The sequence below is a fragment of the Ixodes scapularis genome, unplaced genomic scaffold (assembly GCF_016920785.2).
Source record: "Ixodes scapularis isolate PalLabHiFi unplaced genomic scaffold, ASM1692078v2 PGA_scaffold13__105_contigs__length_92229423, whole genome shotgun sequence".
In the NCBI taxonomy this organism is placed as follows: Eukaryota; Metazoa; Arthropoda; class Arachnida; order Ixodida; family Ixodidae; genus Ixodes; species Ixodes scapularis.
In genome coordinates this window covers 40,073,193-40,145,281 of record NW_024609839.1, presented here as the reverse complement: position 1 = coordinate 40,145,281, position 72,089 = coordinate 40,073,193, and the positions used below count along the sequence as shown (strand labels likewise).

Sequence of the window (72,089 nt, the reverse complement as noted above, 5' to 3'; positions counted from 1 at the left end):
TGAGCTTGGTGCTGCTCAGTCTTGTGCATAACGTTTAATCAGCCATCAAGTAAGAAGAGCTAAATACTTTCTCGGTCAGCGATAGTTTTCTAAAAGTTGTTTTATTCTGGTTGACAGCCTGTGCGACAGAGTACAGATGAACAGCGGTAGAAGCCTGCACACAAAGAACTGATCTACAGAAATGCCATGCCTGACGCGCCGTAATAATTGGCACCTATCAAAAAGAAGCAACCATGCCAGATACCTGAAAGCTTGGGGTGGAGATGAGTTTTTGTGCACAGTTTCTATTCAGTTTTATTTTGTTTTGCGCAAGATCCGAACGCTAACAGTCGCCAGACGGGGGAAGCTTTTTTCTGTGGTCTCGACTGGTGCTAATGCAGAATGGATCAGTAACCCCAGCCTAATGGACCACCAAAAAAAGGATGAGGTTCGTTTGTTACATTTTTGACGGTAAGTATGTGTTGCACTTCTAAATTGCATTATGTAATTTTTTCGCGTTTGTATGAAAAAAAAAAATGAAGGCTGCTTCCGAAAAAAAGTTGTTTTATATCAAGGGGTGCATATCGGGAATCGCTACTCTTTTTTAGTGATTGTCCTGATCTTCTGAAGCACAGTTGTGCTTGAAACATGTCGTCGCAATAACAGTTATAACCACCAAAATACACCGAGTAAGAAGTGTATTAAAAACGGCCTCCGCAAAGCAGTGCGGATGTCCTATTTCAGATAGACCGAGTAGGCCGCTATGGAGTAAATGGTCAGAGAGATTCCAGCTTACGGAACACTTCGGCACGCTCTATGTCTCGTGCCCTGTAATCTTACATATTTTAGCTGACGTGCAATAATTGTATATAAATTATGAAGCAAATCGCGAAACAAATCGTAAAACGCTAGTTTTCCTGCCGCTCTGTCCGGTTCTGTCGACCTTTCTTTGCCATGCTTCTTTCTTTCTAGCGGGAAGACATAATATCTGAGGCATTTTTGCCTGGTGCTGTTATTATAGCTCCGTGGCATACAACATGTAAAGCCACCGATCGAAAACCATGAGTCAACACCTGGCTAAATGTCTCGTGCACCTAACCCGACGCCGGGCGTACAATGCGCACCGACGCGGCCGGAAAACTGGGGAGAACTACAGGTACCAGAATGCACCGCGGCAGCGGTGGCGTAGCGCAACTCCTCGTGAGATCGGTCTATTGTAGGTACTGAAAACTGGAAAATTAACCAGAGGGTTTGATGGGTTTGGAAAGGAGAAAAACTTGGACGAAGAAGGTAAGCAAGCAAGTTAGAAGAGATGAGATGACACACCAAGCTAATGCTCTTACGAAGAACAATCAACCTTCAGTACTACTCTCTGTAGAGATACAAGATTCCCACGATAATATGCAATAAATAGCCACCAAAATCAACGTATCATTTAGGCAGTGCTGTTCGTAAGTTGCGTAAATCGCCGAAGTCGCAGAACGTTCACGAAACAAAGCAGTCATCTTGGAAAGAAGGTCAAAACAGTGACGCCGATAGAGATGCGTCTTCCGTAATAACTCTGAGGACAAATGTGGTCAGTGTTATCAAGTTGTCTTCTAAGAATGCGACTCGAATATGGTTGTTTTGCGTGGTTGCAATGAAGAAAGCTGAACCCACCTGTGACTAGGAACCTCACGGTAAGTTCCAGTCGGGTGTCGGGCTTGATGGACTTCCTCATGTTTGTGTCTTCTTTTTCAATTAAAAGCCTTACGTGGCCCAGGAACTCCTCAACATGCTCTCGTCCGTCCACAACTGCTCACGGAACGCCTTTGGATCGGTCAGGCGGAGGTCAGGCACTAAAGTGTTTAATGGCCTTTTCCTTTTGCGTTGTCATAGTCGAGAGTTTGGTCGATGAGCAGGGCCATTCCGGCCAACTTGTGCTTTGAGGCGGCCACGTTTGAGTAGTCGCGAACCGGCGATCGGAGCAAAGTGAATGGCGGTACCCTCGCAAGAACATAGGGGGTGCGACACTCTTTCCCTTCGGTGTGCCCCCACGAGAACTACTTTTTGATTCTGTCGTGCGAATTCTCGCATGGACATTCCCAATCTCTCCGTTGACTCTCCGGGCCGCATCCTCATCCTCGTTGCTTTCCCTCCTCATATCTCTGCGACGTATCCGGCTTTACTGTGGGTATTGGCTCTCACCAGGCTTGGGGCCGACAGAACAGCTGTGTCAGAAGTTGGATAGGACACAGTGGTCCAAGACCAGGCCTGAATGGAATTCAATTACCCACACCACGCCAAGATGGCTACTGTATCCCCTGGTCAACCATGTTCCATCATATGTGACGTCAGTGTTTCCCGGTGCACTGCCGAGCTCCCTGTAGATCTCTTCTATCTTCTGTGCACTTTCTGTCTCAATCTCTGTGACTGCTGATGTAGTAGCAGGGTGGCTGTAGTTCCTTTGCAGCCTCTGGTAGGCTTATAGTGAAGCCCTCGGTGGGAGATATTCATCTAGATGTAGTTAATTGCTGTTCGCTTTTTCCCAATGGACTGCACAGTCCTCCGAGTGCACATGTTGACTTTTAAAGGGGTCACCTTCTGTGCACCATCACATCTTGCGGGCGACCACTTACTGTTGATAATGCCACACACATCGATGTTGTTATCTACAAACTTAACACCATACTTGTAAGGTGTCAATGCAACAAGCTGTTGTAGTGCTAACCGTTGCCGCTGCTCTGCAAGAATTAGTTCGTGGAGCTGTGCCAGAATCGCTCACTGAGATTCCACAATTTCCCGGCCAGTATCTTCACTGCTGTCTGTAACGAAATATTGATTAGTCACTTTTTCAATATGGGTGTAAATTTGGTAATATGTATAGGTGAGCTCTGGATGGCACCTGTACACATTCTCAAAATATTAAGCCTCATGTCTTTGTTTATTATATGTGAGCTTTATGACACATGAGACATGTTTAAGATTATTTAAAAATTTTTCCCCTGTGGTGGAGGATATACATGAGGTATTGAAAAAAAATCTGCATTGAAATAGTTTCCCTGGTGGATGAATGGGTTTATTATGCATTGCATCTATTTCTATTGTTCTCGACAAACAATTTTGCATATTATGCTACAAGTGAGAGTAAAGCAGGCCACTGTATCAATGTGTAGCGTCTGAGGTGGTCTATACTTGACTGGGGAGTTAAAATGGTCTAAAATGGTTGGTGAGAACGCTAACTTTTTATTGAATTAACTGGTTATTATTTGTCCAACTTTAGAATAATGATGCAGCATCGATGTCGTCCTCAGTCCAGGTGGATGGCCCAATATCGTCTCGGTCCGTCTCGTCTCCGTTCAGTCCTCTGTCCCGACTCCTTTTTAAACCCCCGTGCTGAGGGTTACCTCGCGATGGCGTGAACTGGTGCAATCGCGAGGCAATACGTCAGCCAGATGAGACAGCAGTATTGGCAGTGTTATGGTGTGATTGCCAAGATGTTATCTAATAGGATGATCGATTGCCCATGAGTGAGGTGGTTATGCAAATTCTTTTGTAAATGCGGGACATCTGCCATAAAGTACAGCCCTCGGCTTGGGTCACAAGGGTGGGGACTAGAAACCTGGCTTCCGGAACATTTGCAGACAACAATCCCAAACTGCCTCCGGATTCCTTGGTTTCCACCTCCCATGTCGCAGACAATAGCATACACTGTGAGACCAATCTTTTCACATTCTTGAAGAATGGCCAGAAGAGCCTCTTCAAGTGAATCTTGTGGATCATATTTTCTTCTCCATGCATGTATTTAGGCTTTTCAGCTGTTTAGAAGCACTATAAATGAATAAAAAGAAATGGACTTACCACGCAACATAGCCTGTCTCAGTAAAGATTAAGACACCACGGGACTTGTGTCTATCTGGTTCCTTTCAGTCTCTGCAAAAATCGACAAATTATGTTACTGCAATATTTTTTATATATTGAACATGCTCATTACCACTGCTCAAGGTCTGTCTCGATGTTGATGCAGAGAACATGTGCCTTGCGTCCATCTGCTTTCTTTCCTTGCCTGCAACAATCAACAAACTATAAATAGGTACTGTTGAGATAGGTGAAGGCACTGCCAGATGATTATTGATTCATATAAATTCCCAATAGTGTGTCCAAAAGTGTAGGACAAGAAAAGCTTAGACCTAGTTATGAAACATGTACATACGGCAAATACCACACGCTAGATAAATTTTCTACATCGCTGCCTTTGACTCAATATACTTATAGCTTATAGCATCAGTTGTTCCCCGTCTGCAACTTCTAAATCAAAATAGTATTTATTGTGGCTGCACAGGCCGACGCACCCTGGTGCCCCGACGGGGAGGTGTGGTGATAGTCGTTTGACGAGGAGACGCTGTGCTTTCTGCAGCCCTTGGCTGCTGCTGTTCATCAGCTGGAAGCTCTGGGCAGGTGAGTTCAGGCGTATGACAGGAGAGGTCAGGTGCCAGAACAAGCTCTGCCGTTTTGGCAGAGCTTGTTCTCGTTTACTCAGTCGGCCAGTTGGGTCAGCCATCTTTAATATGTAGAGTGGTGAGTGATAATTCAGAAACATTAACATAAAAATATTAATGCTGTACCAAGATACCTAGAGCAATGTTGTATTTTCATGAAAGCATGCCACTCATATTTTTCTGCTTGTGCACACATTGAATACTTGTCAAGAGGTTATCCAACTTAAAATAATGCAACTGACTACCATAAAAAAAAACTAAATGAGGTACCATGTGAAACTGCAGAAGTTGTACCCTAGCTATCAACATACCTGGTTGCTTGAAAAGCTTTACCAGGCTGTCGTCTTGGCTTGTTATTGCTTGGGCCCAGATTCCAACACTCGTGTGGTCATCTTGATGGCATATCTCGTTGTGGTATTGAACTCCCTCTGGACCTTTTGAACCTGTAAGCGCTTGAGGAGGTGAAGCGGTTGCAGTGGTTCACTGATGGAGGTCCTGATGTCCTTCATGATGACCTTTATAGGGACACCCTGGGACATCTTTCCTGAGTAGTAGAGTACAGACAAGACATGGTATATTGATTAGCTGCATAGCCGACGTGTTGTTGGGCGACCGCTGCTTTGCTTTGATTCAGAGGATTCTGGTGTAATCCTACATATCCCATGTATTGTGCTAGAAACTAATATGCTAAATGCTTTTGTACAAATCTATAAACTATATTCTAATACGTGGACTTCCTTTCATATCGCATATTGCAAATCTCATGTGGCCACAATGAGATCCCTGAAACGTTGCCGGCAATCTCTGCCCTTTCCTAGTCTGCGTTACGTGTCCAACATCCATGTCATGTCCATAGTGCTGCTTCCGGTAGGTGACTTCTGTAGTATTTAAATTTTTTCATTTAAGTAGTTCTCGCCACACTAACCAGATGGTGCCACGTTACACCATTGCCTGTGTTGTCAGGGCTGCGTCCCCGTGGCGCTCAACCCCACGTTGTTGACCGTTAAATAAATGAGTTACGATCCAACCACCGTCTTCGCCGGACGTCTCTCTCTCTCCGTCCGGGGCTCCCGCGCCCGGCCCCGGACGGAGAGAGAGGCTATCTGGCCTTGAATGCGCTGTGCGTGTGTGTCACGCAGCGGCGTGGTGTCTCTGCGGACATAGGACGTCCGCATCTGGAAGAACCTCAAGGACGACGTTTAGGGTGTTGTCCTAAATGTTGCCCTTGAGGTCGTCCAAGAAGTCATTCTAAACTATGTGTTTGATGCCGTCCTCTAGAAAGTCGTTCTCGAAGTCGTCCTAGCTGTCGTTTTTAACGTCGTCCTCTAGGATGTTGACGTCATCATCGACGTCGTCCTAGCAAGCAGATAAACCTACACCGCACATACACAGAGCGGCAGTATGCACATAATCACATTTGCGCCCAAGCTACTAAGCAATCACTCATGGCTGCGGCAGAAGCAGATAAACCCACGTGTGCATACACAGAGCGGCAGTACGCACATTTTGAGAAGTTGTTCTCATTGGACACCTCATATTGCAATGCACAGCTTGGATCGATTGCTTGCATGAGGTCTCTTGTTCGGAAAACGGGTTGTGGAAGACGCTGCAGTTGTTTCTGGTGATGTTCGTGCAACCTAAGGCACAGCACCTGTTTCCACACATTGTATGGGTTTAGATACTTTGCAATAAAAAAACAGCACAGATTTCAGAACAATTTTTACACATAGTCGCTACTTCATCGTATTGCCGCGCGCGGGGTCACGGACTTCTAGAACTTTCTCGTTTATTCTTACTCTGGACATAACTTCTGTCGTTTATCCCTGCTTCTGTTGCTCTAGAAAGTGCGTGCTCATTCTCGCCCCGAGCGCGCTACGCTCGAACCTTCTCCGCCGAATCTTCGAGATAGTGACTCACTCTAGATAAGACGCCGCTCGCGACCTTGTCGAGTCAGTTTCGCCTCAGCGTTCGACCTTGCTGCTTCGCCGCCTTCGACGCCCGCGACGCTCTGTTGTTATCTTTCTATTTCCTTTTATTTTTGGCACAAGTTCGCCACATTAAACGTTTATTTCTTTCTGTGTATTTATTGTTTTTTGGTCACCACCCGTGACATTTTGGTGGAGGTGCTGGGTAACGCATGCCCCTGCCGCGTACCCCTCCGAGGGCCCGCAGTGCAAGTCCGACGCCTAGCCCACGAAGAACCAACGAAAACACTTCCGAGATCCAGTTCAGTCGTCGCACCCAAGGCCTACACCCAGAATTCGGACCTCTGCCACCCAAGACTAAGCAGCCAACGAGACCAACGATGGACAGCCAGTCGTTGCAGAACCCGTCCACCGCCAGCGTCGTCGTCCTGCCCGTCGCACCCCGGACTCCGACGCCTTTCCACGGGGAGGTCCACGAAGACATCGAAGACTGGCTGCGACACTACAAACGTGTAGCCCGCCACAACGGATGGACGACTGAGCAGTGCCTCCACAACCTTTACTTCTCGCTTGAAGGCACTGCGAGGCACTGGTTTGAAAACCACGAAGCCTCCTTCCCCACATGGGAGTCCTGCGTCGCCGAACTTAAACGAACATTCATTAACCACCATCGTCGCCAGCGAGCAGAGGACCTGCTTCAAACAAGGGTGCAGGGCCCTAATGAAAGCCTGACCAGCTTTGTAGAGGATGTTCTGCGTCTAAGTGCCCGAGCAGACCCGGAGGCCGCTGAGGAAAAGAAACTTCGAATCCTCATGCGAGGCGTCAAGGCAGAAATTTTTGGAGGCCTGGTTCGCAATCCCCCGACGACCGTCGATGCATTTGTGAGTGAAGCCACGAACATCGAGCGCGCACTGACGGCCCGAGCAAGCCACTACCACCGACTCGCCGGCGCGCCTACTTCTCCAACCGTCGCAGCTACCCTTCCGGACCTGAGCACCGCCGGTGTCGACAGCCTTCGGGATATCGTCCGGGATATCGTCCGGGAAGAGCTCCGGAAGATTCTACCTGCTGCAGATCGCCCAGCCTCACTCTCACTCGCCGACGTCGTCCGAGAGGAAGTTAACCGAGCTTTCCATCCCGAGGTTGCCGTCACCGCAGCAGCACAGCAGGAGCCAGCTGTAAGCTACGCCGAAATGCTCCGCCGAGCACCATCAGCACCGCGTCCGTTCATGGCGCCTCCCCGACGTGTGCTTCCAGAGCCGCAGCATTTCCGACGCCAGGAAGATCGGGTGCACGTTCGTCCAGAACAAGTTGCGCCAAGGAAGACCGACGTGTGGAGGACGGCTGATCGACGCCCGTTGTGCTACCACTGCGGGGAAGCCGACCATATCTACCGACGATGCCCCTACCGCCAGCTGGGCTTACGAGGGTTCGCGCCCAACGACCCTCGACCACGTCTTGGAGAGCGACCTCGGGACATCGAGGACTACCTCCGCCACTCTTCATCTCCTGAGTCGTCTCCCCGCCGAGTATTCCGTTCGCCATCTCCCCGACGCTCGCCATCGCCCTTCCGCCGGTCTCGCCGAGACAGCCTGTCACCCATTGCGTCCCGTCGGGAAAACTAGGCGCGGCAATGCCGGGAGGTGGTGTTGCCAAAGACGAACGATGCCAAGATCCTCCAAGATCGTCGGAGCTCTCCCACTCTAACGCCGCAATGCCCCGAAACGACGTTTCTGTAACAGTGTCGAATAACCTCAGCGTTATCATCGTCGGCCACGACGCGACAGCACTCGCCGACACCGGAGCGGATTACTCCGTTTTGAGTGGGAGACTCTCTCGTCGCCTTCGGAAAGTTACGACGTCGTGGGATGGACCACAGAGACGAACCGCCGGCGGACACCTCATCACGCCTGTCGGCAGGTGCACTGCTCGCGTTGAGATCCACGGTGAAACCTGCCCTGTCAAGTTCGTCGTTCTGCAAGACTGTTCGAGAGACGTCATTCTCGGAATGGACTTTTTGTGTGAATACGGCGCCATCATCGACCTTGGGGAGAACAAGCTGACGCTTCGGAAACCTGTTCCCTCGGCGGAAGATCCCAAAGCGACGTTAGCTGCAGTGCGAGTCCTTACCAGCCACGTAAACCTGCCGCTGCTGTCCAGTGTCTTTGTCCCCGTCGGGACCGACGAAGCCACCTGCGGGATAGCACTGTTGGAAGGAAGCGTCCAACTTCTCCTTGGACGAGGGATTGGTATTGCAAGAGGCGTAACCGAGCTCCAGGACAGGCGTACCGTAGCCCTTGTCACCAACTTCCGTCAAGAGTCGCAGCACCTTACAAAGGGTACAGCTGTGGGCTACGTCGAGGAAATCCAGGACTCGGCCGACATCGCCGTGATCTCAGAAGACTCCTCTCCGACGCACCACAAGGGAACCACGCCGTCAAAGCTCGACATCGACCCATCCCTCCCAGGCCCACAACGACGACAGCTGACTGACGTTCTCGCTGAGTTCAGTGAGTGCTTCGCCACATCGTCAAGGCTACGCCAAACAGCGGTTGCGAAGCATCGAATTGTTACTGACGATGACGTGCCCCCTATTCATCAGTCGCCGTACCGAGTTTCGGTGAAGGAGAGGGAAACCATCCAGAAACAAGTTCAAGAAATGCTTGACGACGATATTATCCAGCCTTCAAGCAGTCCGTGGGCCTCTCCAGTCGTGCTGGTGAAGAAGAAAGACGGAACCCTTAGGTTCTGCGTGGACTACAGGCGGCTGAACGCTGTTACAAAGAAAGATGTCTATCCGCTTCCCCGCATAGATGACACCCTCGACCGTTTACGCCACACCCGGTACTTTTCGTCGATGGACTTGAAGAGTGGCTACTGGCAGATTGAGGTCGATGAACGGGACCGCGAGAAGACTGCCTTTGTCACGCCCGATGGACTTTACGAGTTCAAGGTGATGCCCTTCGGACTCTGTACGGCGCCGGCGACTTTCCAGCAAGTCATGGATACTGTACTAACGGGGCTGAAGTGGCAGAGCTGCCTCGTTTACCTGGATGACGTCGTCGTTTTTTCGCATGACTTCGACGAGCACTTGAAACGGCTTAGGGCCGTGCTCCAAGCCATCAAGACCGCAGGGCTCACACTCAAGCCAACGAAGTGCCGCTTCGCCTACGCCGAACTTAAGTTCCTTGGTCATGTCGTTGGTAGCGAAGGAGTACGCCCTGACCCCGCGAAGACATCCGCCGTAGCCGAATTCCCTCGACCATCGGACAAGAAGGCCATCCGCAGATTCCTGGGGCTGTGCGCGTACTACAGGCGCTTCGTTCAAGATTTCGCAAAAATTTCGGCGCCCCTCACACATCTTACGAAAGACGCCGTGAAGTTCCACTGGGCAGAAGAACAAGAACGGGCGTTCGACGAACTGAAACAAAGACTTCAGACACCTCCGATCCTCGGACATTTCGACCAGCACGCCGAAATTCACACGGACGCAAGTAACCCCGGACTTGGTGCGGTTTTGGTACAGCTACAGGAAGGCACGGAGCGAGTTATTGCCTACGCAAGTCGGACACTGTCAAAAGCGGAGAAAAATTACTCCACGACGGAAAAAGAATGTCTCGCGGTTGTATGGGCGATCACAAAGTTTCGTCCGTACATATACGGGAACCCGTTCCAGGTGGTCACGGACCACCACTCGCTCTGTTGGCTTGCAAACCTCAAAGACCCTTCAGGACGCCTGGCTCGATGGAGTCTTCGACTGCAAGAATTTGACATGACCGCAGTCTACAAGTCAGGACGGAAACATAGTGACGCCGACTGCTTGTCCAGAGCCCCCATCGAAACGTCAGACTGTACCGACGTGGATGATGACGAGTGTTTCCTAGGTGCCATGGACACCAACGACATGGCAGGACTTCAACGAGACGATCCGGAGCTCCGCGCCCTGATTGAGCATCTAGAAGGACGAGGAAGTACCGTTTCTCCTGTCTTTTCACGAGTCCTGCCGACCTTCGCTATTCGAAGAGGTGTACTTTATAAGAAAAATTTTGGAACCAGTAATTCGTCGTGGCTTCTGGTAGTCCCCACCAGCCTTCAAGAAGAGATTTTTCAAGCCTGCCACGACGACCCAACTTCAGGACACCTCGGTTACAGCCGAACACTAGCCCGAATACGTGAAAAATACTACTGGCCCAAGCTGCCGAAGACCGTCCATCTCTACACGCGATCGTGCCATGAGTGCCAGCGACGCAAGAAACCGCCGTCAAAGCCAGCAGGTCGCCTTCAGCCGATTCCCCCTCCAACCCAACCGTTCCAGCAAATTGGAATGGATATGCTGGGCCCTTTTCCACCGTCGACCCTGGGAAACCGCTGGATAATCGTCGCCACAGATTATCTTACGCGTTACGCCGAGACGAAAGCCCTTCCTTCGGGGACTGCTGTCGAAGTCGCGAAGTTCTTCATCGAGTCCATCGTCCTCCGGCATGGCGCCCCCAAAGTCCTGATCACAGACCGAGGGTCATCGTTCATGGCGCAGTTAACCCAGGAGATCCTTCGTCTAAGCCAGACGGACCACCGTCGGACAACTGCATACCATCCGCAAACAAATGGGTTGACGGAGCGGCTCAACAAGACCATCGCCGACATGATCTCCATGTACGTCGACGTGGAGCACAAGACATGGGACGAGGTATTGCCATACGTCACATTTGCCTACAATACGGCCGTACAAGAGACCACAAGAGTGACGCCCTTCCAGCTGGTGTATGGCCGGAAGGTGACGACTATGCTAGACTCTATGTTGCCGCACGATCCAGTCGACGACGGAAGCGATGACGCCCAGGTGGTTGCTCAACGGGCAGAAGAGGTCCGCCAACTGGCAAGACTACGAATTCAAAACCAGCAACATGTCGACGCCGGCCGATACAATCTTCGCCGGCGTGACGCCCACTATCAACCCGGAGACCGGGTATGGGTGTGGACGCCCATCCGTCGCCGCGGTCTCAGCGAGAAGCTTCTGAAACGCTATTTCGGGCCCTACAAGATCATCCGACGGCTCGGCGATCTGAACTACGAAGTCCTTCCCGACGGAACGCGCCCATCTCCAAGACGTCAGCCGCGACCTGAGGTGGTGCACGTCGTCCGGCTGAAGCCGTATTACGAACGATAGAACTTTCTACTCTTGTCAACGAGTGAACCGTGAACTCTGTGAACTGTGACTGTGGCTCGCGATTCTGCTGCCGTTATGTTTGGGATTTGTTTTTGTTTTTTTTGTGCTGCATCGGGACGATGCGCTTTTAAAGGGGGGGATAATGCCGCGCGCAGGGTCACGGACTTCTAGAACTTTCTCGTTTATTCTTACTCCGGACATAACTTCTGTCGTTTATCCCTGCTTCTGTTGTTCTAGAAAGTGCGTGCTCATTCTCGCCCCGAGCGCGCTACGCTCGAACCTTCTCCGCTGAATCTTCGAGATAGTGACTCACTCTAGATAAGACGCCGCTCGCGACCTTGTCGAGTCAGTTTCGCCTCAGCTTTCGACCTTGCTGCTTTGCCGCCTTCGACGCCCGCGACGCTCTGTTGTTATCTTTCTATTTCCTTTTATTTTTGGCACAAGTTCGCCACATTAAACGTTTATTTCTTTCTGTGTATTTATTGTTTTTTGGTCCCCACCCGTGACAGTATGTGTACCTACCTCACGCAAGATCGACAGTATGGCCAGCAATGGCATTTCTTCGCGTGACGTCACAGGAAATGCAATTACCAATGTTGTCCATAGAGGCCCCCTACCAGATTAATCTCAAAACTTGGTAGTAGTTCACGCGGGACTAAATTATGTCCTCGGCAGAAAAGGAGGGGAACCGGCCACCCACATCAAGGAGGGTGTGAGGCAGACGAGCACTGTAACCTCCGATGTGGTGTCCATTTTGATGTGCAATATTCTGGAGGTGAGGGACGAGGAGTGGGGATGGAGAGGACAGACCAGGAGGCCGACAGGACCATCTAGAGGCTTAGTTTCAAGAATGGCTAGGAAATGATGCATGTGAACAGTGAGGAATATCAGGAGAGTCCAGTTGCCCCTTAGGTCGGGACAGCACTCACTATGAGGAGCTGATGAAGGTGCGGGTGGGACAAAGGATAATTGGTAGAGCAAAGGCTTTTTTGGGAGCTGACAGAACCCTTGGGTAAGGGAGGATTCAAATGGGGTGGGAGGAGCCAGCGAGGGTGGGAGGAAGTCTCTCAGGAAAGGGAAAAAGAAGCAGATTAATACAGAATTTATAAAACATTCAGGGGGCAGAAATGGAAAGAAGTGGGTAGAAACTGCCGGAAAATTAAATTATCAAACCTTTGTAGTGTATGGACTGACAGAGACACACCTTAGAGACATGAAGGAATCACCATACTTGTCCGGGGCGACGGATTTGGCCAGGGAGCTAGGGTTTGCAGACGGCACAGCTGGGAACAGGTCGGACAGAAGAAAATTGGGATTCCCTCCCGCGTGGCTCCGGCACGAAGTCTCAATCCTGTCCCCCAGTGGGCCCGGTGTTGGGGTAATGCCGACAAGGTTTGGCCAGAGGAAAATTGGCTACTCTCTCGCCGGGAGGGAAGGTGGGAGTGATGTTTTAGAGCGCAGCTCTTAGGCGCCCGTTTGCCTCATGACGTGTAGGCTCATGACGTGAGCCTACACGTCATGACGTCAACAAGAGCCTCATGACGTGTAGGCTCTTGTTGATAGATAGAGCCTCTATCAAAGCCCATAGGCTGCGCGTAGACAAGGCTAGGTTATCTCTTTGATTAATTTCGACTAAAGACCGATTATGCAAAACGACCTCAGCTAGATAGGATGCCGTATCGTCGGTTAGGTTGGTGAAATTGAGATCGAGCGTCTCGATCATGCAATTTGTCTTCATCAACAATCGCGCCAATTCGACGACGGCCTCGTTCTGGAAGGAAACGCCAATCAACTTTAGGCGTCTGATAGACTTCATTGAGCGCAGAAAATCGGCCTCTATTATACCTCCGGTAAAGTGCAAGATTTTGAGGGCGCAGCCCGGCCTCTCTAGCATCGCTTGCACGGACCTCAGCTCTACAAAATCAGTTTCGTAGCATAACTCCTCCGGTCCGATTTGAAACTCTGATATCCACCTCAACAGGTGATTTGTGAATGCGTGAGACATGGTGGTGATATTTATATTTACGATACGTAGATTACGGAGGTGTTCAATGGCCCGATGCAGATCCATCATGCCCACGGTTTTGTACGCCATGTCAGACATGTCGGTTTCCGTGCAAGTTTCATCTACAACCAATTCTCTAATAGACGAATTTTGGTGTATGCCGCACAAAATCAAATCTCTAAACATTACGGTACTTTTGCCTACCAATTTTGAAGCATTTAGTCGAATTTCGCACGAATGTTGCCTGAAGAGAAGGTACATTATCATGGCCGCCTCCGATTCCTTGGTGTAGTCGATGTCGTCCTCCACGCCTTCGCCCGTGTTCACACATTCTACCGCTAGGCTTTTTGGTGAAATCTCGACAATTTCAAGTCCCACAACAAAAAGTATCGCATTAATTGCAGTTAAGACGCGATGCATTAACAGTAGCCCGCACATAGACCCGGAACTACATCCCCTCTCCAGTACAGGGAATGCGGTCTTCACGGTCTCGTACATTGTCCACCTGCTGACAGTCTGGAAAAAAAAAAAAAACCTGTCTATATAATAATTGAATCGAAATACAAAGAAGAAAAGAAATACCTGATGATCGAGCAGAGCAAAACGGAAGACATTCGGACCATCGGCGCCTTTGTCGATTGGCTCAAAGAACATTACATAAAAATGCATTTCAACAAAAGCGAAGACGACGAAGAAGATGATCCGTCTGAGGAAATAGACGATTGGGATCAACAAGGCATTGCAGTCGTCCAGTCATTTAACCCACCCTGCGCCATTTCAATTTCACGCTGTGGCGTTCGACTTCCGTCGTCCGCCGCGGGAGATCGACCAGACGGCTCGTCCTTTTTACAAACAGAGGTTTATTACCATCGGCCAGTACGCTTGACGGCTGGGCGAACCGAACAGTCCTCCTGCTTGCTGCCGCACGCGCTTATATCTTGTCCGCTGAGCCGAGGAGCCGCCCCCCAGGGCGGTGGCGCGTCGTTGGCCGGATGGGCGCGGGGTGGCGGGCCGAGCGCCCACATCTCCCCCCTCTTCAAAGGTCCATGTCTAGGATGGCGTCCTCCAGGGCCGCAGGGCCCCGGAGGACGCCATCCTAGACATCCTAGACATCGCCATCTCTGCCATCAGATAGTCCAAATCTTGCACTTCGAAGATGCCGTGGAACATCGCGGTATCCGATGGAGGTGGAGGGGCCGCGATGTCGAGGGACTCGTCCCATGCATTTTCGTCTTCGCCCACGTAGTCTGATATGACTTCGTGAGCGAAGCCGATCACACGGGACAGCCCGCTCGAATCCATCTTCCTAGACGGCACTAGTCTCAAAAATAATATCAAATAATTTTTCGTTAGAGCGATCTCAAATACGTTTAGAAAATGAAGCGAATTGAAAAAGTTAATAATTTCTATAATTCGACGATCAATTGGGTCGCCGCATGCTGAGAAGACAGCGACGACCGTCTTAAATCGCGAATTTTCAACATGTCCAATAGTATTTTTCGCTTCAATAAAATACTCCAATACTTTCTTAATTATATTTTTGCCTAACTGAATTTTGAAATTAATATACCCCTTAAAGAGGTCGTCGAGAGAACTGGCCCTGGCCGGAACGGCGCGGCACCAGTTCCTGGTGACCAGGACCTTTTTGAGAAGAGTTGCCGACATAGTGCGATGTGGTCTTTCTGGTTAACCTGCGTAATAATGGAAGGTAATGAACAAAAAGAAGTGCCTTACAAAATGAAGAGTAACGTACAGAGATGGGTTGACACTGAGAAGAGCTGCGACGGTGCTGGTAGTGTTTTTTTTTTTTCTAATTTGGCAGCCGATGTGCTGGTCTGCGTGGGTAGTGTCCGGTGAGCCTGCGTAATAATGGAAGGTAATAAACAAAAATAGGTAGCTTACAAAACGAAGAGTAACTTACCGAGTTGGGTAGAAAATGTCCTGCGTGGGTAGTGGCTGGTGAGCCTACGTGGGTAGTGGCTGGTGAGCCTACGTGGGTAGTGGCCGGTGAGCCTACGTAATAATGGAAGGTTAACCAGATTAATCTCAAAACTTGGTAGTAGTTCACGCGGGACTAAATTATGTCCTCGGCAGAAAAGGAGGGGAACCGGCTACCCACCTCAAGGAGGGTGTGAGGCAGACGAGCACTGTAACCTCCGATGTGGTGTCCATTTTGATGTGCAATATTCTGGAGGTGAGGGACGAGGAGTGGGGATGGAGAGGACAGACCAGGAGGCCGACAGGACCATCTAGAGGCTTAGTTTCAAGAATGGCTAGGAAATGATGCATGTGAACAGTGAGGAATATCAGGAGAGTCCAGTTGCCCCTTAGGCCGGGACAGCACTCACTATGAGGAGCTGATAAAGGTGCGGGTGGGACAAAGGATAATTGGTAGAGCAAAGGCTTTTTTGGGAGCTGACAGAACCCTTGGGTAAGGGAGGATTCAAATGGGGTGGGAGGAGCCAGCGAGGGTGGGAGGAAGTCTCTCAGGAAAGGGAAAAAGAAGCAGATTAATACAGAATTTATAAAACATTCAGGGGGCAGAAATGGAAAGAAGTGGGTAGAAACTGCCGGAAAATTAAATTATCAAACCTTTGTAGTGTATGGACTGACAGAGACACACCTTAGAGACATGAAGGAATCACCATACTTGTCCGGGGCGACGGATTTGACCAGGGAGCTAGGGTTTGCAGACGGCACAGCTGGGAACAGGTCGGACAGAAGAAAATTGGGATTCCCTCCCGCGTGGCTCCGGCACGAAGTCTCAATCCTGTCCCCCAGTGGGCCCGGTGTTGGGGTAATGCCGACAAGGTTTGGCCAGAGGAAAATTGGCTACTCTCTCGCCGGGACGGAAGGTGGGAGTGATGTTTTAGAGCGCAGCTCTTAGGCGCCCGTTTCCGGCTTAAAGGGACCATGAAGGCAGTTTCGAAGTTTTATTCGACAATTGAAATGGATGTCAGGCATGTCTCAGATACTGTTGACCAAGTTCTAGCCCGAACAGAAGTTTGGGTGCCGCACCAATCGAGCAAACAGGCGCGGCAATAATAGCGCCGGGAACGATGCCTGAGACCCCACCGAGGCGGCGGCAGAAAGGGGAACTAAAGTGAGCCGAAGCGTGACGACAACGGGCTCCTCGTCTGGCGATTGGTTCAAATGATAGACGCGCTCTTGGTTTCGATTTCGGTGGTGAGATGTGATGAAAAAAGTTTATTTGAACGTTGGATAATATTTTGAAGTTGTAGTTGGGAATTAATAGGTTTCATACCGTGACTAAAAGCATAATCTGAAGCGATCCCTCCGTTTGTCACTGGTTGAACGCGTCCCGCACTGCTACCTCGGGCGCGTAACAAGCATCAAGCAACCATGGACAAAAAGAAAAAGGGGTACGAGCGTTGGGGGCGGCGGGCTTTTGCTTTTGGTTTCGTGCGTCGTCTCGTGTTCGCTTTGCGAACTGGTGTCTCACCATTCATGCCGTGTTTACGTGCAGTAGTGGGTTGCGGGAAAGGTCGGCTAAAGACGTGCGGTCGATCGGGCGACGTTAGTTTGCATAAACTGCCGACCGATGCAGCAATGCGCAGCATTGCTGCATCAATCGCCAATTCAGGGTCTGCGTCCTTAGCAGCATCTCCCGTTCAGTCGGCGTGAGGTCGCTAAACGGGAGCTCAAACTCGTTTGCGAGCGCGGTGTTGTCGTCCATTTCTTCCAAGTTTTCTTCACAGACCGCCGTGCACTAGAGCGAACCACGGGAACCACACTGAGTGTGCACTAAATCCTACCGATGCCGACAGTGCTCCCTGATGTCACTTCTCTTTCCAGAGGCGAAAAAGGGAAGAAATCTGAATGTTTGTTTCAGTTTCGCAAATTTATTTGCAGGTACAGAAATAAGAAACACAACGTTCTAGAAAAATTGTGTGGCATGCCAGGACCCCAATGCTTCCGAAAACACCTTCTTTTTTAAAAAAAATTAAATTGCCTTCATGGTCCCTTTAAGCGGCATCGCCGTCGCCGTTGGCGTAATTGCGCGGTGCATTATGGGTAAATTTCCCCGCTAAATCTAGCAGAAAAATTTCCCCGCTAAGCGGAAAAATTTCCCCGCTAAATCTAGCGGAAAAATTTCCCCACTAAATCTAGCGGGAAATTTTCCCCGCTAAATCTAGCGGGGAAATTTTGGTCACGTGACCGGGAGGGGGTCACGTGACCTGGGGAGTCACGTGACCCCTCCCCCTAGGTCACGTGACACCCCCAGGCCACGTGACCCCCTCCCGAGGTCACGTGGCCTCGGAGGGGGTCACGTGACCCTTTCTCTTATGTCACGTGACCCCCCCCCCCTCCCCCCCCCCCCCCCCCCGAGAACACGTGGCCCTCAGTACCCTTCCTCCTCCTCCTCAAGAGCTGCACTCCAATTCGGCGTTACAGGGAGTTGTAAACGGGTTTCACTTTTTTAGTTTCTTTTTCCCCAATCCTTTAAAGGTCATCCTGGCAATATCACACACTGCCTGGGGATACCTAAAAAATGCAGTGGGAAAGGAAATCGGATTAGAAGGGTGAGGGGAGGAATCATACTTTCAGTTCCTTGTCCAGGTGGTGCAAGCTACTGTTTGTTATAAAGGGTGCAGCTATTAGCATCCATCCATCCATCCAAACCGCATATTAAAAACCACCCAAACTAAGCGACATCAAAATTCAGTAACTAAAAACAAACAATTTCGTAAATATTTTGCTAAATTCTTGTTGATTGAGCCGATTTTCAGGCGAATCGGAGGCCATGGAAAAATCATAGCAGTACCCTTTTAATGTGCACAGATGCTGACCGTTGTATATTGGTGCGACTCGTGACTATAGGTGAACAGAAACACCAACATTGGTGCCCATTGATATGTGGGTTCACCTAAGTCTGAGTCGATGTCGTTTCTTAAGATGTTTGTGGACTTTTAAATTCATAGTGTTTTGTGCTACCTTTGATGGGGATTAGCTGCAGCTAGTTATTCGTAGCCCAGTACTCGACCTGGGCAAGGTAAACCTGGATGTGGTGGCAAGTAGCAGGTGAAACAAGTGCTGTAAGCGAGGTATTATCTGTGTACTGGATGGTAGCGTGATTCAAATATTGTTTGGAGACGTTAAGAATCTGAATCACAAACAAAAAGCCTTAATTGGCAGTAGGTTGGCACTCAACAATGGATCAAAATAGCAGTGGGTTGATGCCTGGACCAATTGTAGCCTTACAATTGTGCAGCCCAAAATACTTTGAGTGGACAGTCAAGCACAGGTGTGTGTCGCAAATACCGTACACTTTGACTAACAACTAGTGATGGACCAAACTTTTGCCGAATAAAAAATTCGGCGCTGAATCTGGGGCTCAGCCAAGCCAAAATTTTGTCGAACTTTTCTAAAGAATAAGCAGATTCAGCAAAAATACTTTGTTGCCTGACTTAAAAGTTGGTATTGTGTTTTTCTCAAGCCACAATTGATTTTTAAATGATATTGACATATTTATTACTAAATAAGGCAATATTCTACAAGATAATTGTATCAATGTCATTTTTGTGCGTTTACTAGGAACTATACAGTGACGTTTTGCAGAAGTGGTGGGCCAACGAGGTTGGGTAGTAGCGCACACAGACACGATACGCTCGTTTCGGTTCCGAGACCTCATCAGCGCAAGCCAGCATTGGTGCAAGCCTACAAGTGCGTGCATTGTTAAAATAAAGGCAGTAACACCGGTAACACTGCCTTCTTACTTTCTCTGCAAGTCACCGTTTCGTGCGCGAAAATGAATGCAATGGCTGCTGAGGCTTCACAAGAACAGATTACAATATTACTGTAAATATGCATGTTTTTCGATTTGAGTCACTTGGTGCCAGCTTGGCATAAAAGGGCGTGTCCCACATTCGCAACATCTGGTTTTTAACATTCGAAAATCCGGTTTCTGACATTAGGACAAACGCGGATGTTTAGAAAGATGAGGAGAGTTTGGAATGGGTCGGATATGCAACGCATAATAGTTTTGTGTCTAGTAGCTTTTGCGGATAGATGAAAACCACGAAATGATGCTAATTAAAAAGCAACTGTATTTTGTTTTGGCACAAACTATTTGTGAGGAAGCGACGCCGCTGCTTGGGTTCCCTACGATTCAGGCTCTCGGGGTCGTGAACTTTGTGGACCACGTCCCTGAGTTTCCTCTGCTTCAGGTGAGGGTGGATGTTCTATCCGAGATGTTTCATGATCTGGGGGAGCTCCGTTTGAATCCATCTGACCCCGGATGCAGTCACTTTCTCGGTGGCACTCTAGAAGCAGATCTCAATTCGACTGTCTGACGTGATCAAGTTGGAGAGTTGGACATCTGTCGAAGGATCAACCGCTTCTCGGCCAACATGGCCACTGGCAATGTAGCAGCCTGTTCATCCTAATTAATGTCATCAACCCACCGCTCTCGTCATGTCGGTGGGCCATCGCACACTCGACACAGCTCTGCCGGCTCCATGTTATGCTACAGCCCTCGGGTTCTTCGACTGAGCGAGATTGTAACGTGTTGACGCCTACAAGTGGCAAAGCTTGTAATTATGGTGTGCTTTGCCCTCCATAACATGATGACATCAAGGCCATGCTGGATGTGCTGGATCTCCTGAGATGCATTGCGCCCTTCGATGGCTGATCTTGAAACGCTCGCCAAAATCCCGTCATTTAGAACGAAAAATGTGGCCATTCGTTTAAAATAGAACCAGCGATTATCAATTACAGGTTTAGCTGATCCTATTCTTTTTATTTCTTGAAGTTTTTTGTATGATTGAAGTTTCAATTAAGTATCCCTTTAAAAAAGAAAAGATTGCAGGAACATCTTGTGGTAGAATAAAAGCATGCAACTAGTACACAGAATTCACAAGTGCTTGCCCATGTGTAGCAAGCTATACCTCATGTGAAAAGTAGGTTAAGGGGCTGAGAAACGTATGTGCACAAGTGCACCAGTCTAGGCACTGTTTTGCTTGTACAAACGAACAAGGGCTGGCCATGCCAAAGGTGCTTGGGCAATGGTTGTGGTAAAGTTCCAAAAATCAAAATGCCGAAATAGTGAAAGGTTGATTGTGAGCAAGTTGCAGGGTATCATGACATTCATGAAGCCACTGGTGGACAATTCTGCCATCCATGTCGCAAGACGCTAGAGCTACACAAAGAATGTTTAGCAGTTGCTTTGGACGACTGGGGCAATGTGGATACACCAATCTGTCACCTGTGTTTATATATTTGTTTTGCGAACATAATATATTGATATTCTCTGTATCTTGCTGTGTTTCGGCGTTTTGATGTTGTGATATTTCGCCGTTCTGTTTTGTTTTTTTGGAGTTACTGACATTTTGAATTTTGGCATTCTGAATGTCTCCTGCTTATGCAGGCCTGGAACAAAGCAAAACAATGCTCTGAGCTGACTTCATACAAGGACTGCATTTACAAACACTCACTTGGAGAAGATAAGAAATCATCTGAACCCTGAGTATAGGTGTCAGACACCAGAAACCGTACTACAAGACATGATTACTGAGGGCCGCACTTATGCCAGGAACAGGGACGCTGTGTACAACAGATTCTCCGTCAAGAGGCAAGTTGCGACGGATAATATTTTGTTTCTGGTGCTATCAAAAAGAATATGCGAGAAATCTTTCAATGGCACCCTTGGATTTTGTGTGGTGAAGGACCCTTGCAGAATACAGGAAAACAACACAGACGTGAGGTTCTAGGGAGCTTTTGGTTTAACCCTTAGCTAGCCAATGTCAGCACCAGCACTGGATGCTAGGGTAGCCTAAGAAACGTTAAACACAAACAGGCCAGCACCACCACTACACATATCAACAGAATGAAATTGAAAGAAATCAACGAATAGCAGAGCGTGAACTTGAACGACAAAACGCAGCTGGTGACCAATTAATATTAGATAAAATCAAGTGTGAAGAAGAACTAGAACGTTTACGCATGGATTATCGAAATAATTATATAGAAATAAACGAGTCTGAAAAACGGCACGAAGAAATTTCCGAAGAGAAACGTAATGCTGCAAACGAAGCATATAAACGTATGCTACAAGTAAGGCGTCAATTGAGTAGGCTAGAAGAAATTTTAGCAGAAAGACGTTGCAGAACATAATATTATACATAAACCCATTTTTTGGTAATTTGACAAAATTTTAAGATGGCCTCTGCATTGAATAAAGAGTATATACAACAAAAGTAATTATTGAGAAATTGCATAAAAACCTTGTTACAAACTTGTGAACAACATTTTAGCAAAGGTACAACGCACAATGAACGTAATTGAGAGACAAGAAATAAGTAAACTATTTTGTAATAAAATCAAATGTGAAAAAGAATTGGAACGCGAACGTAAGAAGTATTGGACTAAGTATATAGATCGTAAAAAAAGTAACGCAATAATCTCTTATGAACAACGTAATGATGCAAACGAGACATATAAACGTATGGTACAATTAAGACGTCAACTTACTAGGCTAGAAGAACTTTTGGCAGAAATACGTTGTAGAACGTAACGCAATACAAAACAAACGTATGTTAACGATCAAGCGATTTAAATAAGAAAAGAATGCAAAAGCTCGTAAGTGGCCTTCGACCCCGGCTGCTCCCAGACAGAAGTTGCTATACGGTCCCTGGAGAATGCCCGGGCCCCCAAGACGGGGCCTCTCTGCCGTGAAACCCGAGCCCCGCGTGCGTGCCCGCAAGCAACAGCTTCGGAGGCGACCGCCCTCGCCCACGGAGAAAGGGCATTCCATCGGACGACGCCGAGCGTCGGAGGCGACCGCCCTCGCCCACGGAGAAAGGGAATTCCATCGGACGACGCCGAGCGAGACGCAGCACCGCTCTAGAACTGTAACCCTTATATAATCGCCCATTTGTGTATTCCTCAAAGTTTTAATTAAAGAAACAGTTTAATCGAACCTCATCGTAATTGGTTCAACCTAATCGCTAACACGTAAACAAGTTTACATCGACTTAACGAAACTCATCCATATGTAGCTATAGCACATCTTTCACATAGATAATTTGATTGTAGAAAACAATTAATGTCATGTACAACAAAAACACTTGTGCGGTGTTGTGAAAATAAAAAAACATGGCAACCAAACAGGTACGATTCAATGGTACCGATTTTGCAGAATTTCCAGATGTAAAGGTTCAGGACATACGTAATCTTGCGGAATTTTTTGACATAGATATATCACCTCGAAGACTAACTTTATCCGGTACAGTTTTTTTCAAAAACTATTGGTGAACGTATTGTACTTCACATGTCCGAATTACCGGATCATAACGAAGAGAAGGCTTATGTAAACAAACTTTACGAAAACGTACCGAGTTTACAGCGACCTAACGAAAGTGACCCAGGTGCATCTATAACACACTTTTCAAAATGGTTGACTACCTTGCATAATATAGATAATTTGATGCCATATTTAAACCTACATGGTTCTAGCATTGTACAATCTTCCGAAGTTAACGTCGATAAACGATTATCCTTAATTGTAAACAAAGTCGAACCTGTAATACCGAAACACGATGAACACGAAAAGGCATTTGTAGGTGTGGAACCTCTTCCGGTAAACTTGTCCTTTAAGCAAAGGTGTTTATCTATTGAAGCTCTTCAAGCACTCATCGAGATATTACCATCCTACTTTTTACATGAAAAACATTTCATCAACTGTATTAAAGATAAAATCACTGTAATGGATAAAACGCGAACATCGGAATGTGAAGGAATAATTGGGGAATTTATAGATGCGACTCCCAATAGTGTGAAGGAAAATTTAACTACAGATCGTGCGTTTCTAAATGACGTTTTTACTAGAACGAATAATTTATTTAAATTATATAAACTATCCCAATCTACTGTACCGGTACCGGCAGCGGTGCAACGAATAAACATGCTCTTTCAAGGATTTGACATGGTCGATATGTTAAATGTAGATTTGCTGCAAAATATGAATGATATAGAAGTTAGATATGGCACTGCTCTTCCCATAGTTTTTCATACTCGCATCGACGACGATTTGTTAGAGCCAAATTATAACGCTTTACTTATAGACAATCACGAACGGGCCAAGATAGCATTACTATTACTATCGTTACATAAAACGAGTGTATCAGATGTATATAATATTTACATAACACCAGAGCTCAGGGTGACGACAATTTCAGATGTTTTAGGTTCTCATGCTTGTGATAGCGTCTTTCTTTTACAATTGTTGATGAACTTGACACGGACAGAGACTTATTTCTTGAAGAGCAATTATTCGAATCAAGATGCTTTTATAAAGGCTTTACAAGTAGTAATACACGGAAAATATCCAGTACACACACCGTTTGTTCAAGAATACGTTTCTTTTAAAAAGCGAATGACGGCATTACGCGTGGCACAAATGTACGTCGAATCTCAATTTACAGCCTATTTAAAGTACAATAGGATTGATATTAAGAATCAGAAAATACTTTTTTGGCATTCGTTATTCTTTAGAAATCCAATATTATTCAAAAGACTACTCATGGCACTAAAAAATGACAAATACGGTTTGGGGTATCTTCCTATTAATTTATTGTCACATGCATTGGCACAACTGCGTGATAAGGAAAGGAATACCCGTTTACATTCGACAAGATATAATGAAATCATTCGCATTAGGGGACGTAGCACAAAAATGTATTTGCGTTCGCCATTGAAAATGATTCATATTTATTTAGACGCATTTAAAGAGGTTTTAAACGTATATATTGGTGGTTACAGCTTACGCAATATATTTATACAATTGCAAGAAATCTGTGGGGTGGATGCTATTAGAATAATTGATTTTCAACTCGGACAGTTCCCAAGTAATGCCGCATTGCTACATTATAGCAGACTGATTAACCCTCGTCGTAATAATAATTAAATTGAAGGAACTGTTTTTTTTAGAAATCGGCATGCCTTGCATCTATTATTCCCCACATTGAATTTTTAGACAATGTACTGAAGTAGTTCGTTCCTTCAACACGTGGTCCACCAACGTCCAATTCAGTTTCGTTACCTGTATGTGCATCTTCATCGTCCCCGAATGATCCATATACAAAATCGGACATTACAATGGGTGGTTTTAAACACGTTTTCCTAGCATCAACGGTGTCCGATTCGTCAGGTCCAGTAAATATATTTTCAGGTGTTAGATACGTTTTGAGATCGTCGATATTTAACATTCCTTCAATTGGAGATATTTCAATTTTGTTTCTTTCATTTATAAAGAGATGGACTAACTGGAAATCGTTTAGCGTTATGCAGTGATCTCTCTTAGTCAAATTGAAATTACACTTTACCAACATATTACAAAATCCATTTATAGTTTTACAAGCATTATCTACTTTACTAAAAGCCTCCGATCCAGCCCCTTTGTATTTACCAAACATTAAACTTCGTATATTAGACTTCATCACAGACATCTCTTGAACTACGATTGCACGCAAAGAATCCACGTCGATACACTCACCCTTCCTATATACGATCAACCTCTTCAACAATATCAGCATGACATCTTTATAACTTCCAAATAAATTAACATTTTCTCGTACGTAATTCTCCATTTTTTGAACTGTTACTGCTGTATTCTTTAGACCCCCCATTGACGGTACGATATGATCTAAAAGGATTCGACACAATGCAGCCCCCATTTTCTCCTGAACCTCTTCGTGCATGAGTAGTGGATTACCAAGGAGCCACCTCTGTGTAGGAATTCCTTTCGGTACCTCAATGATGTCACAAGGAAATCCTTGGTTTAAAATATTATTGTAATGCATAGGAAATAAAGTGTTGCGTGCATTTAAATTAGTCAAAGTCTGTTTTGTCATAACGTTTGCATATTTGTTCATTTCTATGGTGTATAATCCCTTGAAGGAAGGATATGCCGTTCCATACAAGCGTCTACAATATCTATCGGCAGCCAAATGTTGCAATAATTGTTTTCTAAGCATTACTTTGCCGGCAATGAATGTAGATACGGTTGGAATGATCATGAGTCTGCTCTGTTCGGCTAACATGGTACTCGAAATATATGGCATGTCATTTGAAGAGGTGACAAACTTTGCAGAAATACGAAAATCATTGTTACATCGATCGTAAGGTTGTCTACTAGAGACTCGATCACCTCCGGTAAATTGTTTAAATTTGCGCCGTCCGCCTTCGTCCATGTCTAATATCGGAATTTCGTTCTCGATTGCAAATCGAATTTCTTCCGCGTTTGAACGAAAAGTAGCATCCATTCGATTATCCGATTTCGAAGTAAAAAAGTTTGCAGGAAGAGTACGTACGAGATTGCTCTTTTTTCCAAAAATGTAGTTAAGAATACCTATAAACATTGATTTTCCATTAACCGCCTCCCCGTGCATGAACATTACTAAACGTCCATTGCTATCCGTGTATAAACCGAGAGCTAAAAATTCCAACACGAGTCGTGCTTGTTCGGACGAGCCAAATATTTCGATTAACATGGTCCACACCAGTTGATCCCACGTTATTTCGTTTTTAACGAAAACGACAGGACCACCGTCGTCGTTTTCGGATGTACAAATGGTTGCCTTGTCCATGACGGGCGCGTACATATCGGGGTGCCTTTGTAACATTATCCTCATTGCGAGAAGAGACGATGCCGTTGCAATGTACAGTCCAAATTTAGATTTAGATTGGTCACATTCCGTGAAACGTTTTATGCGCTCGCTGGTTTCGTCGTTTAATTTATGGATTTCAGATTTAGACGGCAGGCAATTATCGTTAGTAGATGTAATTATTTCATCGTCGTATTCTATGTTTTCAAAATATTCCTGAAACCTAGTGCTTGGATCACTGTACAATTCATCTAAAAAGTCTTCCATAAATTTGTCGGGATCTCTGTTTTCCAGCATTTTGTCCGATACTTTCATAGTGACGGAACGTAAAATGGTTAACATTTCCTTGCCAAAATTTCGTTGTTCGAACGCCTTCCACGCGGAATCCATCCAATTACATATTACTTTACACCTATACTGTATACCCCCTCGCATGGGGTGAATCTCGGTATATACGTGTTCAACCAATTCATCCTTTCCTAAATCTAATTTGCAATCGCTTCTAACTGTACATAATTGCGATGCGTCCCATGGAATGTATTTTGCATCGTATAAATCATACGTTACATTGTCTGGTAAAACGAGATGCCTGTTGGTGGTTAAATTTACATTGCTATTATTAGCTCCAGATTGCAGGTACGTATTTAAGTTTGAAAAATCGACTTTATGCTCCAATTTCTTCGTAGACATACGCAAAAAATTATAACACAAATCGAAAGGTGTAATGTTATCACCAGCCGATTCGTATTCGAAACAAGTTTTTATCGCAACGAGTTCTAAATCTAATATTAATTTGCTCAAATCATCTAACACCATGGTTCCAGTTGCAGCGTTATATTTGAAAAGATCGTAACTGTCCGAGGCTTTGTTATGTACGAGCATACATACGTTGCTTATACTTAATAATCGTTTAATATATTCGTTGTATACCATGTTTACAACACCCATTCCTTTAATCAGTTCAGATAGCAACCATTCCGAAGTTTCTTTGTCTTCGTTAGTCATTTGAAAAAGAGGTTCGTATTGTAAACGCACCAATCGTCTCGGTAGATTAAGTGGTTTTACAGCATTCAACTCTTCTCCGCACATGTTCTTTCTTTTACGACCCCTTTGAGTTTTAGCCCTTTGCATAGTAGGTATTAAGCGATCGCTACGAGTGGTTTCGAAATCTGCGTCTTCTTCATTTTCATCATCCTCTTCCTCTGTGGTCAACGATTCCACCGGAGTGTACCTCCACAACCAAGCCACGGCACGATCGTAATGAAATCCTGGGTCGTCTTTCATATTCTTCTGAACTGTTTTCGACAATACACGAAAAATTCGCCTACCAACGTTATAATTCATGTTACTTGCCACGATTAGGAGTAAACGATACCATTTATCGTAGGTAGATGCGTAATTTGCGAAGTATACTAATTTTAATAAAGCCCACTTAAAGACGTATTCTCTAGCAATAGCTGTTGTTTTTGGTTCACCGATACCGCAATATGAAATCCCCTTATATGCTTTTGCCAATTTAATACAAATTTCGGGAGAGTTTGGACGAGCGTTATTTAAACGGCGCCCCTGAAAGGTCGGTCTACCGTCTGGGAAGGAAATGTTTATACGTTGTTCTTGTTCGTTTGCGAATATATCGCCCCATTCTGCACTACTTGAAAGCAATTGAAAACCCTCGTTACATCGTCCCAAATTATCAATATCCCCATTACCATCTAATCCTTCGTCTTCGCTCGAAACGTGATCTAAATCCTGTTGGACGGACGTAGAAGGTCTTGCAACAAGTATCGATTCCAAATTATTACTCGGTATTCTCGTCCAGTCTATTACGATATCCATATCATCCACATCTTTATGGAGAGAAAGTATATGTCTCAAACTTTTGCTCGATATATTTTGTGGACCGTAAAAGTCGAGGCGAAAATCCTCGGTATCTGTATCAATTTCGAATTTTAAGCTCGTTACATATTTGTAGGCGCTTGTAGAGTCGAATTTGCGACTATTGTAAACAAGCCACTGCGATGAACCGGCAGTTACATCCAAATCCGGCCAATCCACTTTCATCGCAAGGAGTCCTAATTTTCGTACAGGTGTTAATATGTTAGCTCCGTTACATGCTTTATCGTCAACGAATACAACATTCAGATAGTGCACATGCCAACGTTCCACAGTGACGTTTTCATTCTCAAAATATTTCATGCGACTTGTCAAAATAGCATTCACATTAAATACCTTTTTTCCGATGTTATGAAGTATATATGGCTTGTAACAGCATATAAGATGTTGAGCGAATTTTCCTACACGGGCGACTACATTGTCCATGGTCAAAGAATCCTTCGGTGTACAATCGAAATCCAGGACTAAACGATAGATGTACTTGTCTTGCATGGTGGAGGACATTGTAGAGCCGATGAGTTCTTGAACATTATCTTTAGGTATAACTTCCATTTCATCCAGGAGTCTATTTGCATTTTGACGATCGAGTGCCACAGTTGCCCTTCCAACGAGGTGCGTTGGAAATCTTTCTTGAGGATCCATTCTGCGTTTTTAGAGGGAAGAAACGGAAAATTATTTTACAGAAACATATAAAAAATGTCTTGTTGTAACGACTCTTTCAATTTAATAAAAACCACGAGTCAAGGTTTATGTGCCGACGAAATGAGTCGTGTGATTACTATCTGTGGTAAATGTTTTAAAACACTGCACAAGTATTCGCAACAACCACCCATTGACAAAAATATAATAACGAATTATACACCAAGAAAGTTTTATCTCAAGTAATCATAATGTATACTCTTTTATATGCAATGTACGCATCCGAAAATGGTATGGGGTCTTTAAATAATTTAAAAAAAATTCTTAACGAAAAACATACTCATGCGAGTCGTGTTGCACAAGCAGCTATGGAAACTACGTCGTTCGCCGCAATAGTGGATTTCATGAGTCTATATTACGATACCATGAATTGTGTGAATTTACAAAACGATACTAATTTTGCTAGAGATACTGCATTAAATCACATTACCAAAGTTTTAGACGATGGTTTACAATTTAATAGCGAATGGTACGAACCAGAAGTTTGGATGAAACTCGCAAATCATCCAGTGATCAATATTTTAGAACCGATCATAGTATCACATCGAGGTATACGAAGATCGTCTGGTAATTTAGCACACCTCTGTTCGCCCGTACCATCACCTTGGTTAACATCCTTCTTTAAATCTACTAGATTTTTATCTTTTGTGTACGCTGCTTATAAGAGTGACAATCACCATAATCTGTTTGCTATATTTCAAAAGCAAGTTTTGTACATTTACATAATAGATTACAGGCAATATATGGTAATTTGGCACCAGTTGATAAATCTTTGGATAGTTTCACGCACGGTGAACTGATTTGTAAAGAATACATACCCAAAATAATAGAAGAATGTAATGACAACAGTTTGTTGCAACTAAAAAAAATACCATCTAATGTTTACTATACAACACCCATAGACGAAAAAAAGTTGGACCCACCTTTGATTCCGGATTTTAATAGTTTAATGAAATCTTCCGCTGCGCTAGAAATGCCGCAATTAACACCATTGGATTTATCTAACAAAGACGAAGAGTACGTCCCGATGTGTGTAACCGATGTTCCTAGGACAACTACCTTTACATACACTCCAACGAGGACTTCTGGTGGTGGGGATCCACCTTATATATAGCTCCGAAAAATGTGTATATATTTGTATGGACCAAAAAAAAAATAAACTCGTCGACTGTTCTAAAAGGTATTATGTTTTTATTCCATAGTGGTTCAAAGATGCTTTCACTGGGTGAACTTTTGTTATTGTTTCCTCAGTATATTTCCATGATAATGCCTGTTGTTAGTAAACGTAGCAATCATATTGGGATTGGTTGTTCCAAATGCACTAAAAATTGTGATATTTTGCACATCCCAAGCGACTATATAATGGGTGTGATGGTAATGCTTTCGCGAACGTATCCAGACGCTCCCAAACAGGAATCACTCTGCATGTGGTACAATTTGCCCTTGGAGAATGCCATGCCCAATAAAGTATTTACTCACACGCACTCTCAAGTTCCCTTTTCTTTGCGTGACGATTGTGAATACGTCATATCCATTTTTATAGGATTTATAAATCCAAACGACGATTGCGAAATGAAGATTATGGATTGTTGGGTGAGGCTTGGTTATACCATCCGAAGTTTAGATTACGAACAACGTATGAACTTGGTCAAAGAATTGGGATTTGCAACTTTTCTTTTCCAAACGGATCGCGACAACAAAACGGGAACTTCTATGTGGTCTGTTTTAAATCAAAACAAGTATATTAGATACGTATGGATACCTACTGAGGTGGACAAGTTCACTCTGTTAACTACTCCAGAAGGAAACTTGTACGATTCGGAAGGCTCTGAACTTCTACACGAGTGTTGGGACGCAATAAATAAACATGTCACGCGAAACACAACCATCACCGCTGCAATTATAAAATGCAAAAGAAACAGTCACCAGTTAAGGGTGTTCAAAATGCATCCCTCAATGACAAACATTTTACGAGTACCAACGATATTCGTCAAATAATTCGTTACGATCGTAAATTAGATTACACAATCAACGAAGATGTAGCGATGTACATGTATAAATTAACTAGTTTTGTATTTTATCGAGAAGCCACTTTCCAGACTTTTAAAAATCCGTTCATGAAAAATTCACCACCTTATCGTGCCGATGCAGCTTGCCCTGCTCTTAAACTTATGGTGGAATACAACGGTAAATATCACTACGATAAGAGCGATTGGCCTCGCACTCGTAATGACGTTCTAAAACGTCGTTGGTGCAAATTAAACGGATATACACAAATAGTCGTCCCTGCAAGTGTGTATAAAAATATATTGCAGGCATATTTACATTTTCGATTACTCACGGATACCGATATCCGCGTGAAATACGATAAAAGTGATGTTTTAAACGAGGTTGTGTTTACAAAGAAGGAAATCGAATGGATAGACTATGTGTTACACAGTGTTCTTCCAAACTTTTTAGAAGGCTGCGGGAAACGCATATCGTCATTATTAATATTCAACGATATAACATCTGAATGCACCATAGCGTTCCGTCTTCAGTATCCCATATGCAAAGACGTGATAAGAGACCCGTCGACGAATCGCATCTTACAAACGTATGACGATAACTGTTGCGATTATGGAGCGACGACGCTATATTTTTGGAAGAATCGTCCAATAAAAAACGTAAATCGCCCCAACGACATTCACATCCCACTGTTTCTAATTGGAACGCGCAATAAAGAAACCAGTTTGGCTAAATACATCAGTTATAGACTTATCGATACAATAGATCAGGCAACCGTTTTTTGGAAAATTTGAAAATGTTTTCCAAGAAAAAAGAAAATCTAATTCTAGATATATTAAGTCGAATAGTGAATGGGAGCGTTCAGCGTCAGTTCACAGACGAAGGTTTAAATTATCATTATATTTTACAGAGCACGTTTCCTAACCAAATATGGGACCCAAAAAAGAAACACGTTCATCCGCTGCGATTCGACGCCATGTGCATTTTAAATACAATGATCGATAGTAAAATATACATAGCTGTGGAATACAACGGTCCCTACCATTACTATTTCCGTAACGTAAAAAGAACAAAGCACATTCTCTTAAGCAATGATTGGTTAAAACGTATCTGGTGTCGAGCAAATGACGTACATTTAATTTGCATTTCTCCTGCTGCGGTCTTAACGGATCGTTACATACGTTTTCGCATAAATGCTGTGACTACAAATAGATGGCACACGATGCGCGGACCGATACAACAGTCTTCCGATTCCGTCATTCTTTTTGAAGCATTGAATAAAGTTCGTTTAAACACGCTTACTTGGTGCGTGGAAGTGATCAGAGACGACGACAATTGTATTACCTGCATGATTTCTTATTCTTTAGATGCAAATAAATATTGTCGCCATCCAGATATGAACCTAGAAGTGAGGCGTAAGTCATCGATGGAAACTCGTTTTACTATCACGTGTTGGAAAATCGAATCCCTAGTTGCAAAAACAATACATGTCGAAGGTATGTTAAAGCACACACAAATACACTTACCGTTTTATCTACTTTCAACTAAGAATTTAGTGGAATATCTTACGTGTCGCATAATAGATGAAATTGACGATATATGTTTATTTGCTAAATGGAATAGAGACGTGTTATTTTACACAGACACAATAAGTCAATGCATTGCTAAAAAAATACGAATTTATTGACTCACACCACCACACACGTAGGTCTCTTTCTCTCAACCATTTCTTTTAAAACAGCATCTTCAATAAGCAGATCGATGTACATACACATCCCGTGGGCTCATTGTGAAGTGATTGAAACGTATCACTTGATATGGATTGTCGCCAAACAGTGCTATTTCCTTGTCACAGCGTGCGAGAATGAACTGTCGCAGCTCTTCAATGGCAACATCAGGCTCTTGCAATTTACAGGATTCCACAATACCCATTTGCAGATCGTACGTCATGTTATGGACAGCGTAATTAATTACACTTCGCGTCGGCTCCGAAAGTTCACTCAATCGCACAACAGCAGTCACCTCTCGCAGGATGGCACCGTTGAAGAACTTGAAAGGCCGCACACACTTTTTCAATGTCTCCATGAAGATCACATCGTCCCAGTAAGGTCCGGAAGTAAAGTCCATCACGACGGCCATGTCACCCATTGCGAGAAGTCGATTATCGATGCACCAATTTTCGTTGTCGGGTGTCGTGACTATTGTAAATCCTGGAGGACAGTCGTTGTAGTAGTCGGCGTTGTTGAAGAGGAAGATCCATTCTTCGTTCACCGTTGGTTTCACGTGCTCTTTCCACATGTTGATGCAAGCCACAACGAGTTCGTACAACGGTGGAACTCTTTCCATGTGCCGATAATGTCTACCGTACGCAATGTTTTCCAACGTAACCTTTACGTACTCGTTAGCATCGTTAGATGGTGGAAGATCAAAATTGTTTATACCAATATCTTCAGCGGACTGTTCTCTACTCAATCCATCTTCACACTCATACGTCAATCTGGCCACGTACGAGTTTACGAAAGCTCGCACCTCGTTGGAGTTCATAACGTTCTCACAGAACGAAAAAACAAGTGTGTGGGTCTTACCCTCACATTTATATAACTGAATAAAGAAAAAAAAGAGGGCGTAACCGGTGACACCCACACTTACGATTGTATCTACACCCAACTCCTCCTCTCAAATCTAAAAATGGGACCAATGGGAATGAAGTAAAAAAACACCACCCACACCGCATAGACACGCCTACCCCTCCCACACCGTTTATATATGTATATATGTATTTTTCGCCGACATTGCAATATTTCGAAAACGAACAATCTGTGACGGATCCTCCCCTAGCACGTTCATTTCCCGTGGCACCCGTTCAATCATGAATCGTTCCAACTCGTCGATAGCTACGTCGTACTCGTGTAAATAACAACACTTCAATAAAGTTCTTTGTACATCATATGTGAGATTATATATACCATATTGTATAATTTTTCGCGTATTGTAACTATACTTTGATATATTAATATGTCCAGACACTTCACGTAAAAGACATCCGTTGTAAAATATGTGAGGTCTAGCACATTTCTCAAACGTGTCTAACAAAATATTACGATTCCAAAGAGCACCTGTTTGAAACTCCATCGTGCTTTCAAATGTTAATAAACTATTATTAATCACCCAATTGTCACAATTCGGTAAAGACACAAGTGAACATCCGAGTGCACACATGGGGTTTCCGTCCATCGCTTCTAATACTTTAACCCATGAATTCGGCAATGTAGGACGTACATAATCTTTCCACATTTCGACAATTCCAATTATAAGTGAATATAAAGAAGGTGTAACTTTTGCATGATGGATCCTTCTATATGCGATACACTTAAGTCTATCTCTTATAAAGGTACAAACATCTAAAGGAAGTACATTGTACAAATTTACGTCCAAATCGTTCAATGTTGGGCAAACAGAAAACCCACGTTTGTAAACCTGTATACACTCCTTAACGTAATCTTCGGCAAACGCACGTATATCGGCCATCTCGCTTTTTTTTTCGTCTGTACAGTGCTCAGTTAAATATCTACCGCAATACAAAAGCTCCGCCTACCCCCCACTCCCTCCAACATCTCTCTCCCCCCACACAACCGCTCCCCCCTTATAAGACAGCCTGTATTGTAAAGGAGTATCCAGTCATCGCAATGTCTTGCAGACCACCCAAGGGTGTATTTCAAAGCGATAAATTCAAAAATCCCAAATACATTACGTCTGGAGGATTCAGTCGTGTATATACAGCAATAGATAAACGTACTAACGAATCCGTGATTATTAAGTATGGACTTTTAAAATACATGACTGAAATATGGGACGAAAGTGCATGTGGTGGGATCCTAATTCCTTCGGAAGTTAAAGTTATTCAACACATTTCGAAAATAACTAATAATATACCGATAATAAAAGATTATGGAAATTTCAAGTGGAGGACTTTGGATATATTCTATATAGCCATGTTAAATAATCGTGGAACCGAATTATATACTTACATTCGCGATCTCAATAAACCTAAATTAACTGTTAAAGAAGCGCTAGTCATTTTTGAAACAATTGTGAATTGTATGATACAAGCTACGAGGTTAGGTAATGTGTATCACGGAGATCTAAAAACTAGCAATATTATCATAAACGACGCAAAAGAAGTTACAATTATAGATTGGGGGTCAGTTCATATAAATAACGAATTGTGCAAGTATTCCACATGTACGAGAGAATATGCGTCGCCAGAATCATTAGTCATATCTAAAGGAGGTGACGGTTATGAACCCGAACTTTTATTGGTTTGGAGTTTGGGTGTAATATTATACGAACTATTAACGAGTAAAATGTTGTTTTCATCGTATACATTGCCTGCTTTACAAAAAATAGGGATGCATTATAACGGTGTCACGGTATGTACGGTTAATTTTATAGAAAAGGTCCAGAATCGTATCAATTACGATATAGACAAAGCAACAAACCTTCTCTCCATTCGTACGATTATGCACACTGCTCTCCGCCTCAACCCGAAGGAGAGGTGTCAAATCAAAGATTTTTTGCCGATGCTATCTAGACTCGTGTGTATATAAACACGTAGTTGAATGACAGCCAGCCACACACACCCATGACTAACGGCGAGCCTGTCATAATGCAGAGGTACTTGGACGAACGATGCTTTCCACGAAACTTTGAATATCAAATATTGAAGAAACTACGAAGCAACAGTAGATGTTCGAAATACGACGCAATGTATAACGGAATACGAGTTATTTTATACGTGGGATATAGAAAGTTCTTGATATCCCCATGGGATTACCAGGGCAACTTCAGCGACACCCCCACCGAGGTCGTGATGCTTGCCGATCTGAACGAAATTGAACATATACCTTCCGTGGTGAATTGTGGAACTATTAAAGAATCCGACGCTGTTTATTATTCCATCAGAAGTGACGAGTGTGTCCCCGTCTACCAGTTCCTGACGTCTGCTTCATCCTGGTCTCGGATTCAGTGCTTTCAACAGACCTTCCACTGTGTCTACAGAGCGGCTACTGAGAAAGGTATATACCACGGATGTATTTCTCCCGACTACGTGATCTTCAACCAAGGAGAATACCAAGTGACTGGTTGGCAGTTTTCCAAGATAGTACCCGTCCACCAGCAAGACGACTTTGTGCCATACGACCGGGACGGACCTTTTCGAGTGTGGACCACGTCGACACCAATGGCATATTGTGCTCCAGAAACGATGTATTGCAAGTTTGAAAGAAATGCATCACACCGACCCGAAATGCAGTTGGTATGGAATCTTGGAGTGTTTCTATTTTACCTCCACTTCAATAGTCTTCCATACAATGTCATGGAAATAACTACATTCGCTGATTTCGTTTGGAAAAAGAAGGACGTCATCTGTGCCCTGGATCAAGCCAACCAAATGGAAAATCACCTCTTCGAGAAAATTTCGGGATTGGATGCCAATGTTCGCAATTTGATTTGGAGTTCTTTAACACTAATGGAAGAAAGAAGAATCTGTCTAGATTATATGAAGGCTTGTGTTCAAGAATTGCAACAATAAAGTGTTTCCAAAAAAAAACTACTATACCCCATATTTTTCGTTCGTATGTCTCTTTAAAAAATAAAAACACATGCATTTATATGTAGTACATTGCGAAAACGACGAAAAGTTTTTATTAAAATTGGGATGTCCTAGATACGTTATACAATTATACGATGACGACACCGATGAAGAACAATTGATTCCCATAGAAGTTATAGTAGGATATAGGTGTAAGCAATTTGCACACATGCCTCGCTTAATTAAATGTATCTCTTATGCCCCATTCCCTATTTGGTGCTTTGTGTATTTACACGAAAATCTGATTTGCGCTAAAAATGCATCGAACGTAAACAAATGGAAATTCGCCGTACAAACGTTACAATGTATACATCAATGTTTTTCTGTTGGTGTTTACCACACTGCATTGGATTTATCAAAGATTTATTTAACTACAGATGGTGACGTACGTATAATGGGGTGGCATGATAGGGTATACATTGACGACAAATTAATAGAAAGTGGACCTTACCGTATTAATCCACCGGAACTCATGTTTAAAACAACTATGACTGATCGTTTTGGTGATGCCGAAAGCGTAATAATGTGGTTATACGGATGCGTATTGTATGAACTTTATTTAGGTGAAACTCTACAAATAGACTTACCATCATTCGTATGTTTATACTTATTAGAAGATGTTAACAAAGGTATAGCTTGGATGGATAATTCAGACGTGTGCATGCATGTACAAAATATGCACACCAAAATATCGTTAAAAATCAAACATCTACCATATTTAGAACGACAAATCATTCACCATTGTTTACAAGCCTGTCCCAGACAAAGATTAACGATACTAGAATGTAAAAGTATGTTATTTTCAAGTAAAAATTTTATTTTTAAAAATAATGACGGAAGTTTATTTCGTTGATGATGCTGTGGTAGACTCTAATGAACTTAATGACGAATTAGATGAAGAGGAAGAACTTTTTGCGGATTGAGATTGAGGCTGTTGGCGTACCGTTGTTGATCGAGACCTTGACCTTGATTTCGATCTAGATTTTGATCTAGATCTAGATTTAGATCGTGGTTTCGTTGTTCTCGAAGGTGGTCTCGGAGATGATGTTCTTGCAATGGATCTAGATCGAGATCGGGATCCCCTCTGTCTCGGAGTTGGTGGTTTTGCCACAGATCGGGATCGGGATCGGGATCGAGATCGGGGTTTGGATCGGGATCGAGATCGAGATCGGGCTTTCGATTGGGATCTGGGTCGGGGTCCTATTGTTATTGCCGGTGGTGTTTTTGCTATAGATCGAGATCGAGATCGGGGGTGTGGTCCTATTGGTCTCGGTGTTGGAGGAGGTCGCGTGGAAGATCGAGATCGAGATCGTGATTGGGGTCCTATTGATCTCGGTGTTGGTGGTTGTCGTGTAGAAGATCGAGATCTATGCTCTTGAGTATCAATTATCGTTTCCTCCGAATCCAGAGACGATGCAACAGGTGTTTGTGGGCGTGCTAAAATAATCGTCCGTCGCTCACGTGATCTAGACGGTCGTGTTTTTGCCGTATGTAGTGTACTGACTTTGGGTTTGCGTGGTGTTTTAACCATGCGTGGTTTAACTATGCGTGATTTAGCTTTGCGTGATGTAGAAGATTTATTAGTTGCACGTGATGTTGAGGGTTTATTAGTAGATGGCGTTGTTGTTGTTGTTGTTTTTCTTGTCTTGGGAATAGTAAATGGTACAGTTGTTGGCATTACCGGAATAAGGTTCTTATTAACGTCTTTATAATTATCCTTAGTTATCACAGATTGGATGTCTCCAGATTCACTAATAACATATCGATGAAAGAAAGTTTTCAAAAATGCATTATTTTCGATTGCATATAAAATATGTTTCGGCGAAAGTCTCGATCTTTTACAATGATTCATAACTTTAATAGAGTTACGCATTATCTCTTCCAAAACGTATTCCATTACTACAGCCATAGTTATTGCTGACGATATCCCAGTACGTATTGAATACGATCCATCAGCTAAATATCGCCTAATTCTTCTAATTGGTAAAATCATACCAAGTTTCGAAGAAAGACTTTGCGGTTGCTTTTTTAGAATCTTCTTCGGCATTTTTTCTTATACTATAACAATAGGTAAAAAATTTTATATTCTACAAGGTTTTTTATAATAAACTCTGTAGTTTCTTTATTTCATGTTAGAATATAAAATAACGTTTATTATGGCTAGAACAAAGGTAGATGGCGTTTTGTACGGACCACCACGACCCTCGACTGTACAACGTCGAAGTGGAGTAAAAAATCTAGCGAAGCTTCCGGGGATGTCGGTACGTAAAAAGAAGAGGAAGGAATCTTACCGAGTGTATATTGCTAAAATTTTAAAAGCTATCAACGAAGAAACTTCCATGGAGGATGCAAGTGCAAAAATCTTTAATTCCTTACTTTACGAACTTTTCCGTCGTATAGCCGAACAAGCTGCTCGTTTCATTCGTACTTCTAATCGAATCACCTTCACCAGTAAAGAAATTCTAAGTGCTACAAATATTTTTATGTCACCTAAACGTTTCGAACATGTAAACAATGCGGTAGCAGAAAAATTAAATCTTTATCGGGATATTGAGACCGACCAATAAAAACTTTAATAAAAAAAAAAACTGTTCATTACTCCAAATTTTTACTTAAAATATTCTTTATATTCGATAGTTTCGAAACGTTTCATAACTTCTAGTCTATGTTGTGGATCTAATATTACGTTTAAAATCTTCTCAGTGTCAAAAATGCGTTTTTGAAAGTGTACACGATCGCTCACCCATAAGCCTTGTCTATCAACATATTCCACCACGTGGACTGTAACAATTTTGCTAAATGTGACGCGTTTTCTCTCCATTGCTGATGTGAATTGAAAATAGATGTATACATTGTGCTTTTTTTAATATTTAATTTAAACAAACCAAAATCATTACAAAAGTGCACTACAATGAGTTATACTAATATGTCTGGTATTTATGGGCCTTACATGTTATTCATTATGTTATGGTTATTAATTAATTTTACATTTGCACGTCCACTACTAGTGCTCATGATTTATTATAAATTTGAACATGTCAATAATCTACGAACCTTTGTAGTCCTTACGTCTTCGCTCAACATTACATGTTTGGCAATATCGTCGTACTTAATACCGAAAATAATGACACGTACCGCTAATAAATATATGTACGTTGGTAATATATTGTGTAACATAATCATGATAATGTACAACATTATGGTAGCTATTTGCACAGCGATAATTTGCTTTACATCCTCAAGTGTAAAGAACTATTGTGAAGTGTCGGTAGCGTGTATTCATTTGTTATACATAGTTCCATTTGGACCTCATGATTTAATATGTAACATGGATAAAACCAAGATCTGCAATTTGTGGGGTAAGACTATTGGGTTTGAAAGCGGTCTTGTGCTTTGCGTTAGCATTTTATGTATGTTCTGTTGTATTTGGCAAATAATTGTAGATAGCGTGTATTACAACAAAGGGCACAAAACAAACGACGTTCACGAAACTACAACAAATATTGAAAGTGAAATAGATTTAAGAAACGCACAAGACTCTATCTTCGAGATACGACCACCGGCCTATGAAGCAGCATATAAATGTGAGACTTGAAATTATACGAAAAGTGAAAAAAATACCTCAGTAATATAATAAATTACACGTCAACACGTGGTAAAGGAAAACAATGCATTCGACACACGTGTCACTCTTTGTTCTTACGGACGATGTAATCGATCAAAGCATAGCGAACGGAACGGTGAAGGTCATGTTTGATGTTAAAGAGCTCATTGGAGAATTGCGATTGGGAAACAATGCAATTCTTTCGCGGCTTTACGATTCGTCTTTCTTTGGACTCAACATGTACGATTCCCCGACGGCGATTTGTGAGATATGCCAACAGAACCATACGCGTTGCCCAGGACACACTGCCGTTGTAGATTTGGGATTTCGTTACATATTACCATTATACGTTGATAAAGTTCAATCTCTACTTAAAACTAAAGATGTAGCATCACATTCTAGTGTACTTCTTTTCAAAAATAAATTCCCTAACGAATTCTTGCGGTATACGTCTCACTATTTAATCGTGAGACCTCCGTGCGCGCGATTGGAGTTTATGAAAGATAAAAATTTACAACAACTTATACATTCACAAATAAGTTACACTCACAATCATCACGATCAACAATCTTTAATATCACAACATTCGTCTTCCTTGGCAGCGTCCGACCTGTCTCGTAAACATTGTAGGCCAAAAACTGTTTATCGATTATGCGAATATTATCCTATAGTGAACAAACTCATTTCGACTATACGAAAAGATCCAACAACGGGCGAGCCATGGCTTCCACCCGAAGTGCAAACGAGAATCGTGACCATGATTTATAATATGGCTATTGGAAAATCCGCAAGTGGACCCGTTTTGTCTACTGCCAGCTCGTCTATATCTAACGACATCAACGCATCTATATCAAACACCATGTATATGAGTGTTTCTACCAATAACAATGCTCTCGTTCCGTCGGACGACATACGAAGAGATGTAGTATGTACACGAGGCAACGGCTCTGTTACGAATAACGTATTTTCGGGTGGTAGAATACATATGTCTATGCTGGATGTTTTAGCACACAAGAAGGGTCTATTTCGTCAAATGTTTGGTGGAACTAGACCCATGTACACTGTGCGTGGAGTAATCGTATGCGACACAGACGTGTCTTTGTGGCAGGTTAAGGTCTCCCCTAAAGTGCAAGAATATGTAAAGAATAAAAGTGTATTTCTGTGTAGGCAACCAACTCTTTATTCTTCTGGAATGCAATTAGTACAGACAATACCTTACGAGACTAATATGTTAGTCTTGGGTGTACATCACGAACTTAGCGGATCCTTTAATCAAGACTACGACGGAGACGAAATGACTTTGTACGTAACCGAAACGGAATATACTCCTTGTGAACCTGATGCGATATTAAATTCCTTGTCCGTCTTGATGTTTTCTGAACTCAACGGAACAAATATAGTCAAATGTTCTTATAACACAGTCATGGCTTTTTTTGTTTTGACTTCATGGCCAGACGACGTACTGGAATGGTGGTTTGTAGACTATCTTAAAAATAAACATGCAAAGGATCAACATGAATTGAGGAAAATACAGAACATAAAGACGTATAAAGATTTTTTTTTATTCTTAACGTATATGTGAATGTTTGGGGGTAATCCTTCCGAATTTCAATGGACCAGCGATTTGGTCGTGGAAGCATTTGGATCTTGGCCTTGGACGAAAAAAAATACCACACTATTTGATCTTTTTGCAATAAGAGCATGCAAAGGAGACGAAGAACGATTATTAAGTAATAGAAGTAGAATTACTCGATTTTGTGACGACTTTATGACGCAATACGGTTTTGACATATCCGCAAAGGAAATTTCTCGTTGTTCTGAATTGTTTAAAAAGAAGTTTGGTAAAGTTCCAGAACATTTTGAGGAAACGAAATCGATGGTTGATTATTGGCAAAAAGTTACGAGCACAGTTATGGACATTCTAGACGAAAGAGATACCTTATCCGTGATGGTGAATTCCGGAGCTAAAGCGACACCTGTACACGTATTACAAGCCATAGGTTGTATTGGACCGTCTGTGGTTAATTTTTATTCTCGAAATTTTGCTAAAATGTGCAGAGATGTGGGTGTGTGTGTTTTTGGGGGAGATGATAGTAACATCGGTGGAGACGTTTCGTGTGCTTGGTTATACGATAATCTTTGGGACGGTTTGCGACCGGTACAACAATTCATAATGTCCTGTAATTCCATAGAAAATATGGTAAGATCTATTGTGTGTACTGGTGAAGGTGGTTATTGGCGTCGTTCCGTTCAATTTACTCTTGACGGACTTGCAATTAAAGAAACATTTTCTGTAGTTGATGTGGACCACGACGAATTTGTGTATCCGCCGGTGTGTAATGTAGGTGGTGCGGCGGATTATGTATCTAGTCAATTTTTCACGAGGTTTGGAATACCGTATTATATTAACTCAACCGATGATATAACGGCCAAATGTGTAACTTTCGATAGTGGTATGCAAATACACGCGAACGATGTGGATTATTTTGTAGATTCCGACGGCGGTCTAGTGTGTTTAACTCATACGAAAAGTTTGCATTATTATGTTAACTCTTTAATTAAAGGAAACAATAAAACATGATTATTAAAACCGAGAAATTTCAATGTATTCTTTAATTGTTCGCAATCTACATCTATATTTGCAATTTGGATTTAAACAATCCCAAATGAGACTGGCAATGTCTCCTGGAGCATCGTATAACAACGACATGGTGTATTTTTCTAAACGCATGATCGCTTCGGGACATCCGATACCAGCAGCCACGAAATCTGATTCGTCAAAATTTTCAAACGGTAAATGTAAAAAATACATTTCATATAATAAGACGCCTAAACTCCATGACATTAACAGTTCTGCATTGTACGACTTCCTTTCTCCGCGATAAAATGCAATTGCTTCTGGTGACGAGTACGATAATGTGCTTTTGAAAGTCCGAACGCGTTTATTCACAAGATGCACGTCACTCCAATCTATAACTGTACACTTCATATCCTTATCTATTACGATATTTCCAGATTTAATATCGCAATGGTACACTTTACATTTCTTTACAGTTTCATAAAGTACGTTGAAGACTTGACGAAATATATCTCGAATATTTAAAAGTTTATGAGAGTATAACAGATCTCGTAAAGACGTGCTTCCCGTATCGAAAAATGCTAAAAAACCGAATGTTTTATTCGACCATTGCTTTAGACACATTGGAATTCCTCTTATAGATCGTTGAGATAGAGTCTTTAAAATAACGTATTCAGCCTGAAGTCCAGTTTTCCATTTACTTATTTTAAGGATTATGCTCCTTTCCTTGGAAAGCCAAACTCTGAATACTTTAGAATGTGCACCGCGACCTAAATATTCATACGTTATATCCATGGTGTTGTACACACTTTTTAACATTTTATTTCTTTCATTCGAACATATGTATGTATATAATGAAATAAACGTTATAAAAACATATACTTAAAATGAATACCAAGTTATTTACCACTTTCGTACCAAAGTACAATATGCCTTATCATTTGAGCGAAGAAATGACGAGTATGCTAAAGAATATCGCGAACGTATTTCGCACTGGCATTGTCCCCACCATTGATATATCGAAAGACCTCACTATGCAATACATACAATTTATTAATTCAGTTGAAAAACACGTTGACGCTCCTTTGGTTTTCGAATCACGTGAAAAAATTGATCCAGACGACGTTCAAGTCATCGTCGATGTTATAAACTGGTTGGGTGCGAATCTTACTGGTACTGTTCATCACATCTACGATAGTTTAGATAGCGAAGACTTCTATGATGCCATAGAAGACGACGGTATTACAACGACTACGGTTTAAACAAAAATATGCGAATATTTATGTATAGAACTATATTATGCAAAAAATAAACTGATTATCAAGTACATGTAATGTTTATTTTGTGGGAAAAGATATGTCTTTACTTCCCAACGTAATTGGAATTCATCATCAAATTAGAATAATATATTCTATGAGTAATAGTGGGGATGTAAACACGCTTTTAAATAATGCTCAATTTCAAAATGTCACTTTAGAACGTAGAATAGATAAAAACGTAGTTGAAAAAACTCATTTACAAGATTTATTCGTTTCAAAAAATATAGCTCGTGCATATGATTTGTTTAGACAGCAATAAAAACCACTAAATGTCTACCGCCTTTGAATATGCTCTGCTACACCGTGGATACGACGTCTCTATTACGAGTAAATTGGGAGAAGGTGGTTTTGGTATCGTATACGCGGGAGTACGCTTGAACGATAACGCTCCTATAGCTGTTAAATATATTTATCACAAAGATGTTTGGAGGTGGCATACTGTGAAACAACCGTTCCAATCGAAAATACCAATGGAAATACACATGTTGAAAAGAGTAAATAAAGTTGATGGTACTATTAAGTTGTACGATTGGTTCAAAATTGAACACGGTTATGTATTGGTTATGGAGAGATCGATTAAAAGTATCTCACTTTATTCATATATGAAGACGCATGTTCTCAACGAAAAAGAAATTATTAATATATTTAAACATCTCGTACAAATAACTTACGACTGTTGGGTCAAATGTGGAATTATTCACTGTGATTTAAAAGAAGCAAATATACTCATCAATAAAGAAACAATGGCAATTACCATTTTAGATTTCGATTTTGCAGTAGAGTGTTCAAAACGTCTTAGGAGAACATACGCAGGAACACCACTTTATGCGCCACCAGAATGGTATATAAATGGTATATATTACCCCGAGAGCACCGTCGTATGGACCCTAGGCGTTATACTCTGGAAGCTATTGTTCAGAAAAAGCCCTTTCAAGACAACGAAAGACATTAGGAAATTCGAAACTTTAGAAACCATTGACCCTTTTGAAACAGAGAAACTGTTATATTCTTCAAATGTTATTTCTTTGTTAACGTCACTCATGAGGAAAAAAATAAACGAAAGGCCCGGTATAGACGTACTTCACAAGTTAGCGCTAAGTCTTTGACAAGAACAATTGTACGTTTTGAAATAAAGTGTTTCAATAATCAAAAAAAACACACAAAAAATATCTTGTGGAGGGTATTGCTCTTAAAAACGTATGACATTTAATTATTACATTTTCTTTCGTATTCCTTCACATTTCTATACAATATACATATAGACTTTTCTTTGCGTTATTGTTATTGTAAAGAAAAAATAGAGTGTGTGGAGTGGTATATAAAAAAGACCCACCCCCAAAAAAGAGAGTGTGGGGGTGTGTATATGTTGTCTATACGAAGTTTACGTGCTTTTTTTGTGTATGTGTGTGTCTGTGTGCGTCTGGGTGTTGGTAGAATGAAAGAAAGAAGATATTGGATGAGAGTGTACCATGCTCTCTGATTGGATGGGTACGTTAATAAAACAATATTTATCCCTTCCAAAAGCATTTGTTTATATTGTGGCTGTTATTTTTTTTTCGTATAGTAACACGAGACGCTACGCATATTTGCCTATATATAGGCCGTACATGTAACTACGAATATCAGTCTACGAGATGAACTTCCCTAAAAAGGATCGTAAGCGTAAGAGTGACAGTTCGTTCGGCGCACGGACTTCTTCTTCTTCCGAGCCTATAGCCGTACTCGTACCATCGAATACGTCGTTTTTAGATTCACCGTCTATGCAACTGCAAACTAAAAGTAAACGTCGTCGAAGAGGGAATAGAAGTTCGTCGATTGATTTGAATGAAGAAAAGGTTAATTCATTGTTTCTCAAGAAAAGAAGTTTGACGAGATGTGCTAAGCAGTATGGAAGCGTATTGCCAATCTTCGAAGAACTCCCATCGGATTGGGATATGCTAACTTTTAAAATAGTGATGCCTAACAACATTATAAAAGATTTAATTAATTTAACAGTCTTTTATTCGACTCAGGATTTTATACCAGCAATAGATACGTCCATGTATCTACCATACATGGATGTTAAGTTAATTAGAGATCTTCAAGAAAGATCCGTTGCTAAAAGTTTGATGGTAGTGCTCAAGAAAACCATCGAGAAGTTAGACTCGAAGATATTGTTGCCACTAAGAAAAGATATGGATAGAAGCAAATTATTTTACTACCGCTCTGGGAAGAATATTTCAATTCAACCTAATGTTTTGCAACCCATTATATTAGAGAGTATTACAGTTATGAAACCAGTATGGAATATTGGTTTTAATCTATTCAATGGATATACATTACCGTATTATTATCCGTACAAATATATAGCCACCAAGACTCACCGACCCACTGTTGGGAACAGTGCTATGCTCGAATATTTTATGATACCAGCATTAACGTCGCAGGAGGTCCGAAACAACATCAAGGAATTCTTACACGAAACTCCATCTGATCAACAGGATGTTATGGTGAATCAAATCGTAGAAAGCATCAAGACGGTTTGTACCCTTCCCATGTTTACAACCGACGACGATTTATGGAACGTGTTTTCAAAATTCGTCATCAGTCAGAAAAACGATTTGGATTCCATGAGCAGCATTGTCGAAAGTATGTGTGCATATCCAGCCATTTGGGAACAACCACACGTGTACGCAAGCGGTGTGCGGAGTGTGAATGCGCAAGTTCCTTGGGACTTTCTGAAGGAATTTTTGACTAATATTTTTTTTTCGTGTAAAAATGAGGGTAATCAACTGGACACTTCTTTACTCGAAGCTTCTTTTTTCTTTTACGTCATTTATAGTGTAATTCGATACAGTGATCCCATGGATTGTACCTTTATTATCGAATGCACAAATGTACAAGTATTGGCAGAATTCTATTTGAGGATGCGACCTATACTAAATCCCTTTAACATGAAGCTGAATACTCCAGCTTCCTTATTTATGGTGAGGCATAACATAAAGTCTATCGTCGATTCAAACTTTGGCACTGTCAATGAGAACATGAAACATGCACAAGAAGGCAAACGCACTGCTGTGGGGTTCGCTCACGTTGCAAGGCATACTATTACAAATCCAAAAACCTCTAATAGAGGAAATAAAAAAAGTTTCATATTTCATCTTACGAATTTTTGGGAATCTGGTCAAGACGAAGCCTTTGCCAATAGGTTCTTGCACCCACAAATCTTCATTGATATAATGAATACTCTTATGAGTATTTATACTAATACAAACGTTGAAGACATTACGGACACTCGTCTACATATGTGGTCTAAACAATGTCTTAGTGAAGTACTTAATTCAATCCGTATATTCACGAGAATAATGCCATCAAGCAACAATTGTGTCGCCGCTGCTGCTGCTGCTGCTGTTAAAAGCAATGAGAAGGAAACACCTCAAACTTCTGCTGCAATACAAGTGTCAACGGACGATCCAGAGGATCAGGTTTTTCAAGATGTGCGAGATCGCATTAACCAATTGACAGAATCTTCGGATCCCTGGGGAGGATGTGACGAAGACATGGCATGGACATCGAGAATCGACAACGCTTCGAATGGTAAGTGTATTTTTTTTTATTCTTTGGTTAGTAATTATTTGTATTCATTTCGTAATATAATCAAAATTGAACAAATATCGCTTTCATTTTACAGAAAAACCAATGCTGGGGGTAGGGGGTTCCGAAGAGGAAAAAGAAGGGCTCGATAAGCCGACCGAACATGGTATTGACAACGCAGTAGAAGATGGCAAGGAATATCAGGCTGCGATTACCCAAGTTCGCAAAGACAACGAAGAAGAGTGCATAACACAAGTTGTAAAAAGCTATGACGGACAACCGATATGCCAGGAAGAGTCCCAATATCATGGAAGCGAAAGAGCGCTTATTGGTAACGATGGCATAGTTATTCAAGATTGCCAATACGATAAAGAGTGTGATATACAATTCATGACTAATGGGGAAGAAGAAATGTGTGACAAACATAAGCGCTACTCTGAAGCAGGCGCTTGTGACAACGTTGAACTCTATGATAAAGTTAATGGAGATATCGACGACCGACCAGCACCCCCTTTGGTGGACGAGGTGTCCTGGCAACCACCACTCAATCTTGACGATGTTCTGAAACGTATGTCAATAATTTATTGTATAACATAGTTTTATGATTGTTTTATTTATTTGTCTATTTATCTACATTACAGAATCCATTGCCGAGTGTGATTTACCTTGCAATGAAGATGTCGGCTGTAACGAAGATGCACCCTGCATGCAAGGTCGAATCAATTTTGACGAGATCTATTTACGTACGTTATTTGTTTAGTTCTTCCCTTTCTATATATAATTTTTAATATTTATTTTTTCCTTTCATTACAGGTACACCATGTCCTAGCTCGTCAAAAGAACCTGGTACATCGATTATCAACAGGGTGGCTATTAATAACGTATGCAAGCGAAGATTAGCAGAAGAATTATTTCAAGGTATCCATACAGACTCTGAGTTTAATTTTGACCCTTGATTACTAAAGAGAGGATGAACAAGTCTTATATTGAAGATCTAATCAAATACGGTTTTGATAGTAATGACAGTATTGACGATTGTTTATCACAATCGTCAATATATGATACATTAATTGACGATAGCGTCTATAGTGATACTTATTGTGACAATGCGGACGATGATAATGACAATACATCGTATTATAATCGAGTCAAGAATGATGATGAAAACGACGTGGACGACAATGAAAACGACGTGGACGACAACGAAAACGAAAACGACATCGAAGACGAAGAAAAAAAATGTGAAATTGAATTTTGTAAAGACATCCCACCATGTAAAAACATGAAGATATAAGTGTGATTTCAATAAACATTTATGAAAAAATAACAACATTGTCATACTTTCCATCCCTCAGCAGAGACTTTATATGAAGCTTTGGCTGTGTTGAGTAGGATAAAAGTTTGAAAAAGCAACTTAACATTTCGGCATCACCGAAATGTTAAGTTGCTTTTTCTTCTCCAGGTGAGATTCAAACTCACACCCTCGGCATAGCTCACAAGTACTGACTTATAAGTACCGCGCGCTAACCCATTGCGCCACTGGAGAATAGGATATATAAAAATGAATGACATGCTACACGATATTGAAGATTAAAATTTTTATTTTTCCATTCTACATCGATCTTACTGTGTTTTTTTTTTTTTCATAACGTTCTTGTGGTGTACGAAGTAGGAATACTTGAAGAAGGAGAATAGGAAAACTAATTTTTACATTACATTGAAATATTATAAGTAACCAAATACACCGCTGTTTTCTATAATAAATGCTTGTGCCAAATCGGCTTTACGTATCGTTTTACGATCATGATATTGAGCAAAAGCTTTAGCTCGGTATATCGTAGTATATAAATACATTCTAATAACGTTATGTACACTCTCGTTTAAGGATTTTGATATTCGAGTAATGCTACTTCGAAGACTTAGACGTTTAATTTCGTTTTTGCAAAGATAAACACCTCTAGTGATTTGGTCGAGCTCACGTGCACGTCGCTGTGCAGTTCGTTTTTGCGCAGGTGTTAGTGGTGGCATTTTTTTAATAAATTATTCTATATATGTGTTTTTATGAATTGTATTTAGATATAGGTTTTTTTTATTGATTCAATTACTAATCGTAGTATGTGGAGAATGAGGTGGTTCTTCCCATAAATTAGACAAAACGTCTTTCACGATTTGTCCGAAAGATTTTGCATCATCCGCGTTATTATCAAACAAGTCTTCTTTACTTTTAGGCTCTTGCATAGCATGGTTTATATAATCTTTTAAAAATGACTCGTTGCTTGCTCCCCTGTTCATTGTGTCGTAAGCAGCGTCCAACCAATCGTCGACGGAGGTTTCTTTTGACGTGTGGCGAGAAGGGCTGTATTTATTATCGAACCACGCAGTTCCTAGAAGCAGCTTCCCGTTATTAAACAATTCGTCAATGGCCATTACGTCTTTGTGCGTCAAAGAATTGTCTGCATTTTTATAACGTGTATATAATCCCTCCTCCGAACAGTTTAACGGTACAAATTTTTCGTCGTCGAGAAGATTAAGAAGGTGTGCCGCAGAGTATATTGTCCGGTTACATTGTTTGCGTAACCAGTCGTGACCGTCTTTACTTAACAAAGCCGTCTTCAGGAATATGTGGTGCAACATATTTTGTTATAACAACAACGTCATGCCACTCTCCCACCGGCTCATTGCCATAATGAAACGTGCTTCAAATACCAACGAAGTTTCTCCACGTGAGTTTGTGACGTTCCTCTATCTCCTGGAACAAATTCAAATATCTGTTGTGAAAACGGTTGGAAGTCATCTATGTTTAAACACTGTGGTTGGCGTGTTTCATTTCATAACAGACGGCAAATATCGTAGAGTCATGAATTATTTTATTCATCTCGTCAAAAACCAATTATGGTATTTCGAGACTCTATGCAAGTACATAGACTACCGAATATACGAACACGACGAAAGTGCTCTGTTATCTGTTATACCTACATATATGCCAATTTGGTTGGCAAATTCTTCAGATATGGATAGCATAATATATTGCGAAACGATGAACATTTTAAATGTCAGTACTACTAGTTCAATTACTTTTTTTATTGCATGTGTACGCAAATTGAGTTTAATGTTGTCGATGCATCCATTGTGTGTTTTAACAGACGTCGTTCAGCCTTATACAATACCAAACCCAACGATTCACGAAAAGTTTTTACATATAATATATAGTAAAAATGTTTACTATAACGTGTGTGATTATTTAGAGTGGTTTGAATCAAAAAAACTTTCTCGTGCGTGAATTATCTTGACTACGCTAAAAAATAACGAGATAAAAAAAATATGGGTAAAGATAAATACCGAAAACATAGAAAACACCGCAACCATCATCATCATCACCACCACTACCACAACATCGTAGTCGAGTGCCTGATTCTTGACGAGTGGAACGAGGGAGACGATATGGTAGAGAATAAAAGGGAAAATACTAGCAGATACAATCGTTTTATGAACGAACGGACCACCACGCCTGTAGTCAGAAAAAATGTTCCGCCCGATGAAGAAGCAGCCTTACCCGATACAGACGCAAATAGTTCAAACTATATTGGAGGCGGCAAGTAAACGCGAACATGTAATGATCGAGTCGCCAACTGGATCTGGAAAGTCTTTGGCACTCATTAATGCAGCCAGTCAATGGATCACTTTACATCCGACTTCGAAGGTTTATTATTGTTCGAGAACTCATCAACAACTCGAACAAATCACCAATACCATTAGAGAAGTTGACCCTAACATACGTACGGTGCGACTTGTTGGTAAAGAGAAGTTATGCCTTTACAATACACCAGCTGGGGGTAACATGGCCAAAGTCTGTAAATGGATCAAAAGTACACATTGTTGTTATTTTAAAAACTTGGGAAAAACACAACCACCGGTACAAAGCGATCCAATTCTTGACGTAGAAGATTTGGTAACGAAGTGTTCCGAATTACAAATATGCCCTTACTATACTAATAACAGTTTTGTAAAGGACGCAAATATCATTCTTTCTCCATATAATTACATTTTGGATGCATCGATACGTAAAGTTGATTTGCACGATTCTTTAATTATAATAGACGAAGCTCATAATATCGAAAGTGTTTGTAGAGACAGTCTATCTTTTGAAATATCTATAACATCTTTGCAATCGTATAAAATGCAAGTGTCTAAAAACAGTTATATGTATAATTTTTTTAACAAATTAATTACAATGTATGAAAAATTCAAAGAAATAGCTTGTAAAAATAAATATTATATAATAACAGGAACTGCGTATTTATCTACGTTAACGAAACAGGTCAGCTTAGCTAACATACCTCAATTTCCACACAATCGCATCCTAAATCAGTTTATTGAAAAGTTTCAGCAACATGTGTCAAATTTAAACAATTTCAACGCGGATTGTTTTCGCTTAGTCGTCGAGGCTGATTTGTTTAGAATAATATGTCTCGACCCACAACACGCTATGAAATCGGTAGTGGAAGTAGTGCGGACTATAGTTCTTGCGTCTGGGACACTGTCACCATTTAATTCGTACGAAGCCGAATTGGGAATTAACTTTAAGCATAAAATCACGGGAAATCATGTGGTGCATCCTGAAAATGTTTACATAAGACGTATTTCACATTCTATTGACGGTAAAATACCCTTTAGAATGACATATGGTGCATACAACGACAAAACGGTATTATCTGCCATTGGGCAGCTATTGTTAAAAATATGCGAATCTATCAAAGTGAACGAACAGTGTAGATTGGGTGGTTGTGGTGTGTTATGTTTTTTCCCATCCTACCAATCCATGTTAAAGTGTGCACAAGTGTGGAAGAATATAAATCCAGACGTGTGGACGTCTCTCATGGCTACTACAAATGGATGCATCTATTTCGAAAGCAACGACGAGACCGTCCATTCACACGTGGAATCCGTGGCCTGTGGTGAAGTGTCTATATTGTGTGCAGTGCATCGCGGAAGAATTAGTGAAGGCATGGACTTTGCCGATAATTTGGCACGCGTTGTGGTATCCATCGGAATCCCCTTTCCATCTATCGTGCAAGACGACGTCCGTCTCAAAATGGAATTCAACGACACTACAAAACCTCAAGTTCTCAACGGTCGTGAATGGTATCGCATCCAAGCTATGAGGGCTGTGAATCAAGCCGTCGGACGATGCATCCGACATTCGAAAGATTGGGGGGCCATGCTGCTCGTCGATCAACGCTTTCTTCAATGCGACACTTGGAAGGACATGTGCAATTGGATCAAGGTCATGGAAAATGGACGTCCGGCTGGCAACACTCGCAAGAATGGTGTAGTTCAAGAATTAACGAAATTTTTTAAGGATAAAGAATTGAAATAAAAAACAATGATCACGCTCGAAAGTCTCGTTTTGTCTTTGGAAGCGAATCGAAAACACATCAAAGTAGAATATTTACAATGTCTTGCAGCACATCAGGCAAACTCGGAGTTAAAACAATTAATATTTATCATAGTATTCATTTGGCTGAGATCACCTTCACTACTTTTACAGGTTCGTGAATATTTACAGCTATATCCAGAATACCAAAATGCATTAAATGCGCTTACGGACGAATCCTTTTCGTTTTGTGAAAAGCAACACGAGGGTACGAATGTATTCGAACCATTCACTGTCATTGCCTTACGCTTTGGGATCGGTTTGAATGACCAACAATCGAAATATATTACTAAGATCATGGATACTTTGGCTATAGTAAACTATTTAACGAGATTTCATCAACGGCAAACGTGTATTAATCTTTGGCGAAGGGGTAAAATTAACGTGTGGATATTCTCAGAAATAATGGTGTCGGTACCCATAAAGGAGCGAACGTTGATCGAAATTATGCATCGTTGTCGTCATTTGGAAAAATATATGACAGAAGAATTCTTTGTAGAATTAGCTCAATCGTGGTCCAAAGTTGACGGATTGGTTTTAGATTTTAACATTTCTCAAATCGATATTAAGAAATACGAGAGTGATTTTGCGCAAACATTAACAGGTTACGTTCTGTCGAATGATTCAAACTATTTTTCGAAAGGTGTACCAGACCATATGCACGTTTTACAATATCACATGAAAGATTTAGAGTACGAAAATATCGTGCCCAAATATTGGGCGAAGAAGGTTCACAAGAAAAATAATTTGTTAAAACAAACAGCATGGATTGTCATGGAAATACTACTACGATTTGGAACACACGAGGCGGTCGAGTTTTTTAACAGTGACATAAAAGATATTTTTAAAGAAATTATTAAAGCATCAAAACTAGCTGGTGAAACAAAATCGGTGGACGTATCGGCCTATGTACATAGGCGCAATTTAACACTCAGATCTATTGGTTTAGCTGTGGAGGAGAAATACACGAATCAAATTGCTTCTATGAAGCTTCTTTTACACGCCATAGCAAACATTAAATCTCGTCGTCAACTTCAGAATATACGTATTACAATAGGAGCAAAATCAAATGATTATATAACCGTTTTCGAACTCTTTTATTCGCAACAACACGAATCTTTTAAAAATATAATGCAGTTGCTCGGTCACGTAGAGGACACAATCGAAATGGAGTTGCTAACTAAATTAATACATTTAGTGAAAACCGGTGATGAAACAAAGGTAAATTCGGCCGATGTCATATATAAATCTGATATACGCGCCTCGGAAATTTTAAAAAATACATTCAATATATATCCGTCTCCAAATAACGACACGCTATTATTAGATGAAGACGCATACGATTTCATCAAAACCATCATATCTACTCGTTTCGTACGTCTCTATTGGCATGCGTATAAGGGGCAGGTTAATGGTTCCGTCTTAAACATCAAAGAAGAAACTTGGCTTACTATGGAATTGTTATTAAATTACGACGAAACACCACAGATAAAATCTATATTGTATAATTTGCCAAACCATGCAAACTTTATTAAATCTGAAATTAAAACATTTCACGAGTCTAGAAAGACTACGATTGTGTCGTTTTACGAATACGATACTGAAAGAACGTGGTTATTAAAACGATATGGTGTCGCAGTTAACACAATTGTAGAAAACGAATTACAGGTATTAGATGCTATAATCGTTTTAACATCTCATTTAAAAGCGCAAGATTTACCAATCATTAATAAGAATCTTCCTTTAAAATTAGCCAAGTTATTTACGATAGTATTAGAAAATCCGTCATTTACAAAAGCGCATCAAGTGTATGCTCTATCAGATAAGCCATACTCGTTATATGACGTTGTAAATCTGCTAGATATAATAAAGGAATCTACACCACCACCTATAGATCCCGTAGTCACAAAAATTATTCGTATATATAACGACAAGGTTAAAAAAGACAAAGCTTCACTTAAGAAGTATAAAATTGCCAACGATTACAAAGAAAAATATTTAATCTTTAGTACAGAGAATCCCAACGATATAGACCTAAACCATAATATAGACCTAAATGCAGATTTGTTACACGATTATCGAGCGGTATTACCCCGTTATTGGGTACAACACGTTTACCAGAATAATGACTATAAAGCGTATTACAATACATGGTTAACTATGGAAATTTTAACATATTTCAAAGAATACGATATTGAAACCATTGTCAAACGATTAGTACCAAATCACGATATTGCAAATACTTTGAAATCCTTAAAAAAACGAAACGGAAATAAGTGATATAGAATTATATCACAGAGCACAACATTCCGCGCTACGTTCTTTTAATTTATTTCTGGATAACGAACATGCATATGGAGTAGACGTAATGAAGGAAATCTTCGCGATTATTCCTACGTTTTCAAAATCGGAAATACTTCAACTGCGTAACGTCATCCACGATCATTCCGTTTATCCACCGATATTGGGTCTATTTCTTGAAATCGTGGCGTATTATGCTGCCGAAAACGATGTGTATTCAACTATGCGTATGTTACGGCCTATAGAATGCCAATTAGATGTCATATTATTAGATTCGATATTGAATTTATTTATATATATTAAGTTAGCAGATCGCGAAAAAATCCTTCCAATGAAACGAATCCGTGCAATTAATAAAAATATACACGAAGCAGACTCCACTGTTTTTCGTTTAAAAGATACTACCAAGTTAGAATATAAAGTAGAAGACGAAGATGCGATTACAGACACTCAAGAAACGACTACAATAATTCCGTCACCAACACACCAATTATATACATTTGTAGGTGCTCCACTTGTATTGTGGTCGCTCATTGCAACCGGTGTAGTCATATATAATAGAAATAAAAAACCAAGACTGGGTGAATAAAACCATCTCTGCGCCATCTTTCGAGCCATTCATGAACTAAACCTCGAAGTGGCTACATATCCACAAAGGAGGGACAGACCCATGCCTTAAGGAGCTTCGCCCCTAAAAAATAATAAAAACGAGATTTTTGCAATGTCACAATTTATTCTATTTTTATGTGTGTTCTAGAGACTAACCAAAAGAATAAACAATGCCCGAAGTATCGATTTTCGAAGAACATTTCGGTGACCAGTACAATAATATGATTAACAAATTGGACAGGTTTAAGAGGACACGTTTTTCCGTTTGGTTTAATTATATTAAAGGTAAACCACTCTCTGAACATCCCAAAACACTTCAATATGCTTGGTTAATTAGTGAATTCATGCAAACGAAACCTACGTCTTATGAATTCATGACTTGGCATAGAAACACAGTAACCCCTCAGTACTATCCGGCCGTAGGTATATATTTGAATACGTTTTATACATATAAGAATAATACAACGTCGGCGCAAGAAGAAGAGTATAAAGTGGTTTTGGAAACGCAGGCGACAATGGCTTTAAATAGTATAAATGCTTTCTCTGGAACACAAATTAAGGACCTCAATGACATGCATAGTAAAATCAAGTCATTGTCTACTAATTTTATAAATCAACTGCGTTTACGTGCATGGCGTGTGACAAATAAATTAGTATGGCATTTGGTTGAATTAATCGTGTCCTACGATGTTCACACAAAACCGTATATAGCTTTTATCGACTACCTGAAAAAAATTAAAACGAAATTAATTATAAATAAATTTCGTGTATTAGAAACTATATATAAAATTATTAAAAGTGTAGAAAAAGATAATGTACTGGGATATACAATTTTAGATACCGTGTATAGATCTTACACTGACGATTTAGAAAAACTCACGAAAAAACTAGACTTTAAAGTCTCCGATCAACTATTAAAATTTAATGTTACAGAAGACAAGTCACTTGTACAAGATGTCGTGGGGGATAAAAATGGAAAAGATGAAGAAGACGATACGATATCTGATATAGATGAAGACTCAACAACTACAAAATTTCAGAATGGTAAAAAGAGACCCATTCCGAATGCTAAGATCGATCTTGAAGAAGTTGAACCTCCTTTAAAAAAGTTCATACTCGATAAAAAAAATTACTTGATCAGTGGATCGATTGTAACAGTTTATACCGTTTTAGTATTGACTACATTGGCTAGCATATTTTAAAGATAATAGATAGCCTCCAAGTACTTGTCGATCACTTCGTCATCGCCTTGTTGAACAACCTTAGATAATAGATTAGCACATTTTTTTAAGTGGGTGGCTTCTGCATCATCCTCAGTCATCCATTTAGAAAATTCGATAGCGTTATTGGTAGCCTTTAAGGCTATTTTTAGCAACGTATTATTACTATTTGTAACACGTTTTGACAGAATAAATAACAAGTGATCGACACTACCTTGTCTAGCATTTTTTGCGCGATCTTCTACTGTGGTTGGTGGGATATAATTCATCGATCCATAATTCAGAATAGATACGCATTTCTTGTTGTTTTGCAAAGCATCTTGTACACTACTCGCAGTACCTAAATGAACACGTACATACTTTTCTAAGAAACTGTGACATGTCTTCAAGGCGTTGTTTAAAGATTCGTCACCATCGGATGCCTTGACACAATGATGTAACATGGTGTACGTAGAATAAATAGACATTATTGTCGTCGTGTATAGTTTTTAAACAATGTTATAATTGTAATATAGATATATATTAGTTCTTTTTTTATTTTTTATAACACTTTAAATATGCATCCAATAATTTCTAACGTGTTTTGCACTACGAGATTAGTTCTATTGGGATTCTTTTTACGAAGACGCTTACCATTTGTTTTAGGAATACGCTTACCTTTACCAAAAACTTTGCGCACGCGCTCCCACATGCCATTTGTGGAATTCTTCGTACCTTCTTGTAATGAAATATCGGATACGATTTCTGCTGAAGTCAACATTTTTTATTATATAAACAACTCAATCATCTACAGCATCAGAATCGCTATCTTCCATTGTCGACGATGAGTTAGTCTGATCCTCTGGTACGTTTATAACAGCGTCTACGGTTGGTTGTTCTGGTGATTCAGGTAAGATGGTTGGTGGTTCTGGATCTTCGAGTACTTGTAATTGCGATTCCGGAGTTTCCGGAACAATGGGTGGCGATTCCGGAATCTCCGGAACGATGGGTGGCGATTCCGGAGATTCCGGAACGATGGGTGGCGATTCCGGAGATTCCGGAACGATGGGTGGCGATTCTGGAGATTCCGGCATTGATGGTGGCGTTCCTGTGGACTGTGACACCGAAGGCGGTGATTCCGGAGATTCCATAAGAAAGATTTCTCCCGTCTTATCATTCTTTTTCAATATGGGCACCCGTCTAGATTGGATTGGCGTTTTACGCCTCTTTGATCGCCGCATTTTTCGAGCCCACTTCACGGGAGTCACGGAAGGTGGAGCCGTGCGTTCTGGTCTGTAATAAACATTACAAAAAATGACACAGTTTAGAGAAGTTCTAAACCGTTACAATTCATTACATGCAGGACAGAAAAAGGTTCTCTTACGGGAGGTTTCTCGGAAATTATACGAAAACACTGGGGATGCAATTTTAAATCGAAAATATTTTATATTTATGGGACTACATTATTGTGAACGTGCAGGTATTCCATTAGCCGATATACTATCAGATTCATTATTGGTTAATGCAGAAACGTTACGAACAGCATTACTTGACAGCATAGAGGAATCCAAGGTAATTTATGAAAATATTAGACCATCGTCTGGTAGCGTAATTATATCTGGTGTAGCGGCTGGTTTAGGTGTAATGGGGTTATCATCTGGAACGGCGTATTTAATTCAAAACAGGAAAGACCTTTCAAATATATATCGCAATGGAATGGCTAATTTAAATACTAAAACAAACACGCAATGAAATTTTTTTACTCACGTTTTGTTTCCCTCCATTTTCGATAACTCTATAAGAAGCCAAAAAAAAGTGTGGACGTCAGTTTTACTTACTAAAAAACAATGGCACAACCTAGAATGGCATCTCCAACAGCACCGTCGGCGCCGGTGAATCATTCTTGGGGCGAAAGGTTTTCACACGCTTATCACCTACCACAAGCATTCATGACGGACAGCCCAAATCCAACTGAACATGTTATGGACGTAATTTTACGTGGATCGTTCACTGTTAATTACTGGGGGGCGTATTCCAATGATACTTACATCAACGATCCAGTAAGTCATAGACCAATCATACCTGACAAAAGAAAACTATATCCGTTATTTAATGCATCGGGAGACCCCCACGATGTACACACCATACCATTTTTTAGACTCTTGTACGCAGCCCCGCATATATTGCATATACCTGGTCAAAGAAAGATTAATACCGAAGATGACTGCATTAATGCACGAACTGCACCTTGGAAAATAACGTTGCGTCTAGACAATATCGACGGCATGGTTGTGAGAGCACTCTGCTTCAGTTGCTCCAGCTTTAGATGTATGCTGAGCTCCTTTTTTGCTCGCTTCACCTCCATCTCCATGCTGTGTTCTGTTGCGCTCTTCTGCAACCTGTCCTCATGGTCTTCTTTCATCAGACAAAGGCAGAGTGTATGTTCCTCTCGCAGCAGAGTGTCCCTTACCTTGTTCTCCTTAGCTAGTGTGTTTTCTAGGAGTGCCACCCTGCCTTTGGGCAGCCTAGTGGTGTGCCTTGAGGTCTCCGCTTCATCAGCACTGCTGCCAGCAGCGGCTGAAGGTTGCTGGGTGGCACGAGCTCGACGATGCCCATTAGTCCGAGCTGTTCCTGTAGCTGCCGTTTCTATGGCACTGGTGCTTGAACTAGCCGCTGGCATAAGCTCTGGCTCACTGAGGGGGCTTGTAGGCCGATCGTGGGCGTCTGAAATAAGTAGGGTAACCTGATAGCTGGCTGAGCAAAAGTATGCAGCATGTTGCATACAATTTACGTCCCAGAAAGTACAATGAATTGTTGATTATGGCAATCAGCCATATTTCAGTCCGCTGCATGCCTCTATTCTGGTGTTAATATTTCTACTTATTCATTGTTCAAGTCACTTGCACGCACAGTAGCAAAAGCATTAACATAATAGTAAAAACTGAATTTGATTGATGCTATTAAAATAGTGCTTGTCACTTCCCAGCTTCAAAACTTTGATCATTAGCTAATGCACTAAATGTTCACTTATTAGTGCAAACAAGAGACCCCTACCGGAGTGCTACAATCGCCACATCACACAGATTCACAATTGCAACCTTGATTTTATTTAGTGTATTCCACTGCACAATTAAGGAATAGCAGTGCAAAAACACTGAAGAATGAATGCTTGTTCAGCCACCTCCATTCTTCTTTGTTGCCGTTGCAGCATTATTGCACTTACGCCTCAGGTACCCCCCGACATTCGACTCCGATGAGGTTGAAAACTTCGTCAACACGTGAACTGAAGATATGGAATCAAGCGAGAAGTGTCAAAGAGGCAAGCTTTCGTTCTTAAAATCAATGTAATCAATCACTTGAAAAAAATGTACAAGTTTTCCTCTTGCCTCTATAATGAAAACATAAAAAAATGGATAGACAAATATACAGCCAACAGTGACTCCTGCTTGCACATTATTTATTTATATTCTCACTGCCTTATATAGAGGGTTGTTGATGGTGATGTCAAACATTTAATAACCACATAAACGACACCCGTAGGCCAGCGTAAGGGTTTTAATGGGAAGTATTTGGGTTTTCACTGTGCAAGGCACCTTTTCAACCTTCATCAAATGTTTCACAGAAAAATCAAGAGCTCATGTCAATATCCCGTTCATAGTTTCTGCGAGCTGGCGCTCTAAGCTCGTGCCAGCTTGCGCTAGAGAACGGCAGCGATGACATTTTGAAACAGTCTTAAATTGCAACATATCTCCTAGACCTGTCCTCTTAGCAACCTCATTTTAATGCAGCGATTGTCAAGGGGCGGGTAGGTATTCTTCTGATGAAGATCATCAATGCCAGAAGCCCCGCCGACCTCACTTTGTGACAGCTCCTTCGACACTTATATCTCACTATCAATCTTTTCCACATTGCATATGGCTAAGACAAGAGAAATGGCCAAGGAACGGAACACAAGGAACACCAAAGTTTCAGTGTTTTTCGAAAAAGCCAAAACTGGATCCCTTTGTCATAAGTTCTGACGACTCGGATGATCCCAAAGCATGCATCATATGTCCAGGTGGAACTTGACTACCTGTTTGGCACCTACTCGCTGCAATGCGCTAACTCCGTGAGTTAGCACATCGCAGTCTGAACTCAAGTTTTCCCGAGTTCTTTTTAAAGGTGGCTCATTCAACTTCCTACTAGGCAAGTCGAGATCACTTTTATCTTTGGAATCTGCATGGCGGAAGGGGCACGGAAATTTTGAGGAAGCAGATTGCAAGCTTATCAACACCTGAAGAATTTTCAAGTCTGATCCGAGGCATACTGTTGTCTGAAAATTAATTCCCGCAACAAGGATGTTTTGGCTATCAATCGCAGAGTTGATTTCCAAAACGAGGTGCTGGAATGATTCCCTCACAGAAAAGTAGTTTTCCGATATTTCTATGTGTGCCAGAAGGCCGTGAAGCTTGTGAGCTTGCAGCTACTTCCCCGGTCCTATCACAACAAAGCAAAGTGTCGTCCAAGACTTTTTTCTACTAATCCGGCTGCCATTACCTGAAATTTTTAGTATCAGTGGCTAAGCACTGAGCTTGCGGACGGTCATGTGTCTCATTCGCAATTTCTTGAATGACGTATTCAATATCTTTCTTAAACAAAACTTGCGCTCCATGAGCTGCCCCTGGTGTTTTCTTATCCTCCCAATACTCTGACTGACCAGTCCGCAGCGTGCAAATGGAGGATCCATGGACTTCGTCGGAGTCGTTACCAGAAGAAGCGCATAAAGTCCCACCGCAGCAGCGAATACCTCTCCGATCTGTGACGTCTTTACCCGCCCTATACCAGTGCGAATCGTTCACCATCGACGACGGAGAGAACGCTCTATTGACGTTGTTTGCGGAGAAACTCCTGGTCTACGGCATTGCCTTCGTTCTGTTGGTCCTGACGGTACTGGTTACCATGCTGCTTCTGCTATGATAAAGAAATAAAACTTGCACAGTACCCCCGAGCTTGACTCGCGTGTCGTACCTAGCGATGTTGCTACTATTTTCGCTTCTGACCGCGATCGAAGCGTCCTATATAGACAGAATAGAGCTCCATCACGTTTGTTGGGAGCCTTGTCCGAACGTAACGGATTACCGTATATTGCCGCGTATAAGACGACCTTTTTTTTCCAGAAATGGGTGTCTCAAATTAGAGGGTGCGGATTCGATCGACCTATATGCGGGTTTACACGCATTCTGAGCCGAATGAAGGGTTCTAGGGACTTTTCCCTACATAACGACATAGTTTCGTATTCGTAGTGAAAGACAACGTCTGGGTGACTTTATTTCGGAACTTAAAACATATTTTTAAGTCTAGTTATATATTTAAACAACAGAGAAATATTATACTGGCAAGAAAAAGCGCTCATCACTGCCCGAGAAACTCAGTCGGAACTTCGTAGGGAAAATGTCTGATTTTGTCCCTAGGCACGCCGAAAAGAAAACGCGCGCACCATCGTCGCCATCTTTCCTTTCTTGGCTCGTTCAGAAGACTGCGTCGGACGAAAATGCCACCGCAAGCTCGCCGCCAGTACAGCGCGTTGTTTAAACGAAAAGTCATCCTCTTCGCCGAAGCGGAAAACAACGTAGCAGCTGAGCGGCACTTCGGCGTCTCTGAAAAGTGTGTTAGGGGATGGCGGCGGCAACGCGATCAAATCTTCGCATGCGCGGGTACGCGACGCTCCTTTCGTGGTCCCAAGCAGGGACAGTATCCTGCCGTCGAAGAGGCTGTCCGAAAGTGGGTCGGTGACCAACGAAGCAAAAGCCTCAGTGTTTCCTATGAAGATATTGAGTGCAAGGCACGTGCAGTTGCTACGGAACTGAACATTGCGCGCACCGAGTTCAAGATCTCGAAGAAGTGGGTGACCAACTTCATGAAGCGCAACGGGCTAAGCCTGAGAAGGCGAACGACTGTGTGCCAGAAGCTGCCGGATGCCTACGAGGACAAGCTGCAGGAGTTCCATCGCTACGTTGATGACCTCCGAACGCAGAACAGCTTCATGCTCGGCCAGATCGGCAACGCTGATCAGACGCCGGTTGGGTTCGACATGCCGAGCAGAAGAACCGTCGCCGAAAAGGGTTGTCGCCAGGTGAATTTGCTGACGACGGGGAACGAACACAATCGCTTTACCGCGATGTTGTGCTGCACGGCCGATGGCCACAAGCTGCCCCCGTACCTGGTGTTTAAGCGGAAAACGATGCCCAAAAACGAACAGTTTCCGCCGAAGGTGATCGTTCGCGTCAACGAGAAAGGTTTTTTCAATGAGGAGACCGTCTTGGAGTGGTTTCGGCTCGTCTGGTGTAGGCGTCCGGGTGCCCTCTTAAAGCCCCGGAGCATGCTCGTTCTGGATTCTTTCCGTGGACACATTACGGACCGTGTCAAGAAGTCGATCGCCAACGAAGGATGCGACCTGGTCATCATCCCGGGGGGGGTTGACATCCGTCGTTCAACCCCTTGACGTGGTTCTTAACAAGCCCTTCAAGGACCGCGTCGGGGCCTTCTACAACGAGTGGATGGCCCAGGCGGACAACCCTAAGACGCCGACAGGTCGTGTGAAGCGTGCCTCGTTGAGCACTGTGGCCCAGTGGGTGAACGACGCCTGGTATGGGCTGCCTGCGGACATGGTCCGTGCAGCGTTCTCCAAGTGCGGGATTTCAACGCCGCTTCCCCCGTCCGGCCCCTCTGACCCACAAGGCAGCGACAGCAGTGACTGCGTCATCGTCACAAGCGACGACGAGTGAGGCACGAGCTCATAGGGAGACCTCATCTACCTCTATGTGAATAAATGTGATATTCCTTTAGCATAACTTGCATCTTTGAAAAAAAAAAAAAACTTTTTTTCGGTTGGCGGTTGTCCAACATTAGGGGGGTCGACTTATATTCGGATCGTCTTATATGCGGCAATATACGGTACATGCCCTCCGAGATTTTATATCGCGGCGCGATCTCGTTGTACGACTATAGAAAGAGTCGGAAAGGATCATTTGGGTGTCCGCAGACTCCCCTGCTTCGCATCGACAACAAGCTGTTTGACTTTGGTGCACATTTCAATCTATCCGAAAACGGATGGGGCGTCTACGTTCTGGAAACGCCGGAGCCGCACTTGCACTTGTGTACAGACTCGCCTCCACCGCTTAAAGTGCTGTGCAATATGCGCAAAGGCTACTACGAAATCTTTGACAGCAATCCGCCGGTTCACCCGTACATTTACGAAGAGTGTAAAACGCCTCGCATGCCGTACGATTACTATAGAAAGAGTTACTTGCAGTGTACGAAGCGACGACACTACATCGGAAGTGGCGAATATGTGACCTTGAAGTGCGGCGACACCGTTCAATACTACATTTGCGGAAAACGGGGCATCTACCGCTACTCGTTCACATTGAGTAAGCGACAAGGAAGCGATTCAAAGAGTGTGTGTAACGACGTCGATTACGTGCTCCGACAACTCAACGAACGCCCCGATAGTACTACAGAGGAGGTCGAAGGTAGCGGTGACGACGACGACACGCGAGTGGACGACGAGGACTTTGTTACTACTACTCCTACTACTACTACTACTACTACTCCTACTACTCCTACTACTACTACTACTCCTACTACTACTACGACGCGCAGAGATACAAAGTCTACAGGTTGGTGGTCAACCACCACCACAACAACAACAATAACAAATGCAACGGTCGAATCCACAAATAATGGGGGGAAACAAATCGCGGGGACTTTGACGGTAGTTATAGCGTGCGTCATCTTGACGATCGTCGTACGATAGATCTACAACAAGACCAGCCCGATACAATCGTAGAATTTGTTTTATTGGGGGACCACGATCGTCATTCCATATTCTCGATTCGGGTTATACGTGACACCGACCAGATACACTCTGCAGACTCTGCAGACTGCATGATTTACCCGCAAAGTCTACCGGTTCTGCTCCATATGCTGCGCACCAACAAGACGCTCGCGTACTTGGAGATGTCGGCATATTTAACTGCGGAAGACTACGGACAAATTGCGTCCGCCATGTCCAAGAGTATTCTCAGACTCTATGCAAAACGCATACGAGGACTTTGGAGTTGGCGAGGTGCTTCGCCAAAACCTTCTGAGAATGAACAGGGCCGTCGAGTTTGTAACCGACCCGGAGGACTTTGTCGAGTGCGAGTGTGTACGTGACTTTGAAGACGTGCTGGACACCGCCTCGTTTGCAAGGCACTTCGCTCAGGGTCATCCCCAAGACAATAGCTGCTTGCCATCGATGTTGGCGTGCGCCAAGCGGTGTATCAAAGAATGTTTTTTCGAATTTAGCGGAATTTGCAGAGACAAAGTCGCTGTGCGAGTCGAGTGGCAAGCCTATTTTAAACTACGAGTGTTGGCAGCACGTCTTTTCTTTTCTCACTCTCAACAGCGTGGTGTGGTGAATAAAAATGTACAATTCGTACTCTACTTGGTGGTGTATTTATCGACCTGACTAGAGCAACAAGTCTGCTGTAGAGTAGCAGTTATTAGGCCCTCTTCTCATTAATGGCATTGGTAAAAATATTAACCCATGCAGATGAATTGACATTTCTAATTACTGATACCGACCCGATCGACCTGATATCAGAATCAAATAGTTCTTGCATAAATATATAAAGATGCATGCACGCGCAATGTCTACTGGCGCATGCATCTCTTTTCATATATGCTTTTTTTTACCCGAGAAGGCGTGCAAGTGATTAAACTCCATGCTTTTAGAGCGTTGCCTCGAGCCCAGCTTTTTTTTTTTCTGGACGACGGCCAGAGTTTCTAGAGCGCAATCGTCTGCCTCGATGCAGGCCGACAAGTGTTCCAGACCACTCGGGCCGTCATCTTACATAACTATTAACATTTAATCAAACATAAGGAGAGAGCATAAAGATCTTTATTTGATATCCTTTAGTTTCAAATACGAGGCGACCGCCTCCCAACATTCTCTGTTTAAAAATGGAAGGGCACACACAGACATTTCACGGTCACATATTCCTGCCAGTTGAAAAAAGTTTTCACGAATGTACCGGCGAGCCCGCGCCAAGACGTCCACTGCACTCGAGTTGACATTCACACAACAGCCGTCGTTGGGCGTAGATGGTGATGGGGCGCCTACATCGCACAGCAGAGATTCCAGAGCCCGCACGTCGTACATGTCCGGAGCAGCATCCGCGACGCTTGGATCGGCCACAAACTCTGCGGCCCTGTTCAAGAGCCACCTGTTGTGTCGCACTGCCTCTTGTATCACAAACACTCCCGATCCTCTGCGGCGACGGTTGTAATTATCTTTTCGCAGCTCGACACATCGGAGCCGAGAGTTCAGTCCGTCGAAGCCAGCGTAATAATCGAAGCCGTGTGGCGTCGTCGACGTGCACAGTTTAATCAACGTCTCGTTGTTTTTGAAAACTTTGTAGAGACTTCGCAGGGCTCCTGAGCTCGCGACGACACACTTCAACCATTCGAACGATTCTTGTCCGTGGTTTTGCGATAGGCCTTCCAAAACCGTCTTTACGACTGACTGGCGTTCTTGTCCACACGTGACTAGAGTGAGCGTTTTCAGAGTCTTAGAGTCTGCTATGAAAGCGGCCACCTTTTCAGCCACAATGTTCAAAAAGATGGAGAAGATATATACGTGTTGCACGTGCGGGGAGGCGCGGAGGGCGTCAAACGTCTCACCGAGCGCCTGTCCTGTTTACTTCTTGTCCTTGTTCCTGTTGCGCTATTTTATATGTTTTACTAAGTCTCACCGAGATATTGGTGAACCTCACGTGACATTACATGGTCGATGGTTACGTATTTAAATTGTGCCAATAATTCTACATTTATGCGGCTCTTAAGCAAAACGGCCAAATGTAAGCGCTGGCACTGACCTCGGTCGATGGCCAGCTGCGCCAATTCGCCGAAATCTGTCACGTAACCAAGCCTCATGACGTGTAGGCTCTTGTTGATAGATAGAGCCTCTATCAAAGCCCGTAGGCTGCGCGTAGACAAGGCTAGGTTATCTCTTTGATTAATTTCGATTAAAGACCGATTATGCGCAACGACCTCAGCCAGATAGGATGCCGTATCGTCGGTTAGGTTGGTGAAATTGAGATCGAGCGTCTCGATCATGCAATTTGTCTTCATCAACAATCGCGCCAATTCGACGACGGCCTCGTTCTGGAAGGAAACGCCAATCAACTTTAGGCGTCTGATAGACTTCATTGCGCGCAGAAAATCGGCCTCTATTATACCTCCGGTAAAGTGCAAGATTTTGAGGGCGCAGCCCGGCCTCTCTAGCATCGCTTGCACGGACCTCAGATCTACAAAATCAGTTTCGTAGCATAACTCCTCCGGTCCGATTTGAAACTCTGATATCCACCTCAACAGGTGATTTGTGAATGCGTGAGACATGGTGGTGATATTTATATTTACGATACGTAGATTACGGAGGTGTTCAATGGCCCGATGCAGATCCATCATGCCCACGGTTACGTACGCCATGTCAGACATGTCGGTTTCCGTGCAAGTTTCATCTACAACCAATTCTCTAATAGACGAATTTTGGTGTATGCCGCACAAAATCAAATCTCTAAACATTACGGTACTTTTGCCTACCAATTTTGAAGCATTTAGTCGAATTACACACAAATGCTGCCTGAAGAGAAGGTACATTATCATGGCCGCCTCCGATTCCTTGGTGTAGTCGATGTCGTCCTCCACGCCTTCGCCCGTGTTCACACATTCTACCGCTAGGCTTTTTGGTGAAATCTCGACAATTTCAAGTCCCACAACAAAAAGTATCGCATTAATTGCAGTTAAGACGCGATGCATTAACAGTAGCCCGCACGTAGACCCGGAACTACATCCCCTCTCCAGTACAGGGAATGCGGTCTTCACGGTCTCGTACATTGTCCACCTGCTGACAGTCTGGAAAAAAAAGAAAAAACCTGTCTATATAATAATTGAATCGAAATACAAAGAAGAAAAGAAATACCTGATGATCGAGCAGAGCAAAACGGAAGACATTCGGACCATCGGCGCCTTTGTCGATTGGCTCAAAGAACATTACATAAAAATGCATTTCAACAAAAGCGAAGACGACGAAGAAGATGATCCGTCTGAGGAAATAGACGATTGGGATCAACAAGACATTGCAGTCGTCTAGTCATTTAACCCACCCTGCGCCATTTCAATTTCACGCTGTGGCGTTCGACTTCCGTCGTCCGCCGCGGGAGATCGACCAGACGGCTCGTCCTTTTTACAAACAGAGGTTTATTACCATCGGCCAGTACGCTTGACGGCTGGGCGAACTGAAGAGTCCTCCTGCTTGCTGCCGCACGCGCTTATATCTTGTCCGCTGAGCCGAGGAGCCGCCCCCCAGGGCGGTGGCGCGTCGTTGGCCGGATGGGCGCGGGGTGGCGGGCCGAGCGCCCACAACGCATAAAAATCGCACCTCCCCCATCACTACCATGTCGACGCGCTACTTACCCAACGTGCTCGGCATTCACCACCAGATAAAGGTGATCTACAGCGTTCAAACGGGTGGCGACGTTCGCAGCATCCTAAACTTGGCGTACAATGATAACGTCTACATAGAGCGCAAGCTGACCGACGGACATATAGAAAAAATGTTTCTCGGTGACGTATTCGTGAGCAAAAACGTTTACTGCGTCTATTCCCTGTACGATGATTAATCTCGAATTCGAGCTGGCCAAACGAGGCTACGACGTCGACACGACCTACAGACTGGGCAAGGGCGGCTCGGAAAAGTCTACGCCGGCAGACGCATCTCTGACAACCTTCCGGTCGCTGCAAAATGCATCGACTCGACCATGGTCTGGCACTGGTCGGAATATCGCGTCCCCATGGAAGTCTCCAACCTCCTCAAAGTCAGAGTAATCTCGGGTGCAATTTACAGGTACGACTGGTTCAAAATCGACCGCGGTGGACCATACGTCATCGTGACCGAGCGTTCCGAAAACGACGTTACCCTCGCAGACTACCTCGACTGCTACAGACTTCGCGAGCGCGAAGCCATTCTACTTTTCATCAAGATAGTCAGAATCGTTTACGACTGCTGGCTACTCTTTGGTCTGCTCCACTGCGACGTCAAAGAAGAAAACGTGCTCGTCGACATCGACACCGGAGACATCAAGCTCATCGACTTTGATTTTGTTCTCCGCGACTCGGACAAACCGAGAACCTCCTTTTGCGGAACTCTCGAATATGCGCCGCCCGAATGGTTCCTAGAGCACGAGTACCTTCCCGAAGCCTCGGCTGTCTGGACTCTGGGTCTCTTATTCTTTAGACTCCTCTTTCACGAGTATCCCTTTCGCAGCTTCCAACAGATACGAGACTTTAGCGATCTAAACTACAACCCAATCTTTATTCGCTATGAGCACACCTTTTCGCTAAACACTATTCGGCTCCTGACCAGACTACTGCGGGTCAAGGGCAAGTCTGGCATGAGGCTAGTCGCCCTCTATAACGAACTTCGTCTCTTGACAAAGTAATCACCACACGTAGGCAAAGAGGTCCGGTATATGTACAATTCTTTATTTACACCTCATAATCTAAACTGTCTAGATATTCTTGTATTTCATCATAGAGAGACACGGTCTTGCTCCGCCGCTCCTGCAAGGATGGAATCTTGTGACCTGTAAATAAAGGAATATATACAAATTAAAGACCTCTTTCCTCGTTCTAGATGGTCTTACTCGCCGAGGCGGTCTAGGACGTTCTTTTAATAGCATCCCGATTTTTACGAGACGCGTCGGATCTTCCATCCCATCAGATACACTCTGCTAGAAAAAAAAGATACAACAAGGAGTTATATATGTACACTCATTTTTTGGGGGAAGGATGACCTCCTCGTCGAGCTCTTCAGTCGCCGTCACAACTTTCGCCACCACCTTATTCACCAGGTCCACAAGCAGGCATTTGACCTCCTCCTCTTCTTCGTCTCCTTCGTGTTGGCAATTGTATTCACACATGGCCTGATGTAGAGCAGTTTCGAAGAAATCTTCTACTTTGTTGCTTTCAGTCTTTTTTGTAGACCGAATCAATCAGGTCGGCTACCATTGCCACGTCCTCGTCTGTCATATCTTCACCCGTAACGCTCGAAGGAGTGACTGGAACGTCGTCGTTTACGGTGATGGCCACTAGTTGTTGTAAAGTGGTAACAGACTCGTATTCTCTTTCCAGCTGCTCCTCCCAGGAAAAGGACGGGGTAGAGCACGGTTCCGCTTCCGACAGTCTTGACAGAGCTTTAAATGCGCTCTGCATCGGTGAAAAATACGTAGTCTTTTTAAGCGGTGTTGTCAGCAATTGACGTAATAACGAATTAGTCTTCACTCGCCTCAGACCATGTCGAGGAGGAGTCATCTCCAAAAGGTGCCTTAGAAAGGTGATGAGCCATCGGTGGACTAAATGCCGATTGAAGCGATGGTGGACGAAATCCAGAGTGAAGCGATGATGAATAAATATCTGTCGACATCGTCTGCCGATGGTCATTCGATAATACAGAATGAGTGGTGGCTACCGCCGCCGCCGCCACTGGTACTTGTTCCTGATGCCACGTAAATGGGACGTGCACTTCATCGTATTGCCGCAGCGCCGACATTGACGAGGGCAGAAATCGCACAGACTGTGGTGCCACTAGCGCATCTTGACCATGCACCCACGTCGCCGGTAGTGGCAATGTTGGTTGGAAGCACGGTCTGTGCCTCCGCCACTGGCACTGTCGGAAAGACATTCTGTGGTGTCGGCACTGGCACTGTTGGAAAGAGAGTCTGTGCCTCCGCCACTGGCACTGTCGGAAAGACATTCTGTGGTGTCGGCACTGGCACTGCTGGAAAGAGAGTCTGTGCCTCCGCCACTGGCACTGTCGGAAAGACATTCTGTGGTGTCGGCACTGGCACTGTTGGAAAGAGAGTCTGTGCCTCCGCCACTGGCACTGTTGGAAAGAGAGTCTGTGCCTCTGCCACTGGCACTGTTGGAAAGAGAGTCTGTGCCTCCGCCACTGGCACTGTTGGAAAGAGAGTCTGTGCCTCCGCAACTGGCACTGTTGGAAAGAGAGTCTGTGCCTCCGCCACTGGCACTGTTGTATGCACAGTGTGTGGCATCAACATTGGCACTGATGGGAGCACAGCCTCTGGCGCCGACACTGGCACTCTTGGGAAGACAGTCTCTGGCGCCGACAGTGATGGAAGCACAGTCTCTGGCACCAGCACTGATGGAAGCACAGTCTCTGGCACCGGCACCGGCGATCCTGTATGTACAGTCTGTGGCACCAGCACTGATGGAAGTAGTCTCTGGCACCGGCGATCCTGTATGTACAGTCTGTGGCACCAGCACTGATGGAAGTACAGTCTCTGGCACCGGCGATCCTGTATGTACAGTCTGTGGCACCAGCACTGATGAAAGCAGTCTCTGGCACCGGCAATGTTGTATCTACAGTCTGTGGCACCAGCACTGATGGAAGTACAGTCTCTGGCACCGGCAATCTTGTGTGTAGAGTCTGTGGCACCAGCAGTGATGGAAGCACAGTCTCTGGCACTGGCACCGGCAATGTTGTATCTACAGTCTGTGGCACCGGCACCGGCAATGTTGTATCTACAGTCTGTGGCACCGGCGATCTTGGATACAGAGTCTCTGGCGACGGCGGCAGTATGAGCTGCGACGGCGACGTCCTGAACTGTGATGGAGAAAATGAGAGCTCGAGCTGCGGTGTTGATGGTGATGAAGATGGAGATTCTGGATGTGGCAGCTCGGACTCGGGCTCTTGCAGGAGCGGTTCGGCATTGGGCGATGCCTCCGGCACGATCGGAAGTTCGGGCGAAAAGGGTAATACTTCCGAGTTGATTGTGGAAGGAGATGCCGCTGGTCCGGTGAACGACGAACACTCCGAGAGCCGCGGACTCTCTGGTAGTGGCGTTAACGGCGGCAGGATCGGAGGCTCGGGTGAGGGGGTTAATGATTCCGCGTTGACCGCGGAAGAAGATACCACCGGTCTGGTGAAAGACGAGCACTCCGA

General features: G+C 43.0%; 5 protein-coding genes across 5 annotated transcripts; 3 read left to right on the top strand and 2 right to left on the bottom strand.

Annotated features, from left to right (window-relative positions):
* Positions 1 to 24,497: 24,497 nt before the first annotated feature.
* LOC121835536 lies at positions 24,498 to 51,345 on the bottom strand. Its single transcript, XM_042289869.1, has 2 exons — positions 51,281 to 51,345; positions 24,498 to 28,713 (listed from the first exon to the last, which is right to left on the bottom strand). Exon 2 carries the CDS (start codon positions 28,710 to 28,712, stop codon positions 24,498 to 24,500), a length of 4,215 nt encoding a protein of 1,404 aa, XP_042145803.1. The 5' UTR covers position 28,713; positions 51,281 to 51,345.
* On the top strand, positions 45,197 to 48,827 carry LOC121045511. The gene is made up of 3 exons (XM_040500404.2): positions 45,197 to 47,503; positions 47,598 to 48,213; positions 48,314 to 48,827. The coding sequence occupies exons 1-2, from the start codon at positions 45,562 to 45,564 to the stop codon at positions 48,095 to 48,097; spliced, it is 2,442 nt and encodes an 813-aa protein (XP_040356338.1). The 5' UTR covers positions 45,197 to 45,561; the 3' UTR covers positions 48,098 to 48,213; positions 48,314 to 48,827.
* Positions 51,346 to 51,542: 197 nt separating the features above from the next.
* LOC120838776 (Fanconi anemia group J protein homolog) lies at positions 51,543 to 52,886 on the top strand. The gene has a single exon (XM_040208842.3). It carries the CDS (start codon positions 51,678 to 51,680, stop codon positions 52,875 to 52,877), a length of 1,200 nt encoding a protein of 399 aa, XP_040064776.3. The 5' UTR covers positions 51,543 to 51,677; the 3' UTR covers positions 52,878 to 52,886.
* Positions 52,887 to 66,741: 13,855 nt separating this feature from the next.
* Positions 66,742 to 68,054, bottom strand: LOC121835537. Its single transcript, XM_042289870.1, has 2 exons — positions 68,049 to 68,054; positions 66,742 to 67,981 (listed from the first exon to the last, which is right to left on the bottom strand). Exon 2 carries the CDS (start codon positions 67,961 to 67,963, stop codon positions 66,809 to 66,811), a length of 1,155 nt encoding a protein of 384 aa, XP_042145804.1. The 5' UTR covers positions 67,964 to 67,981; positions 68,049 to 68,054; the 3' UTR covers positions 66,742 to 66,808.
* Positions 68,055 to 68,523: 469 nt separating this feature from the next.
* Positions 68,524 to 69,567, top strand: LOC120838845 (serine/threonine-protein kinase pim-1-like). The gene is made up of 2 exons (XM_040208937.1): positions 68,524 to 68,735; positions 68,973 to 69,567. The coding sequence occupies exons 1-2, from the start codon at positions 68,524 to 68,526 to the stop codon at positions 69,565 to 69,567; spliced, it is 807 nt and encodes a 268-aa protein (XP_040064871.1).
* Positions 69,568 to 72,089: the final 2,522 nt, after the last annotated feature.

What these genes read in the sequence shown, in the direction of transcription:
- LOC120838776 (XM_040208842.3), top strand. Translation starts at nt 51,678, where the DNA reads ATGCAAGTGTCTAAAAACAGTTATATGTATAATTTTTTTAACAAATTA.
- LOC120838845 (XM_040208937.1), top strand. Translation starts at nt 68,524, where the DNA reads ATGTCGACGCGCTACTTACCCAACGTGCTCGGCATTCACCACCAGATA. An exon ending in GTTTACTGCGTCTATTCCCT is followed by an intron (nt 68,736 to 68,972) that starts GTACGATGATTA and finishes TGCAATTTACAG; the next exon opens with GTACGACTGGTTCAAAATCG.
- LOC121045511 (XM_040500404.2), top strand. Translation starts at nt 45,562, where the DNA reads ATGAACTTCCCTAAAAAGGATCGTAAGCGTAAGAGTGACAGTTCGTTC. An exon ending in AATCGACAACGCTTCGAATG is followed by an intron (nt 47,504 to 47,597) that starts GTAAGTGTATTT and finishes TTCATTTTACAG; the next exon opens with AAAAACCAATGCTGGGGGTA.
- LOC121835537 (XM_042289870.1), bottom strand. Translation starts at nt 67,963, where the DNA reads ATGTACGAGACCGTGAAGACCGCATTCCCTGTACTGGAGAGGGGATGT.
- LOC121835536 (XM_042289869.1), bottom strand. Translation starts at nt 28,712, where the DNA reads ATGGATCCTCAAGAAAGATTTCCAACGCACCTCGTTGGAAGGGCAACT.